Source organism: Trachemys scripta, chromosome 2, assembly GCF_013100865.1.
Source record: "Trachemys scripta elegans isolate TJP31775 chromosome 2, CAS_Tse_1.0, whole genome shotgun sequence".
NCBI classification, from domain to species: domain Eukaryota; kingdom Metazoa; phylum Chordata; order Testudines; family Emydidae; genus Trachemys; species Trachemys scripta.
The window spans coordinates 193,325,741-193,397,829 of record NC_048299.1 but is presented as its reverse complement, the minus strand read 5'-3'; the positions used below and the strand labels follow the sequence as shown (position 1 = coordinate 193,397,829).

At 41.5% G+C, this 72,089-nt stretch overlaps 1 protein-coding gene across 1 annotated transcript; it reads left to right on the top strand.

Moving 5' to 3' along the window:
• Positions 1 to 39,258: 39,258 nt before the first annotated feature.
• Positions 39,259 to 43,927, top strand: MC5R (melanocortin 5 receptor). The gene is made up of 2 exons (XM_034762555.1): positions 39,259 to 39,412; positions 40,370 to 43,927. The coding sequence occupies exon 2, from the start codon at positions 40,452 to 40,454 to the stop codon at positions 41,427 to 41,429; it is 978 nt and encodes a 325-aa protein (XP_034618446.1). The 5' UTR covers positions 39,259 to 39,412; positions 40,370 to 40,451; the 3' UTR covers positions 41,430 to 43,927.
• The last annotated feature ends 28,162 nt before the right edge of the window (positions 43,928 to 72,089 follow it).

Genomic DNA, 72,089 nt, shown 5'->3' with positions numbered 1-72,089 from the left:
GTATGTGTCATGGCTGATCCAGTGGCCATGCCTTCCCTAGCCTATCCCAACTTGCTTCTGATGGCCTACTTCTTCAGAGCCCAGTTCTGCAGTGTTCAGCTGTTGTGCAGTGTTCCTGTGCTGCTGAACAGTGGTTCTGCTATACTGGTGGCTTTAGTCCTGTGCATCAGGAAAAATTTCATCCCTTTGAAAATAACCTCTTAAGATGCTGTTGGGTGGAGACCTGATCTGTACAGTGATGTACCAGCACCTTTTTTATTAAAGTAGGTTCAGTGCTGGTAAAAGATATATTAACAGTGCTAGAGAATGATGGAGACTTGTATTCACAAAACAGGTACATCACTATCCTTGGCAATTTATGCTAATTTGTCACCACCCTAATATAACTCAACTTTAAAAATGCAGAGATCACCTCTTGTGAGTATTTTTGTCTTCCTGTCCTCTACTGAGGCTACCGAAATAGGTGCCAATTGTGGTAGTGAGTTTTGTGATATGGATGCCTGTCCTCTCTAAACATTTTGTGCAGAAAAATGATAATTTATGCTAGAAAGTTGCATCCTAAAATTGAAAGTTACAGTTTCTGCAAAAACTGCAACTCAACCTTATTGCCCATAGTTAATAGCCTAGTCAGTAAAACAATGGCTTATGAGCTTGATTTTTCAAGGTGCTGAGCCTTCTGGCTTTGATCCCACAAAGCACTTAAGCATGTGCTTACCTTTCAAGCATCTGAAGTTATTGGACTACTCGGTCTTAAATATAAGCAAGTGCTTAATTGGAAGATTGCTGTATTGAATTTTTCTGGTATAAAATACTTTTTATGAAAATGGTACAGGATTTGAAGTAACCCTTTTACAATATTGGAATAGTTAATTTACATAAAGGATACGTCAGTCCTTTGATTGAAATGAGGTATTTTTCAGAATCTCATTCCATATAACCAAACATTCTGAAGTACACATTAATTAAAAGAGGAGTAATTAGCATATGCTTGCTACAAATATAGTTTAGCAAATACAAAGCCTTTAAACAGTTACTTTGAGGAACATCAGTGCTAGGATAGAAATAAATCTAAAACAGCTGCAAAGTAATCAAGTGGTTGATAATCATCTTTGTAAGCTACTTAATGCCAAAGTAATACTGTTGGGGGAAAAACAGCCTAAAATCTTTATCTGTTAAGATCACCGTCACAAATTATCCTATTTGGCACATCTTTGCTATTTAGAGGTAAAATGAAAATACTGGGAAGAATATAACTGATTTATTGTAGGTTTAGGATTTTCTGGTAGTACACAAGTATCTTCTTAATAGAAGCTGACATCCAAAAGTTATGTGGTATCTTAAACTTCATAATTTTTTTTACTTTAAGCTCTCTTTCAATAATTAGTTGAAGTTTAGTTTCAAATAAAGGTGTATTTTGCTTCTGAATACATGAGGTTTTTGCAAATATCTTCTGTCCTGGTTGACTCTCAGTTCTAACAATTTGAGCCTTAGGAGAGGGGATAAACTTTTAATTCCCTGAAACTAAACTAAGACCCAAGATAGCCCATATTGTTTTCACTACTAATTTCATAAAAATGTCTTCAGTTCACTTTGAAGTCTCAAGTCCTTGTCTAGACTCTTCCACGTTTCTGAATCTTGCAGTCGTAGGGCATGATTCCCTGCTGTTTTGCATTTTGTGTAGTTGTTTACTTACAATGGTTAAACTGGGATTTTTTTAACAAATTGTAAATTCATTGAAAAATGCATTTTTCAGAGTACTGAAACTGTTCCAAAATTTGGGTCAAATTTGGGCAATAGTTTGGGCCAAAGAAAGTAAATCTTACATATATAAAAAAATAAGTCAAACCAATTTTGACAACTCTATATTAAATGTTTTGAATTTGTTTTGAAATATAGCTATATTTAGTATAAAATAAAAAATTGAAATGCCTGAAAACAAAACTGGAAAAAAAAATTTCACTTAGTTCTTTTGGTTATGAGGGGGTTTTAATCCTAAACTTTTGCTTCCATACTTTCATTTCAGGAAGAAAAACGTCAGTTTCATTCTAAAGGAATCTTTTTATTATTATTTTTCAATTCAGCCCTTCAACTGAAAAATCAATTATTCGCTCATAATTATTGCATGGTGAAAGTGGATGAGCAAATAATCAAATCAAAATGGTAATATTTTACACTCACTTTATATTGATGTGACTGATTTACACAAGGTGTAGGGCACTAGTGAATGAGTTCCCCAGAATCCAATCCTTCCTCAATCCTGCATTAGTTCTTGGCTCGGAATCCTGACTTCTTCACACCACCGTCTTCAAATAAAGACTACTTAACTGGTGATTCTAACTGTGGCTGTTGGACAACTCATCTCCAGTTTCCTTGTCAGTTCATACTATTTCTTTCACTGTCAAATTGGACAAAAGTTGCTCTAACTTGTGCATAAAGTACTAAAACTTTTTAAATGGCTGCATAAAGTAATAAACTCAAAGCCCTTTTTGTTAGCGGCTATATAAAATGTACCTTACAAATAACATCAAATTATTACAAAATTGCAACATTCAAAAATCAATCAACATTATCACTAAATCTGAGTCCAAGCAAACTTGTTCTGCTCCTGCTCTTGCTCTGCTATCTCGTGGCAATAAGGGACATCACATTTTCAGAAAAACTGTTACAGGAAGCTACTTTGTTCGCTTCTATCCTTAGGGAAGCCTTTCATTTCTAGGGTGAACAATGGATTACTTCTCAGTCCACTGTTTTTGAGGATTGTCATTGTTGAGCTTGGATGTTAGATTTGTTGCCTGCATTTTATAAATCGAGCCATAAATGCGCCAAATAAATAGCTCAACGGTAATTTCAGTGCTGGAAACTGTGTTGACTTCCTTGTTAACAGCTCCTAGTCAACAGTGAATGAGAAACAAAGGGCTGGAGTCATTAGCTGATAATCTGAGTTGACAATGTAACAGTTATGAGCGATACAGCAAGGATAGATTTAATATTTTCTGCATCAAATAGCACAGTGTTAAAATAACAGGAAAAAAATCAATGGTATTGTTGACACTGGTCAGCTCAGAGAGCTGGTAATGGGTTATGGAGACTTTCCCTTAAGTGACTAGACTGAATTTGGTTCACTTTAGTTGTAACTGGGTGTTGTGTGGTTTGTCATTTATAGCCAGGTAACACTTCTGTATGCTAGATACTGTAAAAATATGGGAAGGTACAGTTCCCATCCCAAAGAGCTTACATTTGAATGCACCGATCCTGCAAGTAGCTCTGCATGCATGGACCTTTGCCTTCTCTAGGGCTGTGAATGGCCACAGGATTCTACCCAAATAGAGCAGCTTACAGGATCAGTGCCTGACAAAGATTAACTGACATTTTATTGTAATTAAACAGTCTCTGCTCTTTAGAATAGAGAAACACCATTCTAAATAGCAGTGGTGTTCTTTAAGCATTTTTTAAAGGGTACTTTAAAAATAATGGCTCATTTTATAGACTCACATCATAAACTACCTAGCACAGCAGGAGAAAATAAGTAGGTGCATTAGCCCTCATGGCCAGAATTCACATGCTACTACACCAAATGGACTATTACTCAAAACTCCCAGGGCAGAAGGATGGCAAGTTGGCAAAAAGAGGGTGTTAGGGGATGGCGGAAAAGTCTCTCCTGTTGAAGCCAGTGCACTATGGCCCAGCGACTATTTAAATTATTATACACAGGGGAGCAGTCATTGGTCCAGAGAGAGAATGACTGTGTAGTCCAGTGGTTAGGGCACCCAACTGGGAGGTGGAAGGTCCCAGTCCCTCCAACCATTCTTTCATTATTTATCCATGGTGCACACACCACTCTCCTCAGCATCTTCCAGTGGCTAGCTTAGGTGGTTCCTTGCCTAGCATATTGGCTGCTGTGAATTGCATTCTTAGACCCTCCCTGTCTCTCACCATTCATTGTATAGGGAGCGTAGGTGCCTAACTTGGCTTTGTGTTGTTCCTGTAATATTCTAGACAACTAATAGGTGTCTAAATCCCTTTATAGATCCCATCTCAAGTTCCTCCAGCCAAAGAGACACAGTCACTCTCTTTTTATTTTCTTTAGACCTAAATGAACCCATCTATCAACATGACTCAGCAAATATCAGTATCCTTAACACAGATATTTAGCACCTGAGTGACTCAATTTTAGGGCTCGTCTTCACTACAAAATTTTATTGTGGCTGAACAGTTGTGAGCAAGAAGTCCAGGTTTTGGTTCTAGATCAGTACCAGGAGTTCTGTAAATCAGAATTCCTGTTATTTAAATAACACTTTTAATCCTAGTATTTTAAAGAGCTCCTGACCATCTTTAATTTTCACAGCACTCCTCTGATGCAAATATTTTATATACATTTTATAGATGAGTAACCTAAGATGCGTAGAAGTGCTCTGAATTGTCCAGCCTTACTGAACAAGTCAGTGACAGAGCCAAAAAAAAAATCAAAATGTTGTGACTCTGTTCTCTGATTACATACACTTTCAGTCCCTCCGGCTGGGGGTATTTTAGTTCTATGTGCGGTTTGAACACACTTTCTTCCTATGCTCTGAAAGACAGCAACTTAAACTAAGACAACAACTAAAGACAGCCCCCTTGTGGCTATGATTCTCTTTCACTGCACTTCATTTATTCTGGGCTAAATAAGTAGGATTAGAGTGCACTTTTTTAGTACGATAAAACTCTTTATGAAAATAATTTCTGAGTACAACAAATCAGTAAAAACATTTTCTAGAGACTGGAAGCCTTAAGTTCAAATTAAAGAACATAGTTTTAAGGCTGTAGCAGTGGGGGAAGAGACTTTAAAGGAGTTTAAAATAATTTTGTAGGGCCCAGTCTTCTTCTTGATCTATACTTGGAGGGGATCGTGTACAAATATATACAATTTATTTCTGAAAAAAATTGAGATTTTGAAGTTCTGTTTTGTCCTGAGTTGGGACTGAGGTGGTTTTTTTTTTTTTTTTTTTTACTGAAAAGTAAACATTTTAGATTTTTTTGGACTAAGCAAAACATTCCCAAAAACTTTGTTCTGGGTCAATCTGAATATTTCATTACTTTTTTGATGTTTTACATTTTTAAAACTATAAAATGCAATACATTTAATTTCAAGAAAGTTATTTGTAAACAAAAAAAAATCAAAATTTTCAGTTCCAACAACTTCAAACCAGGACATTCCAACATTTTCCAATGCTTTGTTTCAATTTTTTTCAGAAATGAAAATTTCACCAAAATTGCCATGTTCCTATATAATGTTTAGTTTTCGATAAAGCGGGGGATTCAGATGGGTGGAGAAGGCTATTTTGATGTCTCTCAGCCTGCATGCAACTGGCAAATAAGTAACCCCAGTTAATCTGAATAAACCTCTTTAGTGGTTTATAGTCTCTGGCATAGTGATATTTGAATGTAGCTGGCAAGTGACTGGCCCGTGAGGAGGTTGGCATATTGGGGAGCCATCCTCGTACCCATGGCTTTTCCCATGGTTTGTTGAGGGGTGTTAACAGGATACTTCACTTTGAAGGGTCCCTGGAAATATTGATTAACTACTTATCCTCCACTTTGTATTTAGCTGTGCCACACTGAGTATACAGGGTTCCCCAGACACCTGGGTGTCTTGCTAACTTGATCAGAAGCTGATTTGTAAAGTGCAGCTTCACTGTTCTATGGTACTTGGGCACCACTGCATCACAAAAATGAAAGGATATTTTGTTCAGTTTCATTCTGTAGTTGTCTTTTTGTAGATATTATAAGATAATTAACTCATCTTACTGATTGACTAATACACCCACTCTGATTGTACCAAATGTCAGTAGTTGTCTGACAGGCAGTCATTTACTTGTCTTGCACCTTTGTGCTTCAGTGAACTAATTTGTATTCATATACAGTGCTGATACAATGGTGTGAATGAGTCTTTTGTTAGGGTAAAAACAATGAGGAGTCCTTGTGGCACCTTAGAGACTAACAAATTTATTTGGGCATAAGCTTTCGTGGGCTAAAACCCACTTCATTAGATGCATGGAGTGAAAAATACAGTAAGCAGAATATATATTAGAGCACATGAAAAGATGGGAGTTGCTTTACCAAGTGGGGGGTCAGTGCTAACGAGGCCGATTCAATTAAGGTGAAAGTGGAACAGTTGACAAGAAGGGGTGAATACCAAGGGAGGGAAAATTACATTTTGTAGTGACCCATCCACTCCCAGTCTTTATTCAGGCCTAATTTGATGGTGTCCAGTTTGCAAATTAATTCCAGTTCTGCAGTTTCTCATTGGAGTCTGTTTTTGAAGTTTTTTTGTTGACGAATTGCCACTTTTAAGTCTGTTATTGAGTGTCCAGGGAGAGAGAAGTGTTCTCCTACTGGTTTTTGAATGTTACAGTTCTTGATATCTGATTTGTGTCCATTTATTCTTTTGCATAGAGACTGTCTGGTTTGGCCAATGTACATGGCAGAGGGGCATTGCTGGCACATGATGACATATATCACATTGGTAGATTGCAGGTGAACGAGCCCCTGATGGTGTGGCTGATGTGGTTAGGTCCTATGATGGTGTCCCTTGAATAGATATGCAGATATATCTGTTAGGGTGACATTCTCTCCATTGTTCAAAACCCAAACCAACTCTAATACTTGCTCCCTTGTTTTTGTCCTGCCACGGGATAATTGTGTGAATCCTGTAAACTATGGGACAATATCCCTAAATGAAAGGCAGGTCCAAGCAATCTGAGATCTCCAGTGAGGCTATTTGATTGAAGGTCCCTTGGTACAAGGGGGAAAATTCAGTGTGGAATATCATCTGACTTCAGCCATTCTAATCACAGGTGTTGACTTTTATTTCTTTGGTGCTCAACCCCTTCTCTGCCCCGAGGCTCCACCCACACTCTGCTGCGTCCCCTGAGGCCCCGCCCTCACTCTGCCTCTTCCCATCCCATCTCCTCCTCTGAGTGAGTCCCTCTGCCCATCCGCCCCTCGCTGCTCTCCACCCTCCCCCGAGTGCCTCCTGCCAGCTGCCAAACAGCCCCACCAAACAGCTGTGGCTGGTGGGTGCTTGAACCCCGGAACACCCACAGAGTCGGCGTCTATGATTCGAATCCTACTATATAATCAATCCCAATTTGTAACTGAAAATGTTGCATGAAAATCTGTCCCTGAGTGTTCACAGGCAGCTGAACAGTGAAACCTTCACTGACATGAAAAAATTCATTGAAAACACCCTGTATGTCTGTGGAAGTTTCATGGACTCAAAAAAAAAAAAAAAAAAAAAAAAAAAAAAAAAAAGCATTTTCAAACTCTTATCAGATATTTTGCACAGTTTTATCAGTATGGAGCATGATGTCAGGCATTTCCTAAGAATTAATCAGACAGACTGAGTTTAATGACTCTTTACTGCATTTTGGGCCATTAACTCCCCTCCCCTCCGATCATTAGTCTGCAGGAAAGGCCCCATGCCTCCATTAGATTGCAGCAGTTATTATTTTTGTGTGGCCAGGAGTGGTACTGCAGCTCATATCACAGCTTTTAGAATTCAATCAGAAACGAACAGAATAAGCCGTACAACCACCCACACAATTCCAAAACGAACTGGTTTGTGCTGTCACTGAAGGAGCCCTCAGGGAAGGCAAAAGGCAGCCCACAAATGTCAAGTTATACAATTTTAGTCACAGCAGTGGTGCACACAGGCTGATGTGTTGGCAGGCGGATGCTATCAGAATAAAATGTTTTATTCAATGAGTCCAAAGCCTTGATTGTGGAGGAACAATACCTCCTTGAGCTATAGAGATAACATGACTTCTTCCATCACAAATGCTGGAATGACTTTACCTTTCAATGAACTGAAGTCACCTCTGGGATGAAGGGTGACAGGCAGCTGCTCAGTGATGTGGAGAGGGGAAATGTAGGTCAGGGACTGCAGAGAAAAGTGCTGTTTACCAAAACAGTGCTACCAGATCTTTTATTTTTTTTCCTCTGAAAAAATGACATTGTGGGGTTCCATGCTTACTGCTGTTCGTTGGTGCTCATAAATTTGCTCTGTTTGTAAAATGACAGTTTTTTCTAACAACTAACCCTGAAAGCTCACTCTGAACTCTAAAAGGCACACTGAGTAATTTCTTCCCCACACATCATCAGCTGTCATAAAGATTCTGCAGGCCAATGTAACCTTCAGTTACACCTGCATAGGGTTGCAAATGGGGTTGCATAGGTGTCGAGGTTCCTTCCCCACTCTGAACTTTAGGGTATAGATGTGGGGACCTACATGAGAAGCTCTAAGCTTAACTACCAGCTTAGATCTGGTTTTGCTGCCACCACTCCCAAGTGCTAACTCCCTTCCCTGGATAGCCTTGAGAGACTTCTCCACCAATTTCCTGGTGAACACTGATCCAAACCCTTGGATCTTAAAACAAGGAGAAATTAACCATTCCCCCTCCTTTCCCCACACCAATCCTGGTGAGTCCAGATCCAACCCCCTTGGATCTTAAAACAAGGAAAAATCAATCAGGTTCTTAAAAAGAAGGCTTTTAATTAAAGAAAGAAAGGTAAAAATCATCTCTGTAAAATCAGGATGGAAAATAACTTTACAGGGTAATCAGATTCAAAGAGCCCAGAGGAACCCCCTCTACCCTTAAGTTCAAAGTTACAGCAAACAGAGATAAACACTCTAGCAAAAGGTACATTTACAAGCTGAGAAAACAAAGATAATCCTAACACGCCTTGCCTAGCTGTTACTTACAAGTTTGAAATATGAGAGACTTGTTCAGAGGATTTGGAGAGCATGTATTGATGTCTGGTCCCTCTTAGTCCCAAGAGCGAACAACCTCCAAAACAAAGAGCACAAACAAAAGCCTTCCCCCCACCAAGATTTGAAAGTATCTTGTCCCCTTATTGGTCCTTTGGGTCAGGTGTCAGCTAGGTTACCTGAGCTTCTTAACCCTTTACAGGTAAAAGGATTTTGGAGTCTCTGGCCAGGAGGGATTTTATAATACTGTACACAGGAGGGCTGTTACCCTTCCCTTTATAGTTATGAGAATAGGTGTCCCTGCAGAATCCTTAATACCGATGATTGATGTAAGAGCTGTATGTATGAAATAAGAGAACTTAACTATTAGATCCCAGGCTGAGTTTGTAGAGCTGTCAATTAGAAAAACCCCATGTTGTTACTTAAAAACTGAGCAAATTGGATATGGAATCAGTAAAACAAAATATAGCAGGAAGCCCTGTATCTACTTTTACAGTTACATTTCAGAGTAAAAGTGCCCTTTAAGGTCTGTTCAGTACAGACACTCACAGTTTTAAAGGTCTCATTGGAAAGGCCACATACAGTTAACTGCACAGCAATTAGGAAGGAAAGTGTGAGTGACTGCTGCTCATATTTGAACAAGTATTCTAGGGAGTCTAACTATAGTTCTCTAAATTCAGTGCTAAGGCCACAAAGGCATCTCTCCAGTATTACGGCAAGTATCACTTTGAAAAAGACCAATGTAGCCAAAATATAGTATGTCTGCTTTGTCCTTTAAATTTAATGCATTTTATCGATGGAACTATAGGCTAACAATCATGTCAAATTTTTTTTATTCTAAGCAACATAACTCGTGTGTGTACAATTAAATTTGTAGTATTAACTATTAAAACGATCTCTATAAAAATAAATATAAGGATTAGCTGCATCAAAAGTGGTTCAAGGTCATCTGGTTAAATTACAATGCGGTGCATAGATGCTATACTGCTAACCTCGCCCACAACTTAAACTCCATAACCTCATGATAATTAGCTTGCTGTTCATTATTATGGAGGGAGCCTCCTCATTTGCCAACATGGGGGATTTCTATCACTTTAGAAAGTTAACTTTTGTGGTGCTGGGACCCAACAAAAAGCAGAGTTCTTTGGCGCTAAAATGGATGAGGACTACTGCACCTTCTCCCTAACGTACATATTATTAATTATTGTTTTATTATTTATACTGTAGTAGCATCTAGGAGCCTTAATCACAAATCAGGACACTGTGCTAGACGCTGTTCAAACACATAACAGAGACAGTCCCTGTCCCAAAGAGCTTACAATCTAAGTATAAAACAAGAGACAACAGCTGGAGAGCACAAGGTAATACTCAGATAAAGCTGTACCATTACAGTCTACAGTAGCAATTGAGAAACAGCTACAGAAAATGCAGTAAAATTACACTACAAAGCTCAAAGGCCAAAATTTCAAAAAGGACTAGTGATTTTAGATGCCACTATTTTTAGGTGCCTAATTTGGAACAACTGAAAGAGGTTTGATTTTCAAAAGGCCCCTTTCTGATGGGCTCCCAAAAACATTAGTAATTTTTTAAAAACTTGGTCAAAATGTAGAAAACATATATAAGTCCCTGTGATAAGCTACTGTCATGACTTGTGTCCATTAGTTCTAGCAGATAAATATAATACTGATCACAACACACAATATATATATAGTACCAGATATGCAGTGGTCTCCTCACCATTCTAGTTGAAATTAACATTAGGTTACACAACTACATCAAGATGAAAATCTACCTCTATATATTGTAATGTAGCAATAAAATAAGAAAGAGAATTCTGTAACTGATGTGTAGTACATACAACAATAATTATCATGGTCTGCTCCACCGCACATACACAGCATGGCTTGTTGCCCTCTTGCAACACAATTAAACATGTTGTGGTAGAATTCTGTTTACAGCTGCATTGTTTTAAGTTCAAACATTCTATGACAATATGAGTGTAATAGTGTACCCTGTGCAAGAGCTTCTAAGGGAGTGATATTAGCAGAGAAGGCCTATTATTCATCAAATGGAAAAGTCACACGTGTAACAATGGTTGGTCAAGTTTCTGTTCACTTCATTCTGCCTTGGCACAGTGATCTATTCAGTTGCTTATTGGGTATGGTTTAATACAGAGTCTCTTTATAGAGGAGTTTGCAAGTTCATTGATGGACAGCAATATGAGCTCAGTGCTGGCTTTAGTGATTCAGGCGTTGAGTGAGATTCCAGGGGTTTCCAGTGAGGTGCTTACTATCAAATTGGTCCTCAGTTTACACCATGTGTTGCCTGATCTTTAGATTATGTATTCATTATATCGAATACTTAAGAATCCCCAGTTATTACTTTGAGGATTGACAGATTCTTGCCCCAAGATCAGGCCCAGTATTATTCAAATTATTATATAGTTGGGAACCCTGATATGCACAGTTGCAACACTCACACTATAGGAACTCTTTTATATTTACAAATACCGTTTAATAATACATTTAGCACAGTCACAAACACCACAATTTAGTAAGATAGAGATACTACAGAATGTACATCTGCACATCCATATACTCATCCCATCTCCTGTAGAACAACCTAAAATGTTAGGTATCATCTTCCTCATCACCACCACCTTCCCCATCATCACCAGTGGCCATCCTTCTGGCACTGCCCAAGGACTACATTTTTATCTCCCATCGCCCCTAGTCTGCGATGCCACTTTTATAATATGTTATGCTGACGCCACTATGTTCGATACATATTTAGTAGGGGATTTTTTCCTCTTTTCCTTATTTTTATTTCTTCACCTTACTAATGTTGGAGTGTCTTTTTCCTATAGGTTAGTATATCAATGATCTCAACTGATTATCATATACGTCCATTCGTTACCATGGCCCTTTTGTCATTAAGTATCACATTTGTTATTTCTGCCCTAACTGGTTATTTCGGTTCTTTCCAAGTTCCAAGTTGTGGTGTACCTGTTAGTGTAAAAGGGTATGAACTTAGGAACCCCGCTATGCCAACCTGCTTTAACAAATCCTCTATGTTAAAGGTCACAGCCATATATGGACCTTATGCTTTAGCTCATCACCATCTATCTAGGTGAAAGGTCCCAAACATATGTATGCTAACTTTGCCTTAGCTCAACATACAGGATGTATGTGACCTACATGTCTCTTGTGTTACAGCCAAAATATACTCTAATATAAAACTATAAACCTATTATAATAAAACAAATAATCAAACCCATAAGAAAATAAGAAACTTATAAGAAAAGATATATAGGCAAGCAAGCATGCTAGTCTTAGATATATCTGATGTATCTGTTATGTACATCAGTTTGTAGCCCGGACACTTCTGTGGTTGACTTATGAACCTGTAGTCAGAACTTCCCCTTAAACTGTATTTTCAGCTCCCCAAATACTTGAGGTTTTCTACTGGGCCATTTATCTGTGCAAAGTTCATAGGTCTCAAACCTTATGTTCACGTGCTGAAGCTAATGTCTTACAGGATACAGGCCTATAGATTTCTTGCATTACTGCTGAATATAATGCAAAGAACTGACTATAATAAAGGCAAGCTAGCCCACTGGGGACAGTAGCAGTAAATACATAATAAATTATTCAGTACTTAATCTGTAGGAGGAATAGTAATTTTGGCCATGGGTGGATCAATTTTCTTTTCATTTTGCACTTGGAAAACTGTTGAAACAGAATTATTACAACGAAAAACAAAAATAAGCCATAGTTCTTCTCCTCACATACATATATCCAATAAAAATAAAACCATAAGGAAAATATCTTTGCTTTTAATTTTAAATAATTAAAATAGGGGAGATAGAATGTTGGATCACCTCTACAGTGTCAGTGCAACACCTGGTCCTGTATATTTTGGTACAGATTTTCTTTTCAGAGTAGCAGCAGCCTCTAGAATACTCTAGAAGCAGTAGGATCAGGCCTTGATGCAGTGTTAGGGTCTTAAGTGACTCTCTATGGCCAATGGTCATAGTGCTATCAATTAATGTAAGCCAACAAGAGGAAGCATCACAATGATACCTTTAGGATCGGGGAAGAATAGGGAGTAAGGAGAAAGTGAAATCTCAGAAGATATCACCAAAACATTGAAAAATAAAACCATTAGAAGTCATGGGATGGTCAGTATGTAAAAGCCTTCAGTGTTTTGATGGGACATTCAGCTTCAGTCATGAGCCACTTGCATCTGCACAATGAAACCTTTCGAATGGCCTCAATTGTAGTTAAAAGTGTCATATTACAGAGCAGGGGTTCTAGAACTGGAGGGGCCAGGGGGCCTTGGCCCTCCCACTTTTTGAAAGTGGATGGGCCTGGCCCCTTCACTTTTCGCCATGGGCCCTGCCCCGTCCCATCCTCTCCTCCACAAGGCCCTGCCCCCGGGCTGGGCCAGCAGCTGGAGCCTGGCCGGGGAGCCCAGGCAGATGTGGGGAGCCACAGACCCTCCACCTGCCTGAGGTGGGGGGCCATGAGAGCAGCCCCCAGCCTGTGACCCTGCCCTCCCAGGGGGCAGAGCCCCAGAGCCACAGCCCAGCCATGGTAAGAGCCGCCCGGGCAGCTGTGGGGAGCTGCAGACCCTCCATCTGCCTTGGGCAGCGGGTCTGGAGGGTGGGGATTCAGGCCAGGGGCTTGGCTGTGGGTGGGGCCCAGGGGGAGGGGCAGGACCACAGAGGGAGTGGGGGGCCCTTGGTCCTCCCATTTTTGGGAAGGCTCCACCATCCCTGTTACAGAGAACATTGTTTTCCTTACTAGTGGCAAAATTCCTAAGTAAATTCATGACCATGCACTTAACATTTTAGATGCAGAGGTCTTGCGAAAGGCTAGTGCCTGATATCTTCATTAGCATACTGCTCTGCTGCTTTTCAGAGAACTCCTGATATTTTCCTTGAAACCAATCAGTAGTTCTGATTACTGACCGTTTGTAGCTGTGCCTTCTCAGCCAAAAATAATTGAACTTGATGTGCTGTTAAACCAGCATTTTAAAATTAATGTATTCAAAAGAGGTATGTTTGTCTCAAACTGTGGGGCTCATTAAAATTTTGAAAGTACTTTAAAAATACAACCACAATGTGATTATATTTTAATAAAACAAAAACAAAACCTTTCCCATTTATCTTTTAGAATAAGTTTGACATTTTCTATTTCTTGATTGAAAGGAGGGGAGAGAGTTGCTCTACTGATAACCCCAGAGGCAGAAGCAGCCGTGCTGAGACACTGTAACAATTAAAGGAAAATACCTGTCTGCTTGTCCTATAGCTCTGGCATGGGGCTAGATTCCCAGCAGCTAATGGGAGAAGGAGTGATTAGAAACCATCTGCCTTCTTTGGGAGTGAAGTTGCTATGAACTGGAGGAAGGAGCCAGTGATAGCAGGATACATCTCACCTGGCTTTTCCTCTACTTTCTGTTCCTCCCCCAACTGAAAGGAGAAGTGTCTCTTTCCCACAGAGCCCACCCCAGCTTTTCTATTTGGCCAGCTCCACTGTCTGTGTGTGCATGGATAGGCACAAGGGCTAAAGCCTCAGACATACATGCAGACCAATGGTGAGCAATTGTACCTGACAGAGACCTGAGGATTCAGCCTCTAACATGTTGGCAACAGTTGTATAGCTTTTGTCTTGCCAATAAAATATTACTGACCTGAAAAATTGTGGATGTGTGTGACATACCAGGGTACAATCCATACCAATCAGTAGCTGTGTCACCCCTGCCCTGTAACCTAGGGTGCTTTTTACAATGTCTTGCTGCTGTAGCCTCCAACCTGGATTGCCCAGAAACATCCTCACAGCATGTAAGTCACTCCCAACTATTTCTATGTGTGCTGCAGTCAGCCAGTCAGACCTTGGCCCTTACCAGCCTTAAAGACTATCACAGGGTGACCCCAACATACTCCCAGTGCCAGATTTCCCCCCAGAAACATATGTCCTGTACTTCCCAGCTCTCTCCTGGACAGTACAAATTAGGGATCTTGAAAGATTAAAAACATTAATTGGAAGATTAAAAACATAATCGCGATTAATCGCACTGTTAAACAATATTGGAATACCATTTATTGAAATATTTTTGGATGTTTTCTAAATTTTCAAATATATTGATTTCAATTACAACATAGAACACAAAATATACAATGCTCACTTTATATTATTATATTATTATATTATTATTATATTACAAATATTTGCACAGTAAAAAAGATAAACAATATTTTTCAATTCACCTCATACAAGTACTGTAGTGCAATCTCTTTATTGTGAAAGTGCAACTTACAAATGTAGAGGTTTTTTTTTTTACATAACTGCACTAAAAAAATAAAACAAGGTAAAACTTTCGAGCCTATAAGTCCACTCAGTCCTACTTCCTGTTCAGCCAATTGCTAAAAAAAACCAAGTTTGTTTACATTTATGGGAGATACTGCTGCCCGCTTCTTATTTACAATGTCACCTTAAAGTGAGAACAGGTGTTCGCATGGTACTGTTGTAGCCGGACTTGCAAGCTATTTACATGCCAGATATGCTAAACAATTATATACCCTTTTATGCTTCGACCACCATTCCAGAGGACATGCTTCCATGCTGGTGACAGGTTCTGCTCGATAATGATCCAAAGCAGTGCAGATTGACGGACGTTCATTGTCATCATCTGAGTCAGATGCCACCAGCAGAAGTTTTATTTTTTTTGGTGGTTTGGGTTCTGTAGTTTCTGCATTGTAGTGTTGCTCTTTTAAGATTTTTGACAATATGTTCCGCACCTCGTCCCTCTCAGATTTTGAAAGGCATTTCAGATTCTTAAACTTGGGTTGAGTGCTGTGGCTGCCTTTGGAGATCTCACATTGGTACCTTTGCATTTTGTCAATTCTGCAGTGAAAGTTTTCTTAAATTGAACAAAATGTGCTGGGTCATCATCTGAGACTACCATAACACGAAATATATGGCAGAATGTGGGTAAAACCACAGAGCAGGAGATGTACAATTCTCCCCCAAGGAGTTCAGACACAAATTTAATTAACAAATTTTTTTTAAAAGGGGCTCTAAAGTTTTACATTTTTTTTCTTTTAGTGCAGTTATGTAACAAAAAAATCTACATTTGTAAGTTGCACTTTCATGATAAAGAGCAGCGAACAAGAGTGGCTAACTGGGGAGTTTTGTGAGGGAGTTCAGAATGAGAGTGTGAAAGAGGACTAGATACACTTAACATTCTTTAAAGTTAAAGCCAAAAATATCCCCCGATAATAACAAAGCATCAACAAAGGAGTGAGCTGCAGGAGTAAAAAGAGAATGCAGGCAGAAGTCCAGCGACAGAGTGGGGGCTATCCTGTTTATTGCATCCAATGCAACATGTATAATTACCTGCCTGATGGGTAGGTGGTGTATGTGTGCATTCGGTGCCAGGAGCTCCTGGCCCTCAGAGACCATGTACGGGCTTTGGAGATGAGAGTGGCTGAACTGGAGGAGCTAAAGACCCCCGTTGCGGCTTCCCAGGGCTGTGTGCTCTCCTCCCCAGCTGGGGCTTGGCGGGAGCTACAGCCAGGACCTCGCACCCCTGTCCCACAGCTGCGGCCAGCTCTGGAGTGGGGGCTGCATGACCCCCATGGCTGCATCCCCTGCTCTGGCTACTGGCGGGGGGGCTCGGCCTGTCAGTCCCCTCACCCCCATGGGACTCCATTCTTCCCCCCTACCTAGCGCTGCCCCCAGGTTATTTTTAGTGAAGTCACGGACAGGTCACAGGCTCCATGAATTTTTGTTTATTGCCTACGACTTTTACTCAAAATAACCATGATAAAATCTTAGCCTGACTTATGGTACCTCCACATTCTAGCCCTAAGTGAACAACTGCCAAATGAACAAGACAGGAGGCAAGAGTTGCTCTATGATGGAGAAGTACTTCTCCCTCTAGGATGGAGAAGTAGAAAAGAAGGCTCATGGGAAGGAAAACATTCAATTATTAGCTTCCCTTCCCCTCTTTCTCCAACTATGCCTGTGGTAACCCACACCAAAGTCTGGCACCGGCTTTCTGGTCTGCACTATTTGCCCACCTCACATCCTATACTAGCAACTGTGTGAGGCTCTTTCTTTAGTCAGAACAGCATACCATGATGAGAGCTGTGCTCTGACAACCCAGAGTTATTAGAAGAGTGATATTGCCCCGACTTTTATCTTAAAATATTATTGAACAATATGAGTGCACTTGGTCCTAAATGGCAAAGGTTAGAAAATACCAAAGTTTGTTTTAACTTCTAGGTATTATTTTTCCAAGTAAAAAAATCAAACAAAAACAAATACAGCCTGAGATTTTACTTTTAAAAGCCATTTCAAAATTGTTTAAAAGGATTTATAGCGTGGGGAAAACTGTCAATACCCACCTTTGAAGTTAATTCACATGGCTGTGGATGAATTCAAAAGGCACTTTTGTTGAAAGTGCTATTAGCTATTTATTTTTAAAACAGCAACTCAAGTCCAGCTTTTATCGATAGGAAAAGCACAAAGAAAAGTCCTCTGCACTTAAAAACGATTGATTTCAAGAAAGAGCAGGAGTTCTCTGAAATGTAAAGGAACAGAGTGTTAAGGCTTCAGGCACTGGTTTATATCAAGATATTTGTGCCCATTAACTGAGGACAGCAAATGTCCTACGGACACATTCACCCTGGCTTTTCTTCAGATAGGGAGAGTGGATATGAATAGAATGAATAGGACTCCATCTCCTTCAGTGGTAGTGAAGGTCTTCAAAAAAACATGACTTCAACTAGGGCTGTCTACACACAGAAATGGTACTGCATTAATAACGCTGGTATAGTTAAAATGGAACAACCCTTCTGGGATGGACACAGTTACAACGATATTAAGATGCTTATATCAGTATATTCTTATTCCTGGATGGGAACGGGAACTAACTATACTGACATAAGGCACCTTTATACTCATATAATTAGGGCCACACAAGGGGTTGTACCAGTATAACTATTTCAGTACCAGTACATAATCGAGACCAGGCCTTAATTGCCAACCCCCATTTCACAAATAGCCCGCAGAAGTGCACATGCAATTACTAGCCTACCTCCACTTCACCATCTTTAGGTAGCCCCCACATCCCTCTTTGAATTTATTACCACTTCTCCCAAGCAGGGCTGGCTCTGACTTTTTTGCTGCCCCAAGCAAAAAAAATATATAAAAAAATAAAACCTGTGGGGTAGCTGGAGCGGCGAAGCAAAAAAAAAAAAAAAAAGGAACAACCTGCGGGGCGGCCGAAGCCAGGATACAGGGGGACTCCCTGTGTTATACCAATAGAATAAAAACCAGCAGGATCTTATTAAGAGGGATNCCTGTTTGAGAGAAGGTACTGTGAGGCAACATGTGTTTGTGATTCCAATTTAGCATACACCTGCACTGCAGACATGCCCCGGGCAGCAGAGTGCGCGCCCCGGCTAGCAGGGGGAGTGGGAGGGAGCGGGGAGAAAGAGAGAAGGGGGGGCCAGGGCTTCCTTCAGCAGGGTGCTCGCCACGCGGCCCCTCCCACTGTGCCGCTTGCTGGGAGGGCTCCGCGCTGCTCCGGTCGGCGGGCAGGGAAGGACGCGGCTGCCCTGTCAGTCTTGCTGCAGACCTGGCACTGGCTGGGGCAGACGGAGTGTGCAGCCCACTCCCAGCAGGGCGTTCCCTTCCTCTGCGCCGCCGCTCCCTACAGGGCGGCCGAAGCGGTGAACCAAAAAGAAAAAAACCCTATGGGGCAGCCGAAGCGGCAAAACGCAAAAACCAAAAGAACAAACAAAAAAAAACCTGCGGGTTGGCCGGAGCAGCGAAGAAAAAAAAAAAAGGATTGGAGGGAAGCCGCCCCTTAGAATCTGCCGCCCCAAGCACGAGCTTGCTTGGCTGGTGCCTGGAGCCAGCCCTGCTCCCAAGTTGGCAGAAAAACTACTCCCTGGCCATGTCCCTTACAGCCCATCCCAGGGGTCTTACACAAATGGGGAAGATTGTGAAAACATCTTATCAACTCCAAGCTCACCCAACCCTGGGAAGAGCCTATGGGAATGGAATGCTAAAACTGAGGGGAAAAGCAACATTTTATCACTAAGCATGGAAACTCGAATTTTGACTTTAACTAGTTGTCCTCCCCAACCCCCAGCAACTGAGATGTTGTGGTGACCATGGACAGGGGTGTTATCACTTAGTGACCATCTGTCCAATCCATGTAGGAAGAAAAGGAGCTCATGAGATGACACGTGCAAGGAACTCTTATGCACAGTCGAAAAGAAGGATTAAAAGATGGAGAAGTGGAAGGAAGGGTTCCTGAAGCTTGACAAAGTGGAGAGAGAAAAAGACAGGGAAATGACTAGCTCCTCACACACTCAGCTGCTAGGGATGATGGAGAGGTTAATAGCTTTCCAGGAGAACATAGTAGCTCTATGGTGAAGGACAGTGCCACACCCCACGTACCCGTGAAGCCCTATACCTCTGAGGCTACTGTATTCTGGGATAAACCATTCACTGCAACAACTCCCCAAAATAGGTCCTTTTGTAACTAAAAAAGAAAATGGGAGCTCCCCTTAAGTCCCTCACCTGAGTTGCAGAGAACAGTTTTGAACATGTTCCGTGCACACATTTGTGATCTTAAAAGCACAAACTTGCTCCATCTTATAACTCTTGGTTTTTAATGGGTTTCTAAGTCTGCACATTGTTGTGTGTGTACAACAATTTTTTTTTAACTGCTCACAAAGTTGAAATTGGCATATTTATTATTGTTTATTACAAATTCATTGAAAATGTCTTTGCAGTCATGGTTCCATGTCTAAAACAACTAATGAAAATGCCCTCCTCCAAGCACTAATTAATTAACCAATTAGTGAAAGTGCCCACCTTTGCTGCACCTTCACATACACTATAATAAATCGTTTAACCAGAACTATGATAAAGTTCCCACATAAATTATACAAGAATCCCCACATGTTGCATGATAAAAGTTTTGCAGCACTGCACATACACATTAATATACGTTCAGTAATCCTGACTGAAGCCTTATACAAAAGCATGTACTTTTTTCGCAAGTGACTCTTACCATTATAGTAGGAGCATAGTGCCTCCCTAATTCTGTGTCCCTGAGTAGTTGCAGCACTTTGTAGAGGTATCTCCTCTGGCTGTTCAAAACATACAGCAAGTCTGGCATCCTCCTCCTCCTCCAATCCATCTGCAAGGCTCTCCTTGCTCACATAAAGTTTGTACAGCAAGCAGCTACCTTAAAACGTGCATATTTATCATCAGCCTCCAGCCTCAACATCTGGCTCCTCCATCTATGTTTTGCTCTCCTAAATGCCACTGTTGTTTAGCAACTAATCAGGGTATACTTAAACTGTTCCTTTCTCCCACGCAATTGTCCATTAAAAGACTGCATAAGCCACAGAAGCAGAGGATAAGCTGGGTCTCCTAGAATGAGTGGAAGAATGGCAACACAATCAATGTCCATAGAGACCATGGGAGCAAGTTTTATTTCACATTGCAGAAAAGAGTCCAGAGTTTCTAAAGATCCTGGCATCATGGACCTTTCTAGACCATACTCATTAATATTCCTCTAAGGCACTCAGCTGGTTCCCATCATGGTCACTAGGCAACCCAGCAAGTTCAATTGGGCCCAATGAGGCTTCTCCAAATGGCTGTGCTTCCTGACTGGGCAGGAGAGCTAGCAGACAGCAGTCTACTTGAGCCTTGCAGTAGCACAATGGCTGCTAAGTGCATGCCATACCCACAGCTGTGCTTGCCCTGCTCCTGCCTCCAGTCTTGCTCCAGCCTGCTCCCAGTTCTTGTTCCAACCATGACCCCTGACTGATCCAGTCTAGTTTTTGCCTCCTAATTCTGACTCTGGTTCTGACCCTTGGCTTGGCTCCTCAACTTTGATCCCAGCTTCAAATCAGCCCAGTATCTGATTCCTGGATCTATACTGGCCAGTAAGCTGAACTGCCACCACAACCACCAGACACGATCCTGCTTCACCCACTAGATAGGCCATCCATGCCCCAGCAGCTAGCTGTAGGGAGGGCATAGGCTTAATGACGTGGAGATCCCTTCTATAATGACCACAGTGGGAGCCCAGCTCACCCTTGTGGACTTAGTTGGGACCTTACAGGACCTGGTGGCCCAGGTTGCTGCATTTTAAGAACAGAATGTAGTCCTGCGGGCCCAAGAAATGCAGGCCTAGGCTGCCACACCACAAGACAGGAATGCCACTCTTCAGGCCCCCTGCCTCTCACACCTATTGCCTGTGAGCTCAGGGTTTTCCTACCACGCCAAATTCTGGGGGTTCTTGAATCAATGTTGCCTGCTGTTCATACTGAGGTTTCTATCAAACCCCATGGACCCGTCTCTAGTAGGACTTGTGATTAGCCTGCTGACCGGAGAGGCTCAGGCATGAGCATGAGCTTCTCCACTATTGGAGGGGTCTACCAATCTGCTCAAACTCTTCGAGGAATTTGTCCAGGCAATGACTGGCATTTTTGATGACCCTATCAGAGTTTACACGATAAAATCTGTGTCCAATCCCTCTGGCAGGGGTCCTGGTCTGTGACCAGCTACGCAGCCGAGTTTTGATGCTAGGCAGCAGATACCCACTGGAATGAGGCCATGCAATGACATCATTTCCTGCAAGTCTCAGTGATCCTATTAAAGACAAATTAGCTTGGATAGAATCTCAACCTAGCCTGAGGCCCTGATCATTCTGTGCATTAGGACTGATGACCAGCTAGCAGAACAATTCGAGGAAAAGAGGTGCAGCACCCAACCTTCATCAAATCCAACTCTTCTGTTGCATGCAATTCTGGGTAATCTACCAGACCCTGAGCAAGTTCAACCCCACCTCTCTGCCAATGAAAATAACCAGCACCAGGCTTGAGGACTAGCATTTTGTAGCCGGATGCCCAGTCAAGAACTGGGACACCTTTCCGGGTCAGGAAATGCTAGGACCCAGCCCCAGTAGTGAGGCTAGGACTGAATCTGTACTTTACTCCGCCCTGCAGTGAGTCACTCTGCCACAGCTCTGCCGGAATCCTGACAACTCCTAACCAGCACACCACTTCATCTTCCTCTCCATCTCCAGGATGCCACAATGCTCAACCACCACTTGGAGGCACTGGTCAAGTCAGACGTATCCAATAACTTAATCAACGAAGAAATTGTCAAATGTCATTGGATTTCTACCCTCTTAAAAGACTCCTCCAAGCTCACTAAGACCATCGACAGCTCACCCCTCTTTTCAATGCCCATCATGTATCAGACAGTGCCTTTTGGAGGTCATCGCTAGTGGTGGCCACGGGAAATTATCCAGTTCAGGGTGATCTATGCCCTACACTAGCCAGTCATCCTCAATCCCCTTGCCTCATCGCCTATGATCCCATAATCTGCTGGCAATCAAGGACAGTGCTCTGTGATAGAAGTCTGTGGTGTACTCCAACCTCCAAGAGAAATAAACAGTGGGCCCAGTCACACCTAAGATTCCTCTCAAATATTGGGAATTCATCCAGGTGTTTGACAAACAGAAGGTGGACACCCTACCACCCCACTGCAATTACGACTGCCCTATCGAACTCCACCAGGGTACAGAAGTTCCCTTTGGACACATTTATGCTCTTTCTGAGCCTGAGCAGCTACAGGCCCTCTGGAAGTATCTAGAGGAAAACCTATGGAAGAGATTTATTTGTCCTTCCCCCTCCCCAGATAGCACCCCTATATTCTTTGTTCATAAGAAGGACAGCACTCTGATTCTGTGTTGATTACCAGGCATTAAATCAAGTCATAGTATGCAATTGATATTCCCTTCCTCTTATCAGTGAGCTCCTGGAGAGACTCAATCAGCCTGGGTCTTCATGAAATGAGACCTCCGTGGAGCATATAACTTAGTCAGAGGGATGATGGCGTATTGATCCAGATACAGTCATTTTGAATATTTGGTCATGCCATTGGCCTCTGTAACACTTCTGCTACCTTCCAACATTTTATGTTGGATGTCCCCAGGGAAATCCTTGAGCAGTATATTGTCATCTTCCCTGAAAATCAAGAACTCCATGACCCCCAGGTACATGTTGTTCTAGATTGGCTTTGCCAGTGAATTTGACAAGGACCCTGTGGAATTTTTGGGTTATGTCATCGCCCTGGCTGGGCTCACTGTAGGCCCTCACAAAGTAGCAGTGATCAAAGATTGGAAGGCACGCTTAAATGTGTAAGGGATATAGTGATTCCTGGGCTTTGAAAACATTTACAGGTGATTCACAGAACAAGGGATTCTCCAGTCTGGTCATTGCCTTAATGTCCCTCCTTAAGAAGGGAGCCAGATTCACCTGATCTGCTGATGTGCAGGCTTCATTTGATCACCTAAAAGAAGCCTTCACACTACCTCCTATCCTAACTCCTCCACACTCCACTCAGGTCTTCATCACTGAAACTTATGCCTCAGACATTGTAATAGGTGCAGTTCTTTCCCACTTCGCAGGTCCCTGTAAGGTATTTCACCCCTGTGCCTTTTTCTCTTGGAAACTGACTTTCACAGAGAAAAACTATGACATATGGGATAAGGAACTCCTGAACTTAAAGTTTGCCTTCAAGGAATGGTAGCACCTTCTTGAAAGGGCCCGCACCCCTGGCCAACTTTGGGTTGATCACAAAAACCTAGAGGATCTACAGACAGCCTGATGGTTAAACCAATGCCAGATCTGCTGGGCATTTTCTCAATCCAGATTCAATTTCACTTATCACTTATCATCCAGGGACTGATAATGGGAAGGCAGATGCTCTGTCTGTTTCATCAGCAGGATGGGCAAGGGCCAGCTGATGACCCTCTGCCAATCTGTGGTGCCAATCTGCCAGTACTTGGAAAACCCCGGTGCCTCCCCAGGATCAAGCTTCTGTCTATAGCAGGGGTAGGTAACCTATGGCACGTGTGCTGAAGGCGGCACGCGAGCTGATTTTCAGTGGCACTCACACTGCCTGGGTCCTGGCCACTGGTCGGGGGGCTCTGCATTTTAATTTAATTTTAAATGAAGCTTCTTAAACATTTTAAATACCTTATTTACTTTACATACAACAATAGTTGAGTTATATATTATAGACTTATAGAAAGAGACCTTCTAAAAACGTTAAAATGTATTACTGGCATGCAAAAGCTTAAATTAGAGTGAATAATGAAGACTTGGCACACCAATTCTGAAAGGTTGCCGACCCCGGTCTATAGCAAGGCCTACTCTACAACAGGGGGATGGTCTTGATTATTGAGATTGTGCTACAACTCCCCCATGGCAGGACATTTTGGCCAGTTTAAGACTGGGAATTTGATTTCCAGGTATTTCTGGTGGTCAACATTATGCAAAGACATAAAGGATTATATTACGATTTATGATATCTGCAGCACACTAAAAACACTGCACATGAAGCCAGTGGGCCTTCCCTGTCTCCTTCCCATGCCCTTGATTCACCCTCTTGATGGACTTCAATGTGGAGCTGCCCTGTTCCCAAGGATGTTGGGAGTGAAGGCATATTTAGGCCTGACAGAAGCCTGCTGTGTATTTTAAGAGTCTGTTCTGATAACATTTAACAGAGTAAGCATAAGCAGAACTGTGTACGTGTAAGAAATTGCAGAGTAATCATGTTTGTGAGAACAAGAAAAGATAAAGTAACTAAAAAGCTAGAAAAGACCAGTTTGAACAAATACTAAACCGGTACTGACAGCAGAGGGGAGTTAACATAAAAATGAGAGACTAATACATACGTATAAGAAAAGATAACAAAAAGTTATAAATAAGTTTGCTTAACAAAGGGAGGTTGAAGCTGTATTGTTCAGTGCTAGATTCAACAGTGATGAGATTGTCCTGATAAACTACCCGCTTGTAAGTAATTGATCACTACTCGCTGAGTGTTTTGCCTTAATAAATATTTGTTAGACCTATCTGCTGAGTAAGTGAACCATAATTCAACAAAGGGCATTCAGTGGTACTGACAGTTATGGACCTTCTGACAAAAATGGCCAATTTCATCCCCTGTTGTATCCTTCCATCAGCCCATGAACAGCACAGCTCTTCCTGGAACATATCTTCTGTTACCCCGGCATGCCATAACATATAATTTCTGATAGAAGTGCCCACTTAATCTCATAGTTCTGGGAGGAATTCCTTCAACTTCTCAGTACCAAGCCCCTCATCTCAGCTGCCTACCACACTGAGATTGGTGGCCAGACTCAAAAGGTCAACCAGACACTGTAACAGCATGTCTGCTGCTGCTTGAATTTTCACCAACATAATTGGGTCCCCCTATTATGATGGGTTGAATTCACTTACAATAAAGCAACCTATGCCTCCACCCAGCAAAGCTCCTGCAAACTTTGGTTTTCACTCCCAGTTTCAACCTGAACTATCAGAAAACCCCTTGGTTCTGGCAACCACAGACCTGGTCCTTCATCTTCAACAAATTCATCCCAGAGAAGGGGTAGGCAAACTTTTTGGCCCGAAGGCCACATCTGGGTATGGAAATTGTATGGCGGGCCATGAATGCTCATGAAATTGGGGGTTGGGGTGCAGGAAGGGGTGAAGGCTCCAGATGGGGGTGTGGGCTCTGGGGTGGGGCTGGGGGTGAGGGGTTGGGAGTGCAGGAGGGTGCCCCGGGCTGGGACTGAGGGGTTTGAAGGGCAGGAGGGGGAATCATGGCTGGGGCAAGGGGTTAGGGTGCGGAGGGGGGAGGGGTGCAGGCCATGGGCTGTGCTTACCTCAAACAGCTCCCAGAAGCAGCGGCATGTCCCCCCTCTGGCTCCTATGCAGAGGCACGGCCAGGCAGCTTTGCACACTGCCCCATCTGCAGGTGCTGCCCCTGCAGCTCCTATTGGCTGTAGTTCCTGGCCAACAGGAACTGCGGGGACGGCACTTGGGGAGGGGGCAGCATGTGGAGCAGAGCCCCCTGGCTGCCCCTACGCGTAGGAGCCTGAGAGGGACATGCCGCTGCTTCCGGGAGCCATGCGGAGTCATGGCATGCACGGAATGGGACAAGCTCCCAACTCCACTCCCCAGCTGGAGCGCCAGAGCAGGTCAAGCCCTCAAGGGCCAGATTAAAACATCTGAAGGACCGGATGCGGCCCCCTGGCCTGCAGTTTGCCCATCCCTGTCCCAGAGCATTTTGCTGCTGCAAAGGAGTCTTATAAGAGCTATGCTGATCAACATCAGCAAGTCACCCCAGATTTAAACATAGGTGATAAGGTGTGGCTCTCTGCCAAGAACTTGAAGTCAACCCACCCCCCTCTCTGTCAAACTTGACCACAAGTAGCTCTGCCCCCTTCAGATCACCCAGAAAATAAATCCAGTGACTTTCAAACTCTAGCTCCCAGAGTCTCTTAAGGCCCACCTTGCCTTTCATGTCTCCTCTCTCAAACCATTCGTCAACAACCTCCTTCCGCAGGTTAGAGGGGTTCACCACTGCCACTGGGAGCAGGAAGAGTCCAGAGGCAGGAAGAGTATGAGGTCTATCAAATCCTTAATTCCTAGTGGGTTGGGGGAAGTTCCAATACCTAGTGCATTGGCAGGGGTATGGAACAGAGGAACCATCTTGGACGCTGTAGCAGGGTGCTGGTGTAGAAGCACCTAATTAGCCCGATCAGCTCCAATCAAGGGAAGCAGATTGGGGCTGATGGAATAGGCCTGATGCCAGCCTGAGGATTGGCAACACCTGCTGGCCTGACAAGCCAAAGGCTATAAAGGCTGGGAGGGGGCCAGAAGGAAAGGGGGAAGCAAGGCAGGCAGGCAGGCAGGCAGGCAGGCAGGCAGCCAGCCAGCCAGCCAGCCAGCCAGCCAGCCAGCCAGCCAGCCAGCGGCTGACTCTGCCTGTAAGGGAGGTAACCAAACCTGTAAAGCTTGTATATAGATGGACACTGGTGGTGGGATAACATTAAGTAAATAAAGACACGGGTGTTGCACAACCCTGAGGTCTCTCTGAGCCTTACTGGGGAGGGCAAATGGGCCCCAGGAAGAGGGGCGGGTCGTGAACCCTGTTACAGGAGCCTGTAGAAAACGCCCATGCCCCTATCCTGTTGCAGGAATTTCACCAGCAATACCATGAAAAACCAGGACCAAGGGCCCCTAGAAGGAGCCCTAAATGAGTGGCCACAGTCAGGAGCACAGCGACTCCCAGTCTGGTCACTACACATCCTAGCAAGCTCAGCTGGGCCCAGTGAGCCATCTCCAAATGGCAGTTCTTTCTGATTGGGCAGGCAAGCCTGCGGCCTGCTATTTGAGCCTTGCAGTGGCAGCTGCACAGCGACTGCTTTGTGCGTACAATGCCTGCAGCTGCACTTGCTCTGCTCCTGCTTCCAGTCCTTGTTCCTGACTCATTCCAGCCTTGACCCCTGTCTGCTCCAGTCTAGTCATTACCTCCATGCCCTGCTCCCAATCCTGACTTCAGTTCAGATCTTTGACTGGCTCCTCAACCCTGATCCCAGCTTCACCCTCACCCCAGTACCTGACTCCTGTATCTACGCTCTCCCTTATTCTGAACTGTCACTGCAATCACCAGACAAAGTCCTGCTCCACTCATGCTGCTCATGCTCTGGTATCTTACAATTTATAAACCTTCCACAGTGATCTACCAGGTCTTGCAGCACCATGGAGAAATAGTCCTGTCTGTTTATAAACTGAGGCCTGATGTAAGGGCAAAAAGTAGGCACATGGGTCTTACCAATAATTCCCCTATAATTCAGGAATCCCAACCATGCAAAACCATTAACAGTCTTCTGTGCATTGCCCAGTCTTATGCCCCAGTGTGACAAACTTCTTGAGAGCAGTGCACACCTCCATGACCACATCCCTGACAGTTGCTCTATCAACGCCAAATTAGTTAGCTACTGATTGGTAGCAACTGGGGTTCATGAATTTCTAGTCACATGCTTCTCCATGGTGAGGGCAGCTTTCATGGTGGTATTCCACTGCTGCAGCTCTAGGTGAGCTCTGCACAGCTTTCTAGGAAAGTGGCTTTCGACACCTTAAAGTTCTGTTGCCACAACTGGTCGTCCCAGGTCTGCTGCACTATCTTGTCCCACCTCTAGAGCAGTGTTCCTGCTCCAGATCTTCTAGGAGAGGTGTCTGCTCAATTTTTAGCTTCTTCCTCTTCAGGTACCCTTATCACCTTGGTTCTGAAGTCACTGCATGACTTTAAATATGCTTTCAGCAGCAGCAATCAGTTCATATTCATCACCGTGAGGCTCGCAGTACTCGCTAATTTCCTTCATGCTGCCTGACAGTGCTTTGAAAATGGCGCTGGCTCGCAAAAGCCAGCAGGATGATAGGATGAAAGGAGAGGAATCATGGGAATGATGTAATTTGACCCCCAGAAGTTCTTTGCCTTCCAGTAGGCACCCCACAACACACACTGTGAAAAATCCCACAATGCATACACCGCAGAGCAATACACCATGGGATGTCCGACCATAATGCTTATTTCAAAACATCACTATGCTGTGTGATTGTGATGATACGAGGCAAAAGTACCTTTAATAACGGGACAAACAATGCAGTGTGCGTCCACTGATTGTGCTACAGTTGTTGTGGATCACTTAACATGGATACACAAAAGTATTTGGATAACACAGTACTACATTAAAGTTAACACTTTCAAATTTGGATATCTAAACTTGGCCTTTTAAAGCACTCTGGTGAAAGTAGTCTAATTATCAGAAGTCCTGAGCACCAATAACTCCCAATGCAGTCATCGGAAGCCATGTGTACTCAGTATCTCTGAAAATTCATTTACTTCTATTTAGGTGCCTGTGTAAAGAGTAGGTGCCTAATTTTAAGTTTTGAAGATTACACTAAATTAATCATTACAGTACAGATGTGGAATATATAGAAGGGTTATGTGACATATAGGCAAAGAACATAGTCATAAGACAGAACCAGAAAAACAAATACATTTTCACTGAACAATAAAAAATGATTCCGGTAGCCAAAGAGTGATACTGGAGTAAAAGTAGTTAAGTGTATTAACACCAAGCAAGTAGGGTAGATTTGCATTGGCTTCAGTTAAAGTTGTACACTACACCAATTAGGATTAGCATCAACTAACACCCAAATCCACCAGTGTAATAAGCTCTTTTTAACATTAATCTTTTCTGGGGGACATGTTACAGTATCCACTGATAAGTCATGCTGTCATGAATAAAGTAATATGTAACTTCCCTTTCACATCTTGCAGATATGCTATTAAGGAGTGAAAAAATCTATTTCCCATCCACTTCCACTCCTGCCTGCATTGGATTTAGACAGTACTGTATTGTAATGTATTTTTGAAGTTATTTTTCAAAGTGTGCTTACTGTTATCCTTTATTCCTAATTTGCAAATTCGCTGAATGACTGCTACAGATTAGAACACACATACTACAGTAATACACTCCCATGAGCCATACCTGAATACTCCTTTACATGTACTGTATGCTCTGTCTTTGACCTGGTTGATATTTCACATCCCGAATCCCATATAACAATTGTACACTCCCTACATGAATGTATTTCACATCCCGAACCCCATATAACAATTGTACACTCCCTACATGAATGTATTATATATATATTGTACACTACACCAATGTATTATATTATATATGTATATTATATACATTATATATATATATATAATACATTCATGTAGGGAGTGTACAATTTATATATAAATACATTTACAGTGTGTCTCCTCCTCTCTTTAACCATCTAAAGCAATCTTTCCTATTCATTCTCAATTTTAAAATATGATGCACATCCACTGACCGTCTTCATAATAATGAAGATACATGTTTCAAAAAGGGTCTTTGTGAGGTGCTGTTTAGCAGACCTAGTTAATCATCCTATGAAAAAATAATGTATGAAGAGGGGTTAACTATGGCCTTTCCTGTTCCCTCTGTTCTGGTGGAAGCAGTCCCAGAAGAAACAGGTTTTTGGAGTGGCTTCCTGCTGCCTCTAGTGTCACCACCTTGTTTGAAGGAGATATTGAAGCAGTCATATCTCCTCTTTCACAGCTGCTGCCCCCACCTCATTGCTGCCCTATTGCAAGAGGTGTGGGCATCACGAGGTGGTTGGAATGGCTCCCTGTCCTGGTGGGAGGAGAGATGAGTGGCCACAGCAAGCCCAGCCAGCTCTTCCACTGCTGCTGTTCCATTTCCTTCTTTAATTATGGTCATCTGTGCACCTTGGGCCTATCCCTGTTCCTACAGAAGATAGTGACAAACTCCTGGTGATTTCAGTGAGAGCAGGATGGCCCTTACACTCCTGGAATAAATCATCAAGCTCTTTCTCCAGAAGATCAACTACATCCTCTTTGTGATGTGTGGAGAGCCTCCTCCTGCTCCAACCGCGTGGAACAAGACTCCAAAGGCTGACTCAAAGTCTGAGTGTGTGACCTGGCACTGCACTACTGGACAACAGCCAAACCATCCAGTCTGGTGGCTGATTTCTTGTAATCAATTGGTCTACTCAGAGTATTAAAAAGAACAGTGAAAGCTATTGTAAATGCAGTTAAGCTGCAATGTAAGGAACATTATCAAGGGCAAACAGAATGCTTAGAGGAATTTATAAATGGAAAGATTAGGAGAATTAAAAAGAAGACAAAATAATAAACAAACAATTAGAGGACTAAAAGAAAATAATCAGCACTGAAAAGAGCACAGTATCTACACTGTTATTGGAAAGTTTATAAACAATGAAAGGAAATGATTTCCCGCAGGAATCTGATTTCCAGGTGCTGCAGATAAAGGATTAGAAATTATGCAGAAAGCACAAGAAAGGTAAAACATGCCATACATCAGAAGTACTAAAGAAACTTCGAGATGAGAACCCTATATTCTTCTCTTTAGGCTGTGGAATCAGAAGTATGAGATTCCCTGTAAACACAAACCATGCTAATTACAACAGAAAGCTTTGTTTGAGAAGTGTTAGAGCCTTATTTATGAACTGTGCTAACTAGCACCATCTACACAGCTGACTCAACTGTATTTAACCACTGTGCTTGAGCATGATTTAAACAGCTGTTGCTGATAGAAAGAGTTATAAACACAGTTGGATAGTCCCAAACTGTAAAAGTCTATGTTATTTAACCCTGTTAAAACACAAATTGGAACAATTTAATTTTGCTGCCCAACTGATGTTATATAAATAAACTGTTTGGGCCACATGCTTAAGTGTATTTGTTAGACTAGGTTGTTTCAGTTGTGTAGACAAGACTGGACTACCTACCAGGTTAGTCTGTAGCACGATTCTCAGGAAAAATTCCTGTCCATAATGGTTAAGGAAGACATGCTTGAATCCTGCCCTCAACAGGATTAAACCATATTGTACAACCAACATGGTTCTGATACCAGCGTGGATAGTACCTTAGTACTTAGGCTTGTAATTAGAGTTGGGTGAAATATTTTGGGGTTGAAACAGTTTTTTTTTTAATTTTTTTTTCAGTTAAAAAATGCAGATTCAGTGATATCAAAATGTTTTCGAATTCTTGATTCTTTTGCTGAAATTGGAAAAAAATCTGAACAAGTGGAAACAAAAGATTATAATTAGGGCTGTCAAGCAATTAAAAAAATTAATTGCGATTAATCGCGCTGTTAAACAATAATCGAATACCATTTATTTAAATATTTTTGGATGTTTTCTACATTTTCAAATATATCGATTTCAATTACAACACAGAATACAAAATGTACAGTGCTCACTTTATATTTATTTGTTATTACAAATATTTGCACTGTAAAAAACAAAAGAAATAGTATTTTTCAATTTCCCTAATACAAGTACTGTAGTGCAATCTCTTTATCATGAAAGTTGAACTTACAAATGTTGAATTACGTACCAAAAAAACCCACATTCAAAAATAAAATGATGTAAAACTTTAGAGCCTACAAGTCCACTCAGTCCTACATCAGCCAGTCGCTCAGACAAACAAGTTTGGTTACAATTTGCAGGAGATAATGCTGCCCACTTCTTGTTTACAATGTCAGCTGAAAGTGAAAACAGGCATTCGCATGGCATTGTTGTAGCCGGTGTTGCAAGATATTTACGTGCCAGATGCACTTAAGATTCGTATGGCCCTTCATGCGTCAACCACCATTCCAGAGGACATGCGTCCATGCTGATGACGGGTTCTGCTCGATAACGATCTAAAGCAGAGTAGACCAATGCATGTTAATTTTCATCATCTGAGTCAGATGCCACCAGCAGAAGGTTGATTTTCTTTTTTTGGTGGTTTGGGTTCTGTAGTTTCTGCATCTGAGTGTTGCTCTTTTAAGACTTATGAAAGCATGCTCCACAGCTCATCCCTCTCAGATTTTGAACGGCACTTCGGATTCTTAAATCTTGGGTTGATTTGTAGCTATTTTTACCTTGGTACATTGGTACCTTCTTTGCGTTCTGGCAAATCTGCTGTGAAAGTATTCTTAAAATGAACATGTGCTGGGTCATCATCCGAGACTGCTATAACATGAAATATATGCAGAATGTGGGTAAAATAGAATAGGAGACGTACAATTCTCTGCCAAGGAGTTTAGTCACAAATTTAATTAACACATTTTTTTTTAACAAGCATCCTCAGCATGGAAGCATGTCCTCTGGAATGGTAGCTGAAGCATGAAGGGGCATACAAACGTTTATCATATCTGGCACGTAAATACCTTCCAACACCAGCTACAAAAGTGCCATGCGAATGCCTGTTCTCACTTTCAGGTGACATTTCAGGCAGCAGTATCTCCCATACATGTAAACAAACTTGTTTGTCTAAGACTTTGGCTGAACAAGAAGTAGGACTGAGTGGACTTGTAGGCTCTGAAGTTTTACATTGTTTGTTTTGTTCAGTTATGTAACAAAAAAAAAATCTACATTTTTAAGTTGCACTTTCACGATAAAGAAATTGTACTACACTACTTGTATGAGGTGAATTGAAAAATACTATTTATTTTGTTTATCATTTTTACAGTGCAAATATTTGTAATAAAAATAATACTATAAAGTGAGCACTGTACATTTTGTATTCTGTGTTGTAATAGAAATCAATATATTTGAAAATGTAGAAAAACATCCAAAATATTTAATAAATTTCAATTGGCATTTTATTGTTTAACAGTGCGATTAATTGCGATAATTTTTTTTGAGTTAATGGTGTGAGTTAACTGTGATTAATCAACACCCTAATTTTAATTTTTCAGTTTGAAATTCCCTTACAATTTATGAATTAAAAATAATTAAAAAATAGAAATGAAAACCAAACATTTTGTTTGTGGTCATATGAAACATTTGGTTTGGCCTGAAACATTTTTTTCCCTGACTTTTTCTGAAAAATTTCATTTGCAGTTTGACCTGAAACATTTTTTTAAATTTTTGTCAAAATTGCCAACAAACCAAAATAGCTTTTATTCACACAGCTCTAATTGTCACTCTCAGAAATGTGCCCACTCTCCCAAAAAGAAGTTTGTCTTGGAGGGACATTAGAATGGGACAATTAGCCACAGAGATATGAAATACCTTTTTTTCTGGATTTTGTTCTTCTGGAGAACATAGGTACAGATGACTAATTGTGAGTAGTGGTGAGCTGGCTGTCACTACATCACCTTCCCTCTACTCATGTCATCTGATATAATAACATTGAATCCCAAGTTGGAGAATAACCTTGATATTGTTACTTGAATATACACCCAGATGAAACATGTTTTGATGTTGCAAGATCATTAAGGGTGGCATGAGCCAGAGAATTATCATGATATGGGCTTTTGAAAAGTAAATAAGGATTCTCCCTGTCCTGAGTGAGGCCTTTGCCAGCACTTTGCCTTGAACTGTGTTTGTGTATCAATTCTGGAGAAAGTTCAAGTGGTTCCTATTTGGAGCAGCTTCTAAGGGCCTGTTCCTGCTTCCGTTTTTTTAATTGTCAAAACTCCCATTGGTCACAGTGGGAAACAGGAGTGGGAGCCGGCAAAATTAATTCCCAGAGGAACCTCATGAATCCACGCTCAAAAACACAATGAATCAAACCTCCTTGGAGGCAGGGACATGTTGTCTTCTATATTTGCACAGTGCCTAACACAGCGCCGGCCTGATCCTGAGAAGAACCTTTGGACACTACCACAGTGTAAACAATTATAGTACTAAAGAAAGTTCCTGCTGTGCATCATAAACAGACACATTGATTTAATTCAAATTTAATAACGAATTCCTTGTGACCTAGATCTAAAATAACTGTCATTTCACCATATTGTTATTTGTGGTACATTGCATTGAAAACACACACAGTGACATAACATGTCCCGTTTGTTATTGTAATACAGTTTGTGCTTAGTCCAGTATTGCTGTTAATTCTTTAAGAAAACTGACATATTGAATAAAAATATGCATTTTAAAAATGCTGTGCACTGTGGAAAAAGAACTCTGGTGAACTGCTGGCTAAGGGAGGCAAAACTTTTCACCTCACCCAAATCTGGCACCAACTGCTAGTTGATTAGTGGCTTATGTGGAATAAGTTGATGGTCTGAGTGCTGATTCCAGGAGGTTTTGTGCTGATTTTGATTTAGACAACTAACAGTCATAGCACAGAGGCAAAAGACTGAGGGCACAATCCAAAGCCCACAGAAAGTAAAGGAAAAACTCCCACTGAATGCACAAGTCTTTAGATCAGGCCCAAAACTAACGCAAAGGACTAGAGGAGGTTAAACTAGTTGACCCTTGTGGGGAAATATATAGTTCTCATTGACTTTTCTTGTTCTGTGGATAGAGGCTGTCAGTCTGGCAAGCAATACATTTACTCAAACAAAAAGAAACGAAGCGCTATAGATGTAAAGCTTCATAGTTTATTTTTGCTTTTCAGTGATGTGCAGCAAGTATTTGGAGGTATCAGATGGCAAGCCTTAAATATCTTCCTAACTACTGACTTGTCTGGCAAGCTGATAAATGTCTGTTTGCTAAGGTTTAAAGTACATTTGACATAAACAAAAATTGTGCTGTCACTTGAGGTCTTTGTTGTGGTTTCATTCAAAATGTCATTTTTTTAAAGACCTGCAATAAAATCCTATAAATGCAGACGGAACAATGGAACAGTTGGGTTTTATTTTTTCCATCACTGCATGTTCAAATAACAGTAACAAAGAAAAATATAACTTATGTAACCCTTCTGCCCATCTAAGTTGGCAGCAACAAGGGCCGGGTTTTGTATCTAGGGGTTCTGTTTCAATAACACAATGCAAAACCGGCTCGAGCCCCCGCCCAGTGACCTGGGACAATTACATACCACCCCCTGGGCGCCCCTAAGAGGCAATACTTCCCCTCTCGCAAGCACGGAGTCTGAGTGTAACAGAAAATGTTTAATAACATGAGGTAAATGACATCAGCATTAAATTGGAAAAAACACCACAAACAGGATTCATAACACAAACCATGAGCAAAAAACCCACCCCAGCAAGTTGGGCTGTGTCCTTTTCCTTGGGTTCTTGAAACCAGCAACCCAAGGTTCACCAGAGTCCCAAAAGTCCAACAACCCCCCAAAGTCTCTGTGCCTGGTCAGTGCAGCCCCAGAGTTCGGGGGGGGCACGCAGGGTGTTAAGAGGCACCTTACGTGATCCGAGGCCGACGGGGTTCTGCCGCAGCCTTCACCACGAGCCGCTCCACTCCACCAGCTGCCCCGTGAGCTGCCCCCGCTGTCCCACGAACTGCTCTGGCAGCTGCTCCACTCTGCTCACCGACCTGTGAGCCGCTCAGCTCTGCTCCACTTCAGCCGTCCCTTGGGCCACTCCCACAAGGCTCTGCTCTGCTAGCTGCTCCTCCAGCCACTCCGCTCCGCTCGCAAGGCTCCACTCTGCTCGCTGCTCCGCCAGCCGCTTAGCAATATAGCTTCAGGCTCCCCCACTAGCTAACACAGCCTCCGTGATCTCAGCTCTTTTGTGATTTCAGCTCTTAGCAATTTCAGCTCATAGTAGTAGGGGAGCCCCAGTGCTAGTGCACCATTGGCCCAAAGTGAATTCAGCTCAGCAGTCGGTAACTAGACTTCTAATGGAATCAAATTTAGCTCTGATATTCAACAGTGGAGAGAGGAGGTAGTGCAATTGGTGTTTCAACCCCTCAGAGAGAGGCCCATCCCATCAGGTACAAATATCTGTCCCCATCCTCTCTCTTTTCACTGGGTTTTGTAACCCATGCCCCTTGTCAAGCAAGTGCTACTTAGGTAATGGTGAAGGACTCCCTCAATCCTTCTGTCATACAACAGTTCCACTGGCCTTGATTCACAGAATCAGGGTAACAAAACTTTATTCTTCCTGCCCCAATAACAGAGAAACTGGGGATCCCACACCAGCCAAACTAACCACTTTGAGTTGCTGTTGTTTCATGCCAGGCGAGTGGGTGTGCCTATGCAAACAAGATCAGCCCCTGGAGTTCTTTTCCACACTCGCCATAATTCACCACCAGATGTCAGGGTAGAGCTCATCCTGACTCTGCTTACACTTATTTGGAGAGCTGAATATTTATTGGCCAAACAATCATATCACAATAGCCTAGGAATAATTTGAATAACATTGTTGAGAGAGATTTGTCTTTCTTTTACCATAGAGTGAGTGGAGCAGGTTGTAAGGGCTAGAATCTCTTTTTGGACAATTTTTTCATACTCACTTGCCATCTAATCCAGGGCAGAAGTTGGGCCTAACAATATAAATTGTGCCATGTAGACACAACCAGATGTAGGGAGTGGTGCAGAAATGACACTGCCCCATGGCAAGCAACTGTGCCTCAGAAAGGCACCATGCTTCCCAGGGCCCCATAAACGTTCTGGGGTGGGTGTCTGAAATTTGGGATGCACCTTTTTGTGCAGCATACCTCTCCACATGCAGCCACACAGCTCTGCTGGCTAGCGCATGAGGGAGGAGAAAAGGGAGTCCTGGATCTGCCTGCTTCTTCTCTTCCACAGGTTTCCAGAGGGAAGATTATAAGGTGCAATCCCTGTGCAGGGGATCTGATTCTGGGGAGGCGTTACATGGCCTTTGCCAGGGAGAAGCTGGTAAATTCTTATTTCCTCCAAGCCAGCACTAGATTTCAAACACCAGTTCAAGAGTCGTCAGATCTGCTGCCCAGTAGAAAAATAGGCATTTGCAAAATTCAGGCCGAGTAGCAGGATTAGATTTCAAACATCCTCCAAAATTTAGGCATGTTTAAATCTGGAGTCTTGGTTCAGGTCCAGTTTCCACCAAACACTTTTAATCTAGAATAGGGTGTTTAACATTATTACCATTTCTTGTTGGCTGTTTATACAGGACTAAAAGTGTACATGGCACTTTAGAGTGGCAAAGGCGGTAAGGTGCCTGCTCAGATATGTTTGCCGTCTCACTCAGATGGATACAATGCAGGACATGTTTTATTTGGAGTACTCAGGAGTTCTCGTTCTATTAGAGAATGACTGGGAGATTAGGGGGAGGTAAATGCAGCTTGATTCGCTGTTCTGATTAATTTCATTAGTAGTATTAACTATCATTGTACAACAAATACCTCACATGCATTTAAGGAATCTAAGGGACAAGCCTCTGCCCTGTGTGGATTTGCTAGTGGGAACAGCACTTAGCCTTAGAGCGGGGGAGTCAGCTGTCTTGCATGCGCTACAGGTAGATCTACAGGTCACTATTTTAATGTTGGATAGGGGTGTGATTTTTTAAATAACATTTTTATACACTAGTAAAAGTCCTAGAGTAGGCATGGTTATACCAGCAAATTAAAAAAAAAAAAGCTTTTGCTGGTATAGTTTAGTTTGGTCAGGGAACTGGTGAACTCTACTGATAGAATCACTCTTTTGCCAGTAGTTGCATCCCACTAGAGGGGTTGGCCAGTACAGCTGTCCCTGGATGGCTATGACGGCAAACCTTGTTTAGCACAGGCTAGACATTTTCCAGCGGAACGTTTTTTGTCTTCACAAATGCTGGTTTGTTGAAATCAAAATGTCCTGGGTGACCATGCCAATTCTGACAAAATTCAGGCAGAAGCCAGGCAGGTTTCCAGTGTATCCTTGCCTGCCAAGGAGATTTCAAAACCTGCCTTGTTTCCTTTTAGCACACCTGCCTGGCTTCTCAGCAGCCTGACTGGAATGGGGAGCCTGGAAGTCTGCGAGCCCTGGTTTGTGGCTCTTTGGCAGAACAGGCTCCCAGGTCTTTCAAGGTTCCCAGCTCCAGAGGAGCCTGGCAGGTTGGCTCCCAAGGCTCCCAGCTCCTCAGCAGCCCAGAAGCGCTGGGAGCTCCCGCTCCCAGACTCCTCAGGCTATGGGCTGCCAGGGCTCTGGGCAGCTTGGGAAACCATAGAAATGTTTTAGAAAGGTTGAAATGAAATGTGTTGACTTCTGGGAACTGCTAAATTTAGACCTGCAGCCCGAGCCCTGTGAGCCCAAGTCAACTGACCCAGGCTCTGAGACTTGGTTTTTCTATGCAGTGTCGACATACTGCATAGTCACAAACCTGACCCACCAGTCTGCGTTCCACTCACAGGACAAAGTGCCTGCCCAGTCTGGGTCATCCTGTACTGCCCTTATGGGCTAGTCTCTACACCTAGTGCCCATCTGGCACCCCTCCATTTGATCCCCCAACTCGGAGGGGATCCTACTAGTAAAGGTAGGCTTAGCATGTTCTTCTTTTATGTCTTTTTGCAGTTCTGTTTAATGACAGTGTGGCTCTTTGTTGAAGAGTGCATATAAGGCAAATGCTAGGTGTTAATAAAAATAAATAAATAAAAGCTACCACAAAATTCTGTTCCTGTGCTCTCACTGATTTTGGATCGATGATTTCAGTGGAGACTTGTTTTCAATCAATACTAAAAATAATAGGGAAAGAAAAATAGAACAAGTGCATAAGTGTAAGAAAACAAGCCAAGCAAATACGCCAGTTATTTATCATTACACACACACACACACACACACACAAATAAAACAGTTTGGGAGCAGGACCAGCTCTGGCTTTTTTGCTGCCCCAGGCAAAAAAGCCTCCGGCTGCCCCCCCCCCCGGCGTGGCAGGGGAGGGCGCCGAGCCCGGCCGCGGGCCGCTCTCCCCGACTGGCCGGAGCGCAGGGGAGCGGGGAGGGCAGCCTGCCGCGGCTCCGCTGGCGACCGGAGCCCCGGGAGGAGGGCGGAGAGCCCGGCCAGAGCTCCGCTCTCCCTGGCAGCCAGAGCGCCGGGGGAGGGCGGCGAGCCCACTGCGGCTCTGCTCTCCCCGGCGGCCGGAGCCAGAGCACTGGGCCGGGCCGCCCCCCTCCAGGTGCCGCCCCAAGCACAAGCTGTTTGGGAGTGAATTCTGGATTGCAAATAGCTGCCAATAAAAAAATAGAAGTTGAAGTGCTCTACAAGTGTGAGCCACTGGGTGGTGGTAAAAATCCAAGCCTTCAGTAATAAAATGTGTGGGAAGAGAAGTTGGAGGTAAAGAAGGGGGTAGAGGAGGAGTCACAGATTGAGCACTGAAGTCATTAACTCTCTGAGACTATATAAGGCAGTTGCACAGTAAATAGTTTATACCTGGGCAGCCTTGGCTCTATGAATTTGAACATTCTTTTTTCATTTAGCTCTTGAGGATGGACAGGCAGCTAGAGGGAAAGAATACAGGATATGAAGAGAAATAGGATCTGAAGGAACAGTCCTGGTAAATAAGTACAACTGCTTCTTAATTGTATAGGAAATGTTACCTTTTAAAATGGGAGAGTAATTTATCTTAAAAGTCTTTGAATTTTATTTGCACTGACTGACAACAAGCTAAATATGTTCTGCTTATTAAGAATTTTATTGCTTATGACATTCCTCTCAAAATATTATCATTAGTGGGGAAAAAAAGCCTTAATTAATATACCCATAATTTGAATAGAATACCCATGGTTTTCCTGACAGAAATTCCCTTGTGATTTTAGTGGGCAAGTTAAAATATTCAAATCTTAATTACAAGAGAATAAAACAACGTGAAACCTGAAATATATAGATTTGTCTTGTTTAATGGTTTAAAACAGTATTGTTAAGCTGAGCATATTAGTCTGGAGCAGATAAGCTGTTTATATCACAAGTTATGCAAACTTAAGAAGTACAAAGGTCAGGAAAAATATTTAAATCTTTTGCTTAAAAAGGCTAAGTCATTAATTCTTGCAGGAATTCAAATTTTATATAAGTATGATCAGATGAGAGGATACAGTCTGATTTCAGTTATGAATAGCGTATTCTTATGGATTTCAAGGCTGCCAGGATTGAGACACCTGTCAGATACTATTTGTTGTTCTGTAGTAATTTAGCTGAAAATATTCTGTGTTCACCAGAATTTCCAGATAAAATGTGCTAGCTTCAGGGAAAGACAATCAACATTGGAGAATGAGCAAAAGTCTGAGGAGAAAGAAAAAAGAAGGGGAATAAATCTCTCTATTCGTTTGTGATTTTAATTTCCCTATGAGCAAGGATAGCTGGAAAAAATCGATGACAGGTTAACTTAGACTAAATATAGAATGTGGAGCAGTTGTGAGCTGTATATACTGAATTAAATACAAATATTTGATTCCATTTGATATTTGCTTTATCAACTCCTATCTGTTTTTGTCATGTTGTCATATTTTTTTGGCAGGCTTCTTGCCTTTCTGGAAAATGTATTTACCACCCTGCTTTACAAGTCCTTTGGAAAGAAGAGAGCATATTTGCCTCCAGAGATGAACTCCTCCTACCAGCTACACATTCCAGAACTTAACTTGAGTACTTTTGGCATCAACTTTACGGTGCCTACTGTCAAGAACAAGTCATCACCATGTGAGCAAGTGGTCATAGCAGTGGAGGTGTTTCTAATCCTGGGCATTATAAGCCTCCTTGAAAATATCTTGGTCATCTGTGCAATAGTTAAGAACAAGAACTTGCACTCACCTATGTATTTCTTTGTGTGCAGTTTAGCAGTAGCTGACATGCTGGTCAGTGTTTCTAATGCTTGGGAGACCATAACGATATATTTAATAAACAATAGGCATCTAATTATGGAAGATGCTTTTGTACAACATATAGACAATGTTTTTGATTCAATGATCTGCATATCTGTGGTGGCTTCCATGTGCAGTTTGCTGGCTATAGCAGTAGACAGGTATGTCACAATTTTCTACGCCCTGCGTTATCACAACATCATGACAGTGAAAAGATCAGGGCTAATCATTGCATGCATATGGACATTTTGCACTGGCTGTGGCATTATCTTCATTCTTTATTATGAATCAACTTACGTTATCATTTGTCTCATCACAATGTTTTTCACCATGTTATTCCTCATGGTCTCTCTGTACATACATATGTTCCTCCTGGCTCGTACTCATGTCAAGAGAATAGCTGCTTTGCCTGGATACAATTCTGTTCATCAAAGGACCAGCATGAAGGGGGCTATCACTCTGACCATGCTACTAGGCATCTTCATTGTTTGTTGGGCTCCGTTTTTTCTCCACCTCATCCTGATGATTTCTTGCCCTCAGAACCTCTACTGTGTTTGCTTTATGTCTCACTTCAACATGTACCTCATCCTCATCATGTGTAACTCAGTGATTGATCCCTTGATCTATGCCTTTCGTAGCCAGGAAATGCGGAAGACCTTCAAGGAGATTATTTGTTGCTATAGCCTGAGAACGGCCTGTGGGTTGTCGAGCAAGTATTAGGAAAATGCATTTTTGAATGAGGAAACCAAGATGCAATGTTATTATTTATCAGGAAAATCATGCATCAAAATTGTTAGCATCTTCTTGCCCTATTTCTGCTGAAGGAACTATAAAATGTCTTAACACCTTATAGTTGTAATGAGGATCATATTTTTATGGAAAGCTGTTTTTCTAGTTTGATGTTATTTGGTTTATTTCCTCTTCCATACACACCTATAACTCTAACTGGCATTAATAGGAGTTAGCATATGCATGTGTATCAAGAGAAGAATAGAACACTTGGGGCCAGATTCAAGCCAGATATCTTATAAAAGTAGCAGAAATTTCATCCTTTCCCCTCTTTGATTTTTACGGACAGGGTACACCAATATGTAGATGTGGGTAGGATATCCCTATTTGCCTCACTGCCAAATGCAGTGAGCATTAACTAACACACAACCAATACATGGGTTTCTAGTTACATTTTCTTTGGGTACAACATGGCTCATTTTGGCTGTCCAGTGTGAGAATGGACAGGTTTCCTGTCAATTTCTTTATTGACATAAAACCAGAAGAATAACTGATCAGCATTAAGTGAAAAGTATAATCTGTAAATGTCAGTGTCCATATGCCTCAACCAACACAATTATGAACAAGAACTTATATATGTATATATACACAAATTTTTGTATCCCAATCATGATTGTTGCACTCACAAAATACATACTACACAAGAGGTCAATGTAATTGCAACATTTCCCAGTATTAAGCGCAGTATTTTGTGACACCTGTCTGTAGTTGTTGCAGTGTTCCTATTACTGTATATCTAGGAAAAGGTGTACCACATGCTGGTTTTAATGCTGCAGTGGTTCATCCTAAAGGCAGCACTGGATATGGGTTTTTCTGGGCCCTGAAATGAGTACAGCATATATGGCTTCAAGGTAGACAAAGATAACCCATGTAACATTTTGTGGGGAGAGGTTAGGCCAATGAGCATGTCAGAGGCAGCAGGAAGATTGTCAGATGCGGGTAGATTTGGGGAATTTATTATTGGAGAAATTTGGGTCCCCGAGTATATCTTTCATGATGGCCGTTACACAAAGTAGGGGTGGTTTTCAAGAGGGATCCCAGGAACATGGGAGAATGCCATGCCATAAATACCATGTTTATATAAGCCTAAGCCAGCATCTGATATGCTTTTCTCTTTACCAAGAGGCTGCCATTTTCATAAAATACAGCAACCCTCTTACATTTTGTATAAGCAATTTGCTTCCTGTTGTGTTCTCTCCAATATTATCTTCTGTAACAGTTATGTAATGTGAAGAATATTGGATTTGGTCACAGATGAAGAAAGTACAATCAAGGAGCCACAAAATATTCTAATTTCTTTTCCAAGGAATGATACAAATCTACAGAATGTCCTCCCAAAAGCTGGATTATTGCATTTAGATATAAAATATATAAAAACTCAGAGGAAACAGTTTCATAGTGATTACACATCTGAAATGTAAGTAGCTCACAAGAGTAAATTATTTCTTTCCAAAGTCAAGAGGTTACTCTCGCTAAATTGTCTCCAGTGAACCTGTTTCAAGGCCTCAACCAAAGCCCATTGAAGCCAGTAGAAAGACTCCCATTATCCCAATTGGTTTTGGTTTAGGTCTGTAGATCGTAGCATATTTCAGAAAAAAAAAACTTGGACGTTTTATTATAAATGTCAATTTTTTGCTCCAAACTCAGCACCTTATGCACAGCTAACTTCAAAAACACAGAAATCCAGAGATCCACACTCTTAGGACAGCTGAATATCTTCGTGTCTACATTTTCAATGTGGAGGTTTGTGGTATTATGATAGGCTATTATCAGCCTCCCTAACTTATACTTTTTTCTTGCTCTGCTGTGGAGATTGGATGATAAAGCTTTGGACATGTGTTTGGAAAGTAGTCAAGTTTACAAAATGAGGGCCATATACTGCCCTTGATCTGCATCCTCAGCTCCCATTTACATGAATGGGCATTTTACTCACAGTTGACAGACCTGAATACAGAATTTTAGTGCACCGATTGTATCAGGAACCCACCAATACTTTAGGGGCCAGATTCTTCCCTCAGTTACACCTGAGAATGGGATTTTACATTGGCAGAATTTTGCTTTAAGGTGAAGTTCACTCCAGTGCAGAGTTCACCACTTAAATCTCACTTTAAATAGCATGGATAGCAACTCTACACTGGGGTGAATTTCACTCTAGCTAGGGTGAAAATGAGACAGTACAATTAATTTCCAGCAACATAATTAAAGGCACAACAAGTCTTCAATTCACTATGTAAATAAACCATAAAATCCTCATTAGGTAATTCAGTTTGAAGATTTTATATATATATATATTTATATATATAAGGTCGTATTGTAAATAATTGTAAATCAATAAATAAGAAATCAAAACTGTAAAAGCTTTGGATATTTTCTTGAATTGTACATTACCTGATATTTTGTTTTTGCTCTGGAATTTTATTTTATGTAAAAAGATAAGTATCCGAGGTAATTATTAAAGTGGAGGGTTGGAAAACCCATTTGTTGTTGATTATTCACTGTAATGTAGTCTCTAGAGTTTATTTGGAAAATTGTCTGTATTTTTGGAGTGTTACTTCAAGTAGTAAATTGCAAACAGAATTCCCGAGGAATATTACACACCAGGATTTCATGTTTCAGGTTAAACTGATATTTAGTGATGAAAGCCTTATAAAAGAAGTTACGGGCTAACCAAGAGATATTTAAATTTATTTATTTGCTCCTGCAGCTGTTGACATCTTCTTTACCCATCATTGTCAGCTTTACATGGGGAAGGGGCTGCTCTGGCTTGACACTGATTGCACAGAATGGAAACTGCTAGCATCTGTAATAAGAGACAGGAAAAATATGCCACAATAGTGGCCCTGATTCTCTGTTCTGTCACACCAGTTTCAGTGGAATCATGCCAGTATAACTAGTATAGCAGAGTGGTGAATTAGGCCAGGCCCAGTGTTTATTGGTCATTGTGACTAACACTATTAAAACTAATGCTAAATAAATGAATACATAGATACCACCATATATACGCCTCATATTCAACAACTGAATGAAAACAAATGTACTGTTTTTGTTTCTACTAGAATATGAGGAGGGAAAAAAAGTGAGTATTCTGATTGTTTCTGGCAGTCATCATTATTGAGTTTTAATTAAAAGTATGAACCTTCATGCCAGTAACCTAAAGAGAAAACCACAAGAAAATTTTGCTCTCAGCAGCCCACCAATCCATGATATCACCCTTGCTCATGCTGTCATTCAGTTATGTTTCAACAGAGGGTCTGTCCACCTGGAAGACACATGCATAGTAACAACTCTGTAATAGAGCAGAGTGTTAACCAAGAAAAACAGCCTTACCTTTGAAGGGTAGACTTGATCACTACTTCTTCACTGATCCACTAAAAGGCCACTTCATGTTTGACCTGGTGGCAGTAAGATCTCAAAGAGTTATCCTCTGATGTTTAATTTATTTTTTCCTTTAACCTTAAACGCAACAGATATGACCACTATTATTTGCTGTATTGGATGTTTCCCCTTTCCCCATGTCAAAAACCAAGAGAGAAAAAGAATGGAAAACTTGTTTTGTTCTGTGTGGACACCAGTAGTGTTCTATTATGAGTCATTACTATACATCTCATTTATTCTGCATTCATACCTATTAAAGGAGATGCAACTTCCCCATAGAAGTCACGAGGGCAACTGATGTAAAGGGATAGTGTCAGTTACACATCCAGTCAAAGGAGATCAGAAGGAACTAGGAGAGTATTAGAAAATTGAGTCACAGAGCTGCACCATAACTCTGCCCAGCAAAGCTGAACTTTGGAATCCTCGATCCAAACTGGAGGACTGTTTTTCCCCCAGTATAACTTAAAGCAGCCCCACGGCTGCTGTAAGTTCTATTGGCTGCAGTGGACTCCAAGAGGCATGTTGTTGGAGTGTATGGGCATTCCAGCTATGACCCCCATCATGCTCCTGTGCTGGCTCTATGGCACTTGAAGATTTCCCTATGCCCTACACACCATAGTTGGTCTCATTGACTTGACAGAGGTACCAACATGAGTAAAGGCATGCAGGGTTAGGCCCCAAGTCAGACATTGTGTCAGTCAGATCGAGGAATCCTTCTCTCTGTTAATTGAACATTATCAAACTCTTCTCACTAGTAGAGTTGAGTGAATAATTGATTTTTCAGTTCAGTGGCTGAAACAAAACCAAAAAAAAAAAAAAAAAAAAACAGAAAAAAAGCTCCTTTTAAACTGAAACTGAATTTTTTTGAGGGGTTTTTTTTTCACCAAAATGAAAAACTAAAAACCAATTCACTTTGGGTCAAACAAAACTTTTGGTTTCACCTGAAATGAATCTTTATTTGTTTAGTTTCATTTTATTATGTTTTCAGGTGTTCTTTACCCCTTACATTATTTTAAACAATTAACAAAATAAAACGTCAAAACATTTTGTTTTGAAAAATGAAAAACAAACTTTTAAATGTTTTTTTTTCCCCATTTTTTATTTAGCCAACACTATTAGCCAAATTCCACTCCAATCCATAAGTAGTTTTGGTTGCCCTGAAACTGCATTTTTCAGCAAATTTACTATATGACTGAAAAATTTTGCTCATCTCTACCCACTGGTGACAGTACAGGTCACCCTCAACTGGACTTTCATATCAAGTTTAAATTGATTCTGTAGTAACTCTCTGGAAGGGGCGTGTCAGAGGGTGACACTGGCCTTTTATGAGGGAAGAGGCCAGTGACTGATCAGTTGACCTCCTATTAGGCTTAAAAGAGGGCAGCTGGACCCTAGATGGGGTGGTCCCTAAATGGGAGACAAGCAGCAGCAGCAGCAGTGGCGGCGACTTGCTCTGGGAGAAACCTGAAGAGAGCAGAAAGCTCTGGATGACCTCCCTGGAAAGAGGGAGAAATTTCCAGGAAGCCAGCAGAGGGAGAAGCATGCTGACCTTTCTGAGCCTGAGAAAGCTCAGGCTGGAGAGGGCTGAGAGCACCAGGGGGAGATGTCTGATAGCTCTCTGAGCCACAGTGCTGAAGATAAAGGGCCAGAGAGGGCTAAAGGCTGGGCTGAGAGGCTGGAGCTGCAGAGAGCCTGAGCATGGTGCGAGATGCTGGGGCTGTACATTGATGGACTATTGAGGGCTTGCTTTGTGATGCACAGGGAGGATTGCCAGGTTTGGTTGGATGTATTCCTGGAAGTTTCATCACATGACAGAATCTTTCATTAAAGATTAATCTTTAATTCCTGGCGACTCCAGGACAATCCTGGCTACCCTATACAGGGTTGATAGCAAAGGGCTATTTATACTCATAATGACTATTTCTGGGAACCACCGAAGGGCAAATTGAGGTAAGCACAATTTGGTGTGGCTGCTACAGGAGGGCACTCCAGGTGGGAGCTTGCCCTATAACAGGGCAAGGAATACATGTAAAATTAGAATAAAACAATGGAAAACTTAGACTCTCAGGATTTGTAAAATGCTACAGCTTACCTCCCTGAGAGATTTCAGAGGTGCAAACTACAGCTGGTGAACCATTTAAGTCTGAATAATTGCATGAGGTTATCATGTTCTAGTGAATTTAAGGAGTAATTAATAAACGTGTGATAGAAATTTGATTTATAAACTTGTTTAGATAATGGATGGATTTACAGGTGTTCAGTGTTGCTCATGTTCATTCCTTAGGTCCAGTTTTCACAGTTGGATTCACATTGACACAGAAGCCTGCCTATGCTGATCTAGGGGAAGACTGGCCTTTAGATGGTAAGCGGCAGCCCATTGTGGCAGGAACAATGTCTTTTTTTTCTATGGCATATATTAGAGAGTGCCTAGCACACTGATTGTACCCAGTAAATAATTACTCTAGTTGTGTCATTTTAAATAAATCACTGGGACTATATTGAGAGTGAATCGAAAATGTGTTCAGCTTAATGAGAAGGGGTTAGCGGAGGAAGTTCACATGTCTGGACTATCTCACCTGAGACAAGATTGGAATACAGACAGGCTGAGAACCAAAGACACCGTGGATAACCTAATGAAGGAAGTGGGAAATGCAACATTAGTCCCATCAAGCCTTCGTACTGTGAACCTTCAGATGGGAAAGCAAGGAATATGAAGAACATAGTGTTTATATCCAATGACATGCTGCTGAAAATGTCACTTTGAAAATAATGTTGATAACGTGTAACTGAATAGAATAACGAAAGGTGGAATAGTCAGACAAGAAAAGGAAAGGAGAGAACCTGGAAATTCAGATATTTTAAATGGTAAAGGATAACTAAATACATCATATCCAATGAAATGTTAAAGAATGAGAAGTGTTAGTGCTAGTGGAAAATCAGATTATTTGAAGGTGTACATATATAAATTCCCTTTGATTTTCTAATTCCTAAACAGTATTGACCAATATCTTACCACAGCCCTGAGAGGAAAACCCTGAAAATGATATAGAACCAGAACCACACCTTTAACTAGATAGATAGAATATTGCTCTATTAATCTACCTAAGAACCTTCCATTAACTTCAGTGGGTTTTGGATTAAGCCCTAATAGTATTTCCGTTATGTACTGCATAACACTATAGTGCCACAAATGATGGCAAAAGACTTGGTAGAGATTATGTATCTAATGCCATATAATTTTGTTGTTTTTGACTATGACTTAATTTCCCCCCAAAGTTATCCAATTGCTAATTGAGATCAAACCACAGCTGACATTTAATTCAACTATATTTTAGTTCTTTGTGCCAAAAATAAATAAATAAATAAACCTGAATTCCATTTTCTTTTTGAAAGTGTCACATTTCAGAGGCACATACCACCTTAGGGACATGTACCCCCCTGTCTGTACAGGGCACTTTTGCCAAGTGACAGGCCTGTATCTACCTGCACTTCTCCATAGTGGAACTCACCCCACTTTAGATTGGATCACCAGGCTACATCACTCCTGGTTCCCACAGTCCAATCACGCTAACAGGGTGAGTGATGCCTGAGACCCCTTTGCAGCCCCTCTTGAATGTACACTCAGGTGACAGGTTCTGCTGCCTTCACTGCTCTCCCGGTGGAACGCTGTGGTTCTACCACTCTCACAATGGATCGCAGGGTAACCCACCTGTTTCCAACTGTGTTAACACAACAGGCTCACTTGTATTTTGCAAGAAATGTCCCTCTGGCAGCCCGTGACCAAGAATTGATTAAAGTGACTGAAAAACAGCTTCTTCAAAACAAACATATTGTTTATTCTCTCTCAAAAGGTACATAACATTCAGAGAGAAGGGTTAAAACAACAACAGTCTTTAGGCATTTGGTTTCACCTAAATGTATCCTTTTCTGGCAAGTTTTGGTAGTTTCCACATAACCCAGCTACCTCCAGCCCTGGGTGGGGAGAGACAGAGTCCCCTCTGCAGCTCTCTCTTCTCTGTCTCTCCCGCTGAGCAGCTGCTACCAGCTTAGTCCCCTTCCTCTCTACGCTAGGGTCTTTAATATTTAATGCTCTTTTGATCCTAGGCTCAGTCCTGGGAAAAATTAACCTGCTGGCCTGAGTGGAGCCAGGCAGGTGAGTGTTTCCCATTCAATAGCTTCCCCATTGTTTCTTCAAGAACCTTGGTATTCTTTCTGGCAATAGCTCATCTTTTCATTGTTTCATTTTCTGTTTGTTTCCCTTCAGCCTTCTTTGATTTAACTCCAGGCAGTCACACAGGGTAATATCAAACAGGGAAACTGAGGTGCACATGATATTCATAATAATACAGATAACCCCTTCATTTTCCATAAAATGCAAATAATATATATTTTTTCTGGCTTTTCTAAATCAGAAATGGCTGTATAGATTTTTTTCCTCAAGTTTTCCCACACACAAAACTTACCACTGGATAAAGGTCAAGAATTAGAAACTTCAGTCCTAAAGGACTTAAAATAGGATCTGAGCATCTAAAAGGGTAATTCAGACTATATTCATACTGATTTGCAACCTTAGTATTCCTGCTAATGACATGCAACAACTTGTCCTGTTAGATCAGGAGACGTTTGGATTTGAATTATTTCTTAAATTATTAGTAAATGCTAATCAATTAAGAATTACTTATAGTTATTAATAATGTCTCTCTTCCATGTTGCGTAAGTTGGACATTACGCCGTGTTTGCCTAAGCGGCCTCAGTGCCTCATGGGAACTGTAGTTTGGGTATCTCACCCTCTCATTCCCTCTGTGAGCTGGGCCCGCTGTTTGGACTACATCTCCTACAAAGCACTGTTCTCTCCCCTCTGATTGATCTGCTGTAGTACATTGTGACCAGCATGCATCATAGGAGACATAGTCCACCCAGCCCAGCCTCCAGAGGATTTAGGAATGTCAAAATGTTTTGATGTTTCCAAATAGAAATTTCTGATCTTTGAAAAATTTGGATATTTTGACTTTTTATCCTGATTTGGGATGAAAACAAATTTTGAAATATTGGACTTTCCCACACAATGAAAATTCCAATTTTTGACCAGCTCTAATTTTAATGATATTTAACATTTCTACAGCACCTTCCATGACTATTTCAAAGTGTTTTGTCAACATTAATGAATTAAATCTCACAATATTACTCTGAAATAATATAGTAAATATAACACTGCCATTTTACAGGGTAGAAGAAGGGCAACAGAGAGGTTACACTAGCATTTTCAAAACTGGATAATTATAACTAGCACCATTGATTTGGCTGCTAATTTTAAGAACCTATGTTTAACAAATTATTGGTCTACACTAGAAAATAGTTTGATCCACCTACGTCACTCAGGGGTAGGAAAAATCCAGACCACTGAATGATGTAGCTAAACTGGCCTAAATCCTCATGTAGACAGTGCTAGATTGACAGAAGAATTCTTCCGTCAGAAAACCCCTTCCATCAGCTTCCATAGACAGCATCTACACGTCAGTGCTATAGCAGCACAACTGCAACTGTGTTACTGTAGCATTTCAAGTGAAGACAAGTCCTGAGTCTGTTATTTAGGTCTCCTTTTTGGAAGTAAGCAGCACTTCTTCAAAGCAAAACATCCAGAAAAATTGTTTTTAATACGGTTAAGTAGCCATACAGAATACAACCCATTACAGTAAAAATTGTGAAGTAGCTAAGGTCATTACATTGAATGAACTTAAATAATATATACTTGACATAATGTTTAAATCTATAAAAGAGAATGCAATATAAGAGAGAGGGAGTAGGACAGTAAGATTTGCAAAACATGAAAGGCTAGACTGGCTTTTCTAACTTGTTTAAGAAAAATTTGCATAGTTCTCCGTCATTTTGAGCTTGCTTAATGAATCTCAAGTCCTCAGAAACTCTCTTTTAATTCTCAGGAGTGTCTACTGAAGAGAGATCAAATACAACCCAGTTTCCTTACTGCTGAACTGAGACAACTATAGCCAATAGGATTTTATGGGTCAGCATTTCCACAGTCAACTATCATATTTGCATATTAACAACAGACTTAGCTGATGGTCAGCCAAGACTTTACTAGACTGGAATTTTTTTCTGATAAGCCAATCTGATGACCATTAAAAATATACACTGAAAATTCTGTGCTAGAGCATAGTTTTAGGGCTTTTCTATAGATTTTTTTGATTTGCAATGCTTTCAACAGAATGTTAGGTTTCATTTAAATATAAAGTTTCCAGCCCTTCTGGTTACTAAGAAAACCTTCTCAACATGGAGTGCTACAGAGTCATGTTGCTGAATTCACCGACCTAGTGGAAACATAGCACTACAAAGAAGTGACCATTCACCTCAATATGAACCCTTAAGATTTTTTTTATTGTCAACTATGTCAAGATGATCACTGTAACAACAACATCTAACTCTTACATTTGGCTTATGTAGTTGGAGTAATTTGAAAGGATGGTTGTCCTAGAGAGGAATATGTACAAATTGCTGTTGTGGGGATTTGAAAGGACAGCAGCAATCTATGAACATGATTTATTATCCAAGTGCATTGGCAAACCACAAATAAGCCAGTGGCAGATGAAACAGAAGCTTCTTGTGCCACTTTCCTCTTCCTGGGATTTTCTAAGTGTAGGCAGAGTTATTTCTTTTTCTCTTGAAATGTACAGGAGATTAAAAATTAGAGGATTTTGGTTGACAAAATCCATATTTTTATAATATTTAGGCAAAACTTATGGCTTTTTTTAGAATACAGAATTGATTTTTCTTGTTTATTGTAAGATTAAGATACATCAATTTACTTTTTATCAGACTGTAATCACAAGTTTAAATTCTAAACATTCATATTTCCAAACATTTCTTTTATTAAAAACTTGTTTTCTAGCTACCAGCTAAGTCACATTAGTGTCATAGGCTGCTGGAGGCATTAGGTACATTGCTGATTACTCATCTATGATCTTCCTTTTTTGATTGCTTCAATTGCAGCATGAGCAGTAGGAAACTGTCTTTTACCACAAATGCAATGCTTTCATTTCCAGTTTAAGTCTTCCAGTAATCTACCACTCCAGGATTACAGCCCTAGGAACTCAAGATATAAATAATTGTGGCTTCCCATGATAGACAGCTATTAAGGTGTTTGTATCTTTTGGCAGCAAGAAATCCTGAGCTGCAGAAAATGCACTATATTTAGGATAAATTCCATGTATGTCTCCTGCAGAATTAAGTGACTGTGGATGAAAACTATGAAGTCCACCTAAATATCATTTTAATAAGGCTACCAGCCTTCTTTGATCAATGGCCAGGTGCACTAGGCCCTCTTTTAATTTGTGGGTTTCTTAAAGATTTCTGTAGCAGATTGGCAGCCATTTGTTTTAGGCCCCACTCCAGCACATTACTAAAGCATGTGCTTAACTTTAAACGTGGAGGTAGTCCCATTGAAATCAGTGGGACTACTCACATACTTGAAGTTAAGCACAGGAGTGAAGTGGTCTTCTAGAATGTTCAGAACCTTGAAGGATGATGTCAATTAGCTCATGATGTCTTTTAATTCTGTTAGGTATCATCAGTCTGGGCCTCTTCTTATGACACATTTCTATTCATGTTCTCTCCATAGCAGAGGAAGTTTAGGCAGGGTTGAGGATGTAGCTAATAGCCCGAAATCTGAATTCTGCAATCAAGTGAGTTGGAACTTGTAGATTTCCTTTGCTAGTGCCATAGTTGTATTAATGTGTTGAACTGCTCTGGTAGGTACTTTTGCTGAAATCTGCATGTTAACAAAAAGAGGGCAGAAGTTATGGCCTTGAGGCAGAAATTTCTGGGTGAGAGTCTATGGCCTGTATTAGTCAGGAGGTCAGACTAGACGATCCTCATAGTCTCTTCTGGCCTTAAAAATCTGTGGATAAAATTCTTTGAAAGTATTATAGAGGGTTCATTTCTTATTCCTGAGGAATGTAGGTAGCTCTCGTCAGCCAACATGGTCAAATATACTACACCGTGGCCCACAATCACCAACATTTACAAGTGTGGAGGTTCACGCCAGAAGTATTCAGGAGACCAGCTTGAAATCTTTTATTTTAATCCTTCTGTTTGTAACAGCTTTAGTCATGGAGCAGAAACAGTACCATGTGAATAAGGGGAGTAGTTACACACCCGAAATGTAGAATAGTCAAAGACATAACAGAAGTGAATATGTTGGTCTTGAACTATAGGCTGAAATATGTTTGCACAAAATGTTCATAGAACAAGTTCAAAGGATAAAAATCAGAATATGTTGGTGGACATTTCATGGTTTATTCACAAACAAGGGCTAAATTCAATGAATAAATTAAATGTTATTTTTTTTCATCTATGTACAAACATGCTTCAAAACATTGGTGTTGGAAGCACATTATTTAATTCAGCACTTATTTGACTTGCTTAACCTCATATGAATTGACTCATTAACCTAATTTAACTGTATATGAATTATCCCCATTGTGAGTCTCTTAGTTGCATCCCCAATTATCCAAAGCCTTGAACATTAAGGCAGGCTGGGCCGGTTTGTTTACCTGCCACGTCCGCAGGTTTGGCCGATCGCGACTTGCACTGGCCACGGTTCGCCGTCCCAGGCCAATAGGGGTGGCGGGAAGCGGTGGCCAGCACATCCCTTGCCCCGCGCCGCTTACCCTGATTACCCTGGAGGCCCACATGCCAAAGGTTGCCGATCCCTGATTTAGACGGTTTTAAATGCAAGGGAATTATATAAAATCACCTTACATTCATGAATGTGAAACTTAATTGCCTTGTACAAAAATTTTTGACGTAGTAATCCATCAACATTAGTGATAATCTGTTTAAATTACATTAAGTATAAATTAAAATGATATAGGTATTTCTGATAGGAATAAGAGAACTTATTTGGCCAAATTTAGAACCAACTCAAAAAAGGAGTTCTATGTTTGAAACAACTCCTTTTCTGGGGCATACATTTAATTTGGCTCTGGCAAAATTCAAGTTCTGAGCTGCTTCATATTTTTAAAAAACAGTTAATGTTTTCAGTAGTCCTAGAATCTCCTGGAATCTAGCAGGATAAGAATTACTTTAAAACAAGAATCTTTAATCTTTATTCCTTGCCTAGCTCCCATTTTTAGTTAGACATATGTACAGGTTCTTGTCAAATTTCCTTTGAAGCATAAGGGGCCAGATAATCCATTGTGCTGAGCTTCCTCTCAGCACAGCAGAGAGCCTTTAGGAATAACCAGCTCTTTGATTCTCTGCCCAGCCTGGCACAGCTTAGAACAACATAGGATGAAGTAAGGCAGAGATCTGATCCAATAGCTTTAGTAATAAAATGATTGGCAAGCTCAAAGGGATATCATGAATTCTCATACACTAGGTGGTGAGATGGGAAGGACGAACCACTGACAAATACATTGTGAATGATATTCCAGGCATCCTCCGAGAGTATTTTCTTTTCCATAGCCAAAATGGAAGATGAAATAAGGATAGTTGTAAAGGTCCTGATTCTCCTGCCAGTGAAGTCAATGGAATTATACACTAGTATGAGAGGTGTGTACATGCTGAGAGGAATATCCGCTGATCAACACTCATTGGAGAGAGTATTTTTTCCGTTTACCTAATCATTTTAAGAGCTGTTTCTTCAGGACTCTTGCCTACAGCAATATTAAATATCAGCAACTCTGTTAATTAGTTTAGAAAATGATAAATAACTGCTGGTCTAATGAATTTACAAGTTGATTAATGAAAATAGCTTGATCCTTCATTTCTCACACACAGATTCTCATTGGGGGCTGCAGCTTATAAGGGTAGCCTCTCAACACAATTAAGAGAGTTAAAAACAACACTACCACTTGCTTGAATTTGCTTGGCACTTTGCAAATCTTAGGGAAAAGAAAATGTATTTTACCCATGTTGTTGGCTTTTTGTTCTGGAAAGTCATGTTAATTGTGTGGGCCTGGCTTGGCATGGGTAACTGGATATGGGAGAAACTGCCTTTCTTGGGAGTCAGAAGTAGGAAAGTAAATGAATCAGCAAGCTGGAAACAATGTCGGTACTAAGCTGGGTCAGTCACCTAAGAGACCGAACGCACAACAGTGGACAAGATAAGCCTTGAATGTAAGATGAGGTAAAGAGTAGGTTGTCCATGGAGAGAGCATGCTGTCCAGGGCTTGTTTCCTACAAAATCAAGCCAATACCAGAGTGGGTGATGTAATGTACAGTAATGCAATGTGTGTGTGTAAACATATGTAAAGGAAGAAGTTTTCTGTGTAACTTCGGATTTGGGATATACCCTGCATCCACCCTCTGCATTTGTGTCTGATCAGTGTTGCTTTGCTGCATGCCAAATAAAGACACCTGAGTGACAAAATCGGGAGTTGAAGGGAGATCTTGGGAAGCCAAGTGGAAAGAGGTCTCAGAGGGAATCCCAACCAATTGCTTTATTTTTTAGTGACCTCAGTTATTCTGCATTTTCTGGGGAGCTAATGACCAGAAAGATATTGACAAATTCGAGCGAGTTCAGAGAAGAACAAACAAACATGATCAGTGGAATGGAGACATTGATTTAGGAAGTAAATCCAGAGTTAACTACGTAGAAGGGAGACCGGGACCTTAATCTACAAATCCAGCTACTAAGAAAGGAAATGACTAATTAAGAATTGTACTACAGCTAAGAGAAATGGCAAGTCCAATTCAGACAGTGCTGCCTAACTTGTAGCTGCAGAGGGAGCACCCAGAACATTGAGGTCTGCTCCAGCAGGGCAGGTTGAAACATTGACTGTGATGTTTATTGCCCACGCAGCACGTGCATATGATGCCAAGTACAAGCATTGGCTAAATGAGAGATTTGTGGCAAGAACTGTAGGCACCCAGGCCAAGATTTTCATATGTGACTAGCAATTTTGTGTTCCTCAGTATTTGGGTGCCCAACTTGAGAAAACTTAAAGGGGGGTTGATTTTCAAAAAGCGAAATACGTACCTTGTCTTCATACTTTATGATTTCCAGGCTGGACTATTGCCTAAAGATGAGCATTGCCTACATTAAAACTCTTCATTGATTTCAGAATTGACAGCCTGCCAGTTAAGCAACAGCTGCCAAAGCACAACACCCCAGAGCTCTGCTCCTCATAGAATACAGTGTCAAACTCAAGATCCTGGTATTAATTTTCCAGGCAAGAGTCCTTGGAAAGCACTTCACTTTTTGTGACGAGAGTCTCCTTTGACAGCACAGGATCGTTGAAGTTTTCAACCTCAAGGGAGAAGTATGTGAGAGCAGGGCCTTCTTAGAATCATAGAATATCAAGGTTGGAAGGGACCTCAGAAGGTCATCTAGTCCAACCCCCTGCTGAAAGCAGAACCAATCCCCAACTAAATCATGGTAATAGGGCCAAAGATTTGGAATTCAGTATTAGAGAAGATAGTGAAATCTGAGGTTATTCCTGCCTTCAGAGTGAAGTGAAAAAAAAACCTCACTTCACCTCAGCTTTCCCGTGGCTGTAACTAAAAACAGCAAAGAAGAAAGGAGGAGGACAAAGAGGTGAAGCCAAAGAGGAGAGAGAGAAAACGGAGGAAAATTAAATTGCTGGCTTATTGTGACTATGCTTCAGGAGGTGCTCAGATTCTGTGGTGAGGGGAGTCTTTATCAATACCTAGATAGGTAGAAAGCAAAATAGTCTTCCACGGGAGCTTTGGAATCTGTTGCTTGAGCCACTTATTTAAAATTAGACCAGAGAACCACTAGTAAAATGAACAAGAGGCTTAATCTTGCAATGGCAGGAAAATAGACCAGATAGCCTATAGTAATAGGTCTTTTTCATCTAACATCTAGTTTATGATTTCATGGTACATCTGATGACTGTCTCTATTACTCTGTTACTTAATTTAGTCTAATATGTAATTTAATAACCATAGAGTAAAGTCTATCTGGGTCATTATATGGCTCATATACTATTAAAATCAGAAAAAAATTATGTGAACCTTTTGAAAAGAGGAAGGTATGAAAGATTTTTTTCTTGATGTAGAAACATGCTGTTCTGTTACTAGTAGGAACTCTGATGTGTAGCATTAAACTGAAAATACATTTGAAAGGGTGATATTCTTGGCAGCTATACAGTATTACATTTTGTGCAAACAAATGGTGTCAAGTTTTATTAAGTCAATCATGATTTTATACCATGTATGATTAGTCAAACTTTCTAGGAATTTAAATGAATGAATTTAAAATGCTCAGATCTATTCAGATACAGCCTCTTGATTTTTTTTCTTTAGTTTACATTTTATAGAAAGTAAAAATAGACTTTCACTGCTGCACCGCTAAAATGAAAGGATAGATTTTCTGAAGGGGGTGGATTATGCTGCTCTGAATGATCTCTTTAGTGACTGGTAATAGTGTCAGTACATGAATTCTGTCTCTCTTTCCGATAATTTTGTTTCGATGATTAACTAGAATTTGCAACATATTTCTTAGGAGGAATTATTTTAAAACTCGCCCTAAAGAACTGTTTTCTAAGAAGAATGTCACTGAATTGAAATTCAATGTATTAAATACCAAAAGCTTGAACGAGGCAAAGTATGAATAACTTTTGTGCAAACTTCATTGCTGTAGAGTTCCACCAATGTTTCTCAGCCCTGATTTGCAACAACTATGCTATTCCTGTCTTGGATGTCTCCAACTGTCAACTGATCATGCCAAATTGAATAAATCATGCCATTCTTAAATCCCATTTAACACACTAGAGTATTTGTCCCTTCTGTACCAGAACTTGAATGTCTTGCCTAGGCTTCATTCTCTTGGCAAATTAGGAATCTTAGGGTATCTCCAGTGGTATACACAGCAAAAAGTCAGAACAGGAATCAACTTCCTGCTAGAGCTAGGCAAATAGCAGATTTTTCAGTTTGCTGGACATTCACCCCCCTCTTGCCACTCCCCCCCTCTCTCCAATCACTTTAGGGTTAAACCACAAACAAGATTTTTCAAAATTTCCAGCCAAAAGAAAAAATGTTTGAGCTCAAACTAAATATTTTGACCAGTTTTAAACATTTGTTTAATGAAATTAAAGGAAATTTTGAAACAAAATGGTCATAGTGAGCTGAAAAAATCTAAAAGTTCTGTTTCAAAAGTGTTAAAAAAATGAGTTGAGTTTTTAAAGTCGTCCCCCCCCACCCAGTCAAATCAAATGTGGTGAAACCAACACGAATTCACAACCCGTTTTGGTGTTACCAACTTTTCATTTTTGCCAAAAAAGTTTTGTAAGAAAAAATTTGCCCAGCTCTACTCCTGGCTTCTTCGCTTCAATTTTTGACTTCTAGTTTGTAGAAAAAGTTAAGATATAGCAAATACAGTCACCCACACAGCAGATGTATGGCCTGACCTAGTGCTCATTGAAGTAAATAGAAAGTCTTATAATGCAAGCACAGTATGTGTACATAGAACAGGATTATATTGCCCTTTATATAATACATTTTTGCAGATGCTTTCATTCATATATACACAGGGTATAACACTTGTAGGTAAGATAACAGTGGTGCTGGAACTAAGGGTTCTGCCACACCCTCCGGCTTGAAGTAATAACAAACACCAAATACATTGTTTCCATATCAGCATCCCCACTATAAAAATCATTCTAGCACACCAGTAAGATAATGTTAAGATTGCACTGTTAGCAACAAAGAGTAAGTCTATGTTGCATATACAATTTTATCTCTGCTCCTTCCTGCATTGCAGAATATTGTATTTCTTGAATTGAGAAATAGTATATGATCTGTAATTTAAGACTAGGTAAAAATTTCAAAAACATTTAAGTGGTTTAGGCACCCAAGTTCCATTTTCATAAGTGACTTAGATACTTAGGAGCCTAATTATTATTGAAAGTCACATTAAACTTTTGGTCCAACAAATATTCCAGCCAATTTTGTTTCCCTTTCATTGTTTCTGTTTGCCACCTCAAATGTGAAATGTTTTCAAATGTGAAAAGTTTGTTTTCGGTTTTGCTTTGCTTTTTTTTTATTTCTATATGTAGGTGACATTTTCCATAACCAAAGCCACAGATAAAGACTGTGAGAGCATCAAACAGTTAAGTCAGTAGAGCAGTGATTCACAGCTTGCAGGCTTTCATAAAAGCAACAACCTTGCCCTCTAGTTGGGAAACATATGGTGCATTAACTTAAGTTTAATGCCAATATGTTTTTCTAAAGCCCTAATGGCAACTAAGGTTGAGAAAGTAACTGCTGAGGACAAATTCAACTGCAGCAAATCTGAGTAACACAGGCCACTAACAGCATGACACTCCAGGACTCTGCTCTCCCACAGATTTCCCCATGGAAACCCATTTCAAATTCAGGGTTAAGATCCTTATCTTCAGAACCTGTGGTTGAACTCTCAGGCCTGGTCTATGCTAGAAAATTAGGTTGGCATAATAAATCATAATACGTGAAAAATCTACACCCCTGAGCAGCATAGTTAAGCTGACTTAAGTCCCCGTGTAGATTGCGCTATGTTGATGGAAGACCACCTCTGGAGGAGATGGATTACCGACACCGATGAGAGAACCACTTCCATTGGTCTAGGTAGTGTCTACACTGAAGTGCTACAGTGGCACAGCTGCAGCAGTGCAACTGTTCCCCTGTAGCATTTTAAGTGTAGGCAAGTCCTCAGTCAAAGGGAAGCTGATACAGACAAATATGAACTTGTGAAGCTGAACAAAATGTTGTTATAAACAAGATTGAAACAGTCACTTAGGGCAACTCCTAGTGCCCTTATACAGAGTTCTCAAGAGAACCACACATTGTATGTACCACATTGGAGTTCATTTGGCTTCCATGTCTCACTGAACTGCAGGGTGGTCAAGCACTGGAATAAATTGCCTGGGGAGGTTATGGAATCTCTGTCATTGGAGGTTTTGAAGAGCAGGTTAGACAAACACCTGTCAGGGAGGGTCTAGATAATGCTTAGTCCTGCCATGAGTGCAGGGGAGTGGACTAGATGACCTCTCAAGGTCCCCTCTAGAGCAATGTTCTGAGACAAGGAGCAGCTGGCAAAGGTGAGGGGAAGAAAAGACTCCCCTTGAGTAGCTCTGGCCTCCGGGAATGGTACAAGGAACAGAGAGGCCTGTGAGGAAGGAAACAGTTGTTCAAGAGCCAACAGTAGGTTTTGGGTGTAGGGGAGTAGGGGCAATGTTTTCCATAGGAGGATAGAAGAAGACTGGAGCACAGTTGCCTCTGAACTGCTGGGGTCTTTATACTCCCTCTGCCTCACTACCTTCCTGTGAAAAACCTGTCAGCACAGCCTGATCTTTCCTTGCTCTATTCAAACACTAGTTCTGGTTCCTCCTGAACAGCTCTGCTCCTTACCTCACAGGCCTGTGTTCCTTGGCTGCCCCACAGATGGTCATGGTGTTGTATTCATTGAAAGGTGGCAGCCTAGGCAAGGATCACCTCTCTCCAGCTTCCCTTCTCCCTCTAACAGTGCACAAGAAATCCATGTCAGAGCCCACTCCCTCCGCAGCCTGGACTGGGTCTCAGGCTTCAACAGATTACAAACACTGGTTTAATTAATTCAAAAAATGAGACCACTTGCTTACCGATGGACTTGATAGTTAAAAAACAAAGCTTATAATCGGTTGCTTATGGTGGGACATGCAACATTTCCGTAATTTGTCACATAGTTCAATGCCTTGAGTCACCCACTGGCAGGTGTCAAGGTTGAGAGGGATGCCACTTAACTTCCTTGGGCAGTGAGCATGGCTCTCCATTCTGTACAGAGCTCTCCTCAGCCTGGGTTTGCTCAGGCATGCCTCTCCCTTCCCACACCCAGAACAAATGGCCTCATTAGAGTTGTGAGCCTCCCTCTTTTCAGGGGGCTGTGCTTCTTCTATTGATAGTAGCTTGTGGTGAGTTTTGCTCAGAATGGTTGATTGGGCATTGTAACCCTCTTCAGCAGGGCATGGGTTCATAATCAGGTCAGATATTGTAGGATGGTGACCCTGTTTTACCTACTAGGGTGCTATAGAAAAATGTTAATGGTTAATAATTAGGCACATCTGTGGCTGAAAGGCACTTCAAAACCACTCATTTCTGTGTGGTGTCTGTCTGAGGGACACTGGTTATTATCCACATTATCATTCATCTATGCAAGCTCTGTTTTGTTAAATTAACAGCTGTGAATGGCACACATAATTGGGACAACAATCACTTTTTTTTACTCTGGGCTCAATCCAGAGTTTGACTGCATGCCCAGGCTGGCGAGTATGAGAGCATAAGGAACTCTGCTACTTCCTGTTGCAGGCTAACTGCATTGCCAGACCCTGCGTAGGAGAGAGGGATAGCCTGTGGATGGCTTCTCTTGTGCAGGTAGGCGGGCAGAGATTTGACCCCATTCCCAATGGGGTAGTCAGCACAGCTGAGCCAGTTGGGACCTCTAGAGCCATAGGGAAAACAGGGACCGAATTGTGACTCTGGGGCATACCTGCTACTGCTTACTTAGGGTGAGTGGCAGTGTGCTAATCCAGACCTTTGGTTTTGTTTTTCAGAACCACTGAGTGCTAGTCCAGCCCTAGGATTTGTAATCTAGAAGTACATGAAGCAGTTCCAAGTTGAAGTTTCATATTTATCCCAGTGCCCCTGCCTGAGGTGACAGTTTTCATTAGCAATGGGAAAAAATGGAAATATGAATGTACAATGGCATTTTGAACTTAGGGTAGAATAGACATGGATTATTCTTGTGCAGTCTGAGTCTATAATGAGACAAGTCTTCTAATGGGAAAATGATACACCTGCCCACAAGTGTGTGCCAGTGTAAAAATGTAGTGAAATTCCAGACAGCCCATTCAATTCTCTCTTTTGCTCTTATCCCTCTGGAACTGAATGCCAGTATTTATCTTTACAGAGTACCAACAGTCTCTCCCACAGAATCCTCAGTTACTCACTGTACCTAGCCACAAAAAAAGCTAAAGCTTGCTTCCCTGTCAGCATCTATCTCTAACCGTATCTCTGTGTGAGGGGGCTAATCAGGAAGCAGTCCAGCTTTTTATAATACTAATTCAAACAAAACTGTAGTCAGGTTTGTTTTTCTGCTCTCGCCAAAACCTTTAGTTATATAACTGCTCAGGTTGGCAGGGCTCTGGTAATCAACCTTTGTCCCCAGGATTCCTGTATTGTTTAAACTCCCTCTTCCAGGTCCCTTTTACTGTTTTCACTAGACTTGCAAAATTAATGTTTGCCATTTGCCTAACAGAGGAAAATATCCTATTTGCACAGGTTTGGGGCAAAGTGATTTTCATTTCAATCTCAGGCTTTTTATAAAAACAGAAGATGGCTTTTGCCAGCAGGAAAAAAACAAAAAACAAAAAAACCACATGTCATTTCTTTGCAGAAATTTGTTTTACTTAACTGGGGAAGAGGTAAATTTGCAACTGAAGTAAATATATGCAGAATCAAGGCTTTGTTCAGAAGTAGAATTTCATCATTTTCAGGAAGTATTAACTTAATTATAATAATTGCATTTGCTGAAAGAAAAAGATGCAAAATGGCACAGGCTCAGCTACCATGGTGATGAGCATAGTACAAATATCTGGACTCAATCTGACTTCACTAGATGGACAAATCGATTTAATCAAATTAGTAAATACTCAGGAAGTAGAAAAACTAGTATGTTGAAGAGTGCCACTCACCACTGGTGCACCCTCTCGTAGCTCAGTGTGACTCAGCAGGCTTTTTACTTGTCTAGTGCCCCATACTGACAGTGGGTCCTGCCCTGCAGTGGTCTTTTTTCCTCCATAACTCATCCCTCCTTAAGTACACCTCTTCAAGGCTAAGAACATCCAGCAAACAAGAGTCCAAATGCCTTACGAAAAGGTTTTCAGTCCCAACTCCGGGCCCCATGGTCCTCACACCTTTTCCTCAGGACTGTCTGCCATTATTGTCCCTTTCTCAGGCCCCCACACAACCTCATCAGCAGCTGGTAGGAGAACCTAGGCCCTCCCACTACACCAAGTTCTAGCTCAGGGATCTATAACCAGAAGTCAAGGTCTGTTCTAATTCCTTGCTACCACCACTCTGAACTTCTTCATAACCTGAGAGATGCTGGGTTTCTGCCTCACAACATCTCTACATTCACCCTTCTTTCAGGGCAAGGACTCTCAGGACCCTCCCCTAGAAAATCCTAACAAACTCTAAAAACATAATATATAAACATAAGCACATGTCTACCCTTCTTGCTCTTGATCTTATGTCCTTCTCAACTTTCCTCTCCCCAGAGGTCCAAAGCCTGCCATTTTGACATGGTGTTCCCATCAGAGCTTCCTCCCACACTGGTAGCTGCTCTCTATTTCCCCTGGCCTCCTACTACACTTCTCTACTAGGCTGCCTCCTTGATGCTGCTGGTCTCCCTACTCTTTAATCCCAATAAGCAAGTTCCTCCCTCCAGACCCCTTCTGCTGTAAACTACCTCTGTTTATAATCCAGTGCAAGCCCCTCTTTAGCTGGGCTTCATCATTTAAGCCTGGCCACGCTCCAGGTGAAGCCTGATCTGCTAATTGGCCTCTCAAGCCAACATTAACTGATTGCATGCCTGTGTGGGGTATGCACCCCATCACAGGCCCTCTCAGAGGTCCAGAGAGGCCCGGGCCACTTCCAGCTTTTGAGGCCCCTAGCCATAATAAAAATAAAAAATTACAACACATGAAAACAAAATAAGGCACCAAAAAAAGAGTGAGACATAATTTGAATATTTTTTTATTTAACAAATGTTTTTCCAGCCTTTTTCTGTGCAAATGCACTAATTATTGAGGAAAAATCTAGCTTTTGTGTGAATAAAAACAAGTTGTGAAACTTATCAAATGCCAAAAAATTAACAAGTGTCTAAATTTGAGGTCCCCTTTGAGCTTGTGGCCGGGGCCAAATGGCCCTGCTGGACTCCCCTCCGATTGGCCCTGCCCATCATATAATAGTCTTCTTTTGGCTTTGGCTACAGGGAGATTTAATGAATCCCAGGACAGTGGAACTGAAGAGATTTTTTTTTTTTTTTTTGCTGAGAGACAAAGAACTTGTTCCCCAGGTGATCTCCCCCTCCCATTCCCTATCTTGATTAGTAAGCCAGTCTGTGATCATTTCCTTAATTGTTAGGAAAATTGATTGTTTCCTAATTAAGAGTCCATGAATGTCACTTGCTAATTACCATGATTGGTTTACTTCTACTTGCATAAAGACATGCTGCTGAAAACTGTGATAAGGAATTTCTAGAGCTCAGCATAAAGACAATTTAATTACACAATTTAGAGCCACAGGCAATAATTAGTGAAAGAAACAGGCCTATGGTGACATAGTTGAGAGGCATAAAATTATGTGTTTCTTGAGGTGCAGCCTGTGTGTTTTTCTCTGCTCCCTCCGACCCCTCGAACCAAATGTTTTCATAACTAATGACTACATGGTCTGTGACTCCATCCTCCCCTGTCCAGGAGTTTCCTATTCCTATGGTGGCTCAGCAGTAATGAGTGGGTTACTCTCTGGTAAATAGTTAAAACATTCTTCAGAAAGCCTAAAACAAAGGGAGATGGGGAATTAAAGGGCATAGGCAAGGGATAGATGACAGCAATTTTCTGACTCTCCAACCTGTTCTATGGTCAGCAATTCTCCTTCTAGTATTGACTTAAAAGTTTCTCATTTATTTAATAATCCAGTACATTGGTAGTGTCCCTAGATTATAATAAAATATTATACCCAGAAAGTTCAGATTCTCCCACTCTGCATTTCGACTCTTATTTCAATGTTTGGACCAAGTAATTCTTTAGGCCTATTGCTGGCTTCCCCTAACCATCATGTTTCTTGACCTCACTATCAAAGCCTTGGACATCATTTCCAACTTTACATGTCTGCTCTTATTTCTTGGTTACTTCCTCCTCTAAACGTACTCTTCTTCTGCAAAGTCTTAGCAATGCCGTCTAAAGAGTCCTATAGCAGCTTGAAGTCTTACCAGTACCTGAGGTACCATGGTTCTGAACTGTTTTGTTTATGCTTGCATTGCCTGCTGTAGCTTGTAAGCATCTTTGGGCATTCAACATCTCCTTGTTTGTTCATTGTCAGTTAATTTATCGCATTCTTGAGGTAACGGCACCTCCCTTAGGTCTCAGGTCTCTAGCTGTCACATTTCTTGAGGCAGAGTCCCACGACTCTCTCCACCAGGTATTTAAACTTCCTCCTGCAATTCACTGTAATCACTTTTAGCAGGTCTGACTTTAGTTCAGTACTGGCAGTCCTGCTTTCTCTGGGGCAATGACAGGGTTAACCAGCCAGCCTTCATAAAGAAAAGCATTATTTATTCTGAACAAAAGCATTTCAGAAAAAAAATCTTTAAAACAATAATCAGCTTACATGCATGTCTGACTTACCAGGTGTCACCCATCTTCCACAGAAGACCCTGGCAGGTTTCAAGGTACTTCAAATCCTCTGAAAGACCTGTCCCTCTCAATACAGTTTCTTTCTCCCCACGTCAGGGTGGTCACTTCTATAAATTTTTAGTTCTTTGTTTGCCAGCCTCTTATATACTGGTTTAACATAGTTTAAAATTTCCCCCAAGGAGTTGAGGCCTCTCTGGACTTGTAACCTGGCTAGGGATTTGCCCTAGTTATCCCTGAGAGATTTGAGTTCCTGCAAGAACCAACTATGACTCCCCTATGGAGCCAGAATATAATCCCTAACCCATAAATATACATACAACATTTATAATATTAATATGTAATCCTTCTGCTAGGTGTTATTGGCAGCAATGAGGGTCAGGTTCAGTTATCTAGGGGTTCCTTCTGAAAATTTAAATAACACCATCTCAAACTCCCATCCAGAAACCTGGGAAAAGTAAATTACCTCCCTTGGGTGCCCCAACAGGCAGTACTTCTCTACTCATAGGCACTGAGTTTACGGGTTTAAAAGAAAGAAATTTATTGGAAGGGAAAAGGAGGACAAGGAATCAACTTGAGAAAGCCAGAAATTAATAAGTTAGTTACCAATATCTATTAGGTAGTTCCCTTCCTCCCTCTTGGTTGTCTTAACAATAGCCCCAACCTCAGTCCTCCTTTTGCAATTGTGAATGGCTGGTGCATTCTAGTTCCTTCCTTCCTCCCCAGCTTCCCCACTTGTCCAGAGGTGGAGGAGTCCAAGAATTCTACCAGGTCAGTCTCCAGCTCCTAAGAGAAGTATTGCCTGAGGTGCTCTGGGGCCTGTGTCACTTGAAGTGATTTCACGTTTGAGTGCTAGGTAGGGAGCCTGCACAGGAACCCATCAGCTACTGTTCTATGTGGCTTCAGAGCAAGCCACCCAGCCCTCTCACCTGCCTCAGTTTAGCTGTGACCATCACCTCAAAGCCATCCCCTTTCTCAAAGCTACTTCTGAGCTGAGTTTTTGGTATATAGGGCTCTTTACAGCCTTCTTATTATCAAAGAGGCATTCCTAGCAGAAGACAGGAAATCTTTTCTCTTCAGCCTTGTCCAAGCTTCCTTACCCAGCTGTGCCTGACTGTCGTCTTCGTCAGAGTGCCTGAAGTGAGGGGCCACATTTGGTGCTGCTCTCTTATCCTTTCATTTTCCAACAGGGTGAACAGCAGTTTAGTGCCCCCAAACTCAAAAAACATAACTGTCTTTTAATCAAAATGCCCCAAACTATCACATAATTGAAATGTACATGAGGCCTGGCCCATTCAATCGTTTCCCCTTGTTCATCAACATGCTGGCAGCGAGTTCCTTCCACCATGGAGTCTCTGCACATCTGGAGTCCTCAAGCAGCTCTGGGCCACTCTTCTCCTTATTCACTCACAGGTGCCAACAGTGAACTCTAATGTATCTGTAAGCCTGTGGCCTGATGCCATATAGAGTATAATCTTTGAATATTCCGTGTGCCCATAACATCTCTCACAATGGTCACGAAATAGGAATTAGGACTGCAGTATTTCTTACCATTTTACTGGTGCAATGAATATTGTATTCCATTTTTAAAAGCCTAGGACAAAGGATGTAAAATGCCTGCGCCTCTCCCCTGCCCCCGGCTAAGATTTCTTGTGGATAATATTCAGTGTTTTTTTTTTTTTAAAGTCTGGCTGATGAATGGTGGCTATTTCTACTTTAATATTATTCTGGTTGTGAAACTACATTGACTTCAAACACTGAAACCTCTCTAGAGCTTTATTAATATGTATGATCTTGCTTCTAAAACCGCAGAGGAAAAAAATAATTCTGTGTGTTGCCAGATTTGTCTGTCAGATGTCTTCCTTTCTTTCCTTCACTCTGGCAAGTGATCTTAATGCTACACCAAATTTCATGCACTCTATTGTAGTGTTTCTCAAACGCTTGTGTAGGGAAAGCCTCTGGCGGGCTGGGACGGTTTGTTTACCTGCCCGTCTGCAGGTCTGGCTGATTGCGGCTCCCACTGGCCACAGTTCGCTGCTGCAGGCCAATGGGAGTTGCTGGAAGTGGTGGCCAGTAAGTCCCTCGGCCTGCACCGCTTCCAGCAGCTCCTATTGACCTGGAGCAGCGAACTGCGGCCAGTGGGAGCCGCGATCGGCCGGACCTGCGGACGGGGCAGGTAAACAAACCGGCCCGGCCCGCCGGGGGCTTTCCCTACACAAGCGGTGAGCCCAGTTTGAGAAACACTGCTCTATTGCAACACTTCCTCATTGCCCGTGTGCTTATAAATGATTAATATTAATAAAGCACCATGTAACTGCATTTCACCTTACAGAACAAATATAAATGAATTGTTTGCATAAAAGAATTTGTGATTTAACAGCTCAATCCTTTGGATAAACCTGTGGGACGGGGAGGGAAATCTCTGCAAGATTCACCTTGCAGTTTTCTTCCTAATCATTCCATGGCTGGGGTATGTCTCCCCTAGATCAGGTCATGGGGATGGCCCTCAAACCCACATACTCCAGGTCACCTCCAGCAAAGAGAACCTAACTTAGATTCCCTCCCCATCCCACAGCCTTCGCCATTAAGACAAAAACAACCAACCACCAAGGTTCAGGAGCTAGCCTCTCAACCTGACCTTATCCCCAGCCTCATACAGAGATTCAGGAATGAAGAATAATTCCCCCCGTTGGTGAAAGTCAATGGCCTGTATTATGAGGAGGTCAGACTAGATGATTATAGTGTTCCTTCTGGCCTGAATCTATGAATTTCCATGAGTGGGTGGTTACAGGGTCAACTTGGGAGACAGCCTGCATCCGGGTGATTACTGTTCAAGTAGTTTCATTTTAGAAGTGCTATAGTTTACTTATATGTAACATCGAGGAAGTTGGTCTTGAAAAGGAACTTAATAAAATGGAGGGAAGAGGAATGGCAAATGGTGGCAGAAAAAGAGTTCTGAGCAGAAGGGATTGTGTGAAAGGAGCCAGGTGAATGGGAGAAGGAGGCCATGTCAAGGCAAGCAGTCCAGGTGCTTGGACGGGGTGAAGGACAAGTGCAGAGTCCTGCACTTAGGATGGAAGAATCCCATGCACTGCTACAGGCTGGGGACCGAATGGCTAAGTGGCAGTTCTGCAGAAAAGGACCTGGGGATTGTAGTAGATGAGAAGTTGGATATGAGTCAACAGTGTGCCCTTGTTGCCAAAAAGGTTAATAGCATATTGGGCTGCATTAGTAGGAGCATTGCCAACAGATCGAGAGAAAGTGATTCATTCCCCTGTATTCGACACTGGTGAGGCCACATTTGGAGTTTTGGACCCCCCACTACAGAAAGGATGTGGACAAACTGGAGAGAGTCCAGATGAGGGCAACGAAAATGATTAGGGGGCTGTGGCACATGACTTATGAGGAGAGGCTGAGGGAATTGGGCTTAGTCTGAAGCAGAGAAGAGTGAGGGGGGATTTGATAGCAGCCTTCAACTACCTGGAGGGGGGTTCCAAAGAGGATGGAGCTTGGCTGTTCTCAGTGGTGGCAGATGACAGAACAAGGAGCAATGGTCTCAAGTTGCACTGGGGGAGGTCTAGGTTGGATATTAGGAAAAACTATTTCACTAGGAGAGTGGTGAAGCACTGGAATGGGTTGCCTAGGGAGATGGTGGAATCTCTATCCTTAGAGGTTTTTAAGGCCCGGCTTGACAAAGCCTTGGCTGGGATTATTTAGTTGGGGTTGGTCCTGCTTTGTGCAGGGGGTTGGACTAGATGACTTCCTGAGGTCTCTTCCAACCCTAATCTTTTAGGATTCTATGATACAGTTAAGAGATCTATGCATATATCATAGGTAATTTGCTTCCTCATAAAAAACTGCTTGAAACACCATAATTTGAAGGTGCCACTCTTTTTCTAGTCTCAGCTTCATGTTCTATTGCAGCAGCTCTCAAATGAAGGGAATGCTACCTGTAGAGATTGTATCTTAAGTTATTCTAAAGGGGAAGTTATTAGAATAAAGCACAGCACTGCACACGAGACCACTATTGCTACTGCATCGCTACAGCAGCATCAAATAGTAATGACAGTTACTAAATCTTGATGGAAGATCCAGGTGATTTAAGCAGCTGCCTGAAAACAGCAAGTATGAAATAAATTAATTGACTAGGGTACAAATTGTAGTTAATAGTTTTCTGCCTTCACCCTCCCCAATCACATACAGTATTCAGAGATGAACTATATGAATGGGTTTTGGTTTGGAGTCCAGGCCAAGTCAGAAGGAATTATGCAGTTCTAAGGGATTAGGTCATTACCAGTCCTCCTTCATGTCATCTTTGGAGAGGCTTCCCCCACTCATCAGACTTTAGCAGCTGTTCTATGCAACTGGTGAGAGCCTTTACAAAAAGAGTGCAAGCTTCCTTGCTCTCTCTCTCCCATGCACCCACAGAGAGGCTATCTACAATCTGGCCCTTAGTGTATACATACTTTTGGTGTCCATCTACTCTTGTCTTTGCTTTTTGACTTTGTTATTTGTGTTTTAATTTTCTTCAAGAGTAAGTTGTCAGCTCTGTAACCCTTACAGTAGTTTTATGTGTTGAAGTCACTGCAATTATTTACATAAACCAAACAATCGTAGAGCTACTCTTTACCACTGAAGCCAACTGTGGGGGTGGGCAATTATGAAATCCTCTCCACTCCCCCCACTGTTAATGTTAACACCACCACCATGGTGTCACTCAAACCCTTAACCTAAGAGTTAACTCATGATTTTATCCTTCCTCTTGCCCCAGACATCCAGACAAGAGCTTCAAAAGTCTTGCTGCTTCTTTCTCCACGACACAACTTGAAGTCAAGAGCTTTGTGGGAGGGAGGACATGGCACAGGGAAGGGAACTCAGAACCTCCGGAAATTCATGGCTTCAGTGTCTTAAATTGGGCTTCCAAAAACTGACACACTCAAAATCAAGGCACTTCTTGCAGTTTTTAAGGCCAGAAGAAACTATTATGATTATCTTATCTGACTCCCTGTATAACACAACTTCATACTGTAATTTCTGCCTCATTTCCATATCTTGTGGTTGAACTTGAGTATATTTTTAGAAAGACATGCAACCTTGATTGAAAGACGACAAGGTGATGGAGAATCCACCACATCCTTTGGTAAGTTGTTCCAATGTTAATTTCTCTAAATACATAATTGTACCATATCTCTAGCCTGAATCTATCTAGCTTCAGCTACCAGCCATTGGCTCTCATAATGCCTATGTCTGCTAGATTAAAGAGCCCTCTGTCATCAGAAATCTTCTCCTCATCTTGGTACATGTAGGTCACTATCAAGTCATTTCAATCTTCTCTTTGATAGGCAGGTTAAACAGCTTCCTAAGTCTCTCACTGTAAAGCAGGTTTTCCAGATCTTGAATTATCTTGTAGCTCTTTCCTGAACATTATCCAATTTTTCAACATCATTACTGAAGTGCTGACATGAACAATTCTATATACAGAGGTAATTCCACTTCCCTACTGATACTTGACATTCTGACATGATTATTTGGCCCTAGATATTTCAGAGGACATCACTTCTGTCCTCAAAGTTACATGAACTAAATGGGAGGTTGCTTTTCAAAAATCAGGCCCTGTGTCAGCAACAAAATATATAGTATGAGGAAATGAAATAACAAAATTAAAAAAAAAAATCTTCAGATACCAAAGAAACTCAAAAGCCTCTGTGAATTCTATGGATATAATTTAACATACTTATATTTTTTTCTCCTTTTCATATGTTATATTTGTTCTTTACTGAAATGCTGTAAATAACCTAACAGCAAATAGAAAAATAATTTGAAATAAACTGCATTTTTAGGAATGCAGCATTGAGTCACATAACCTTCAATCTAGCTCAGGGATCGGCAACCTTTGGCACGTGGCTCACCAGGGTAAGCACCCTGGCGGGCTGGGCTGGTTTACCTGCCGTGTCCACAGGTTCGGCCAATCGTGGCCCCCACTGGCCGCGGTTCGCCATCCCAGGCCAATGGGGGCAGCAGGAAGCGGCGGCCAGCACATCCCTCGCCCCGTGCGGCTTCACGCCACCCCCATTGGCCTGGAGCAGTGAACCATGGCCACTGGGAACAGTGATCGGCCAAACCTGAGGACGCAGCAGGTAAACAAACTGGCCCGGCCCGCCAGGGTGCTTATCCTGGCTGCCCTTGGGCCAAAGGTTGCCAATCCTTGAACTAGCTAATGGTATAACAATATGACATTTTGGCTAATAAAGCTTAATTAAAAAAATTTAAAACTCAGAACCAGAGAGGATAATGAACACACCTTGATCTTACAATACAGAGTGGGGGAAAAAAAAAGGCTCTGGACCAAAAAATAGAATAAAGCTTAAGAGGGGCAAGTTGAGAAAAGAATAGACACAAATGCATTGTAAGAGATTTGGGGAGACAATTGTAAAGGGCAGAGAAAAACTCCTATTGTAGACGTACGAAAGGGGAAAAAAAATCAGAGAAAAATACAAAAGATAGTATACCATAATAACCTGCAGCTGCTGAAAGTCTGGGAAAAAGTCTGTACAAACAGCCAGGACTTCAGCTAAATCACAAGTTGATGGGCTTGAACCAAAAACCTGCCACTGAACTCTCCTACATTGAGCTGTTTTCAATGTACATCAAAATATTCCAGCTTCAACCCATTTCTAGTTTTTAATTAAAAAAATGTTGTGACAGGAGTTGTGTCAAAGGGTGCTCAGGACTGACGTATGCTCTTTTTGTTGTGGTTCTGGCCATTTTTCTCCTACTCCTGTTTCTTATAGCTGCACTTCTGCTGCTGAAA

Coding starts and splice junctions, on each gene's coding strand:
- MC5R (XM_034762555.1), top strand. CDS start 40,452: ATGAACTCCTCCTACCAGCTACACATTCCAGAACTTAACTTGAGTACT.